Raw genomic sequence first — 71,657 nt, 5'->3', positions numbered from 1 at the left:
CGGAGAAGTTACATGGACAACGGCTGTCTCGTCTACCAACACAGGTTCTTGTGTCAGAATTACCTGCTCTGTATTGGTAGGTTCTTGTGGCAAACAAGGCACAGCGATCAGAGCATCAGTCGCCTCTTTCGTCTTTTCTGGTGACCCAGGTTCTTGTGGAAGACTTAAGCGACTGGCCTCCATATCTACATTAGCAGGTTCTTGTGTCAGCTCTCGAAGGAGTTGATCTGCCAAAGTAGGTTCTTGTGGATGGTGGTCTTGAGGAGAACCGAGATCGGACTTGGGTTCTTGATCATCAGAAATTTTTTCAGGAAGAACATCTTTCGGTTGAGCTTCCCCCTTAGAAAGTGCTTCATTCGTGATTATTTTCCCCTGTGGGGATGCATCTTTCGTGTCTTCTTCTTTCGGTGTAGAAGATTCCTTCGGGAAAGATTTCGCCTTGACGAGAGACCGAAAGTGACTCTCTTTGATGATTCTGGAGAGAATCAGATTATCTTCGTCTTCGGATGAATCTTTGACAACGATTGTTTCTGGTAGAGGGGAGGGTGAAATTGGATCTTTCTTCTCTTGTGGAGATTTTAAAGGGATTGGAACAGCTGAAGTTTCTTCTGCCATTTTCGCCTTACTCCGAGAGGAGTGCTTTTCTCGTTTTTGTCGTTTCGGCTTGGGTTGATCATCTTCTGAAACCCTAAGTGTTCTTGATTTCCTCTTGGCTTTGACTTGCTCAATAGGGATTCCCAACTCCAATGCCTTCTGCTTGTCATATCCGGATGGTTTTTGTTTCATGTGACATGCTTTCTGTCCAGGTCGAATTCCTGGGCGCAGAACGACTCCTTTCGTTGCCAGAAGATGGCTTATCACAAAACCATATCCTAATTTCTTTGCAATGTCTCCTGGACTCTTCCGATGAAAGGTGATGGTGTGAACAATGTTGTTGAATATGATTTTTGACCAATCGACTTTAAATCCATTCAAGAAGGCATGCAGCATTTTCAACTTCTCCTTCGTCACATCATCAGTGCCCGAGGTCTTGTGATCGACGAGTTTATTGAAGATATCAACAGTGAACTCATAATCTAGCCGAAACCATTTCTTCTTCAACGGCCATGTGATTTCTGCTTTGGGTGGTGCGTGATTGTTCTTGATGGATTCGTAGAACTCCTCTGGATCGAGATGATAATAGATAATATCTGACTTGTAGGACTCATCTCTCTGTGGGAACCCGTATGTTGATCGAACGTCCTTCGAGGTAATGACCACATGATGATTATTGACTCTGGAAGTGATAGTCAGATAATCAGAAGATATTGAAGCATTCATATAGAACTGGGTTACATCAACCGGGTACCAAACAGTATAAAGATGTGTGATGAAGCCATATAATCCTGTTTCTGTGAGGAGATGTATGATGTTTTCACCAAATTTTCTATCCAAGATATACTCAAGGAATCCATGCGCGTCCCACATACTTCCCCCTACGATGAAGGGTACTCTGGATTCAATGAATCTCAGGTCCTCAGTTGGAAAACTTGGGACGACCAGGCTGGAAGGAGTTTCTGGTTCTGGATTAGATGGTGATGCTTGTGGATGTTCTGCCATAATTGAGGATTCGAGAGAGACAGAGGGTTATGAAGAAAAGTGTGAGAAAGGTAGGGTAAAAAGATCAAGAAGGTTTAAGAAGGGTTTTATAGAACTCCGGGTATCCGGGTATGGATGACCCATTTAGAGATGAAATGTTTAAAATTCAAAACACTCCCGGTTCTTCTTCTCCAAAAAGGTAACTTATCAACGTGGGGGGAGTGATAAGATCGTGTGCAGATCAAAAACGATCATTCCCTCATTTAATGAGGTGAGAGAAAATCACTCGAGTGCTTATGGGTGCATTAAATGCACGTCACATCATGTATCAGACAGAGTGGGGGAGTGTACCACTTTTCTCGGCCACATGATCCCATTAGAAATCATCTAAACGATTGGAAATAAAGGCTAAAAGCATTAAGCATATTTAGACATGATTCCAAACCCGAAAGAAGATAGAGTATTCATAACATAAGACTTGTGAGACAAATAAAGTCAAACAGGTCCTTTTTACACCAGCAGAAATGCTTCTCCCGAGAGAATTATTACACAGAACAATACGCAACACAAACGGTTACAATCTCTCGTGCATTTGTAGGCAGACTTCCCTTCTACACATTGCTACCCTTCTTCTTTCGTTCGTACTCAAGGTATTCCCTCTTTCGGATCTCATGAGCAAAGACTTCAGCAATGAGGGTCTCGTGATCTGCTCCCAAGGTTTCTCTAGAGAGACCTCGTCTCTCCATGTCATTTAGTTCAGCCATTACCTTGGCCTTAGCAAAAGAGTACAGTGCACGATATCTTTCTTCGTGCTTTAGAAGAGGGGTAAGTTCAACAAGAGAGTAGAACTCTGAGATTTCAGGTTCTTTCTCAGATGATGAACCTTTCTCAACCGAGTTTCCGAGATCACGGTGAGACATTTTTCCAGTCTCAGATAAGCTCTCGGATGAGAGTGCCTTTTCTTTCCCTTTATCCATGAGTTGAAGAAAGAGATGAGTGAGTCCATAGAAGATTGAGAGGGTCCATTGAATAGAGAGACCGAACCTCTCAAAAGATGTGTCCAACTGACTTAACCAAGACACTGTTTAAGGAATATATTCTTTTTCAAGAATTTTGTCCTTGATTCGAGATTTTTAGACAGGTGATAGATAAGACATATAAAGTCTCGTTCAAAGGAAGCCATAGCCAATAAAGCTTTATTATTTATAGAACCGAGAGAAGAAAGTACATAGGATAAGATACAACAGACAAAAGGTCAATTTTGCTTCCTCTCGTTTTTCTTGACTCCAGATGGTTCATCTTTGGCCTTTTTCAGATTTCCCAGCATTTGCTTAAACCATTTCCCGGTTCGTGGGTAGTTTGAGCCAGATGAGGATTCAGGTTCTTCCTCCTGATCATATTTTTCCATTAAGTCCTCTTGTGCCAGAAAAGCCATATAATCTCGATCTGGAATCTTGGTAGGATCTTTATAAATGAGGTACACTATGAGAATAAATTTCTCATCTAACGAAAACTCTAGTGTTTGTTTTTGCATGTGCAGGAATGAGTACGGGAAGCGAAAGAACCATTATGGAGGCACGAGAAGAAAAGAGTGAAGTTCTCAGTGAGCCACTAGTGACTGAGCAACAGCTTAATCAGTTCCTTAAACACGCTCAACACATACGAAACCTTCTCCGTGACACGCCCGATAATGAGTCACGAGAATCCTTCTACTCTGTTGGCAACCCCATTGGATATATCAAAGAAAACAGTGTGCTGGAACTAAGCGATAGTTTTGACTACTCACCCTCAGGAACCCCCACCAAGATAGCATCTCCTCTCAAGTCCACCGCAAGCAGCAAGAAAAAGAAAGCTTGAATAACTTTGTTAGGCCACGGTGACAAATTGTGGTGTTATCTTGTTCATGATCTTTTTAGTTTATGACTCTATCATGCATTATCTTTTAAATATGATGTCAATATCTAAAAGATTTTGTTAAGATTCGCACGTTATCTTTTGCCTATATATTATTCTTCTATTTCATGAGCTTTACTCACTCACAAGTTCTTAGAAAAGGATAAAGATTGCAGGAAATGGACAAAGGGAAGGAAAAGAGCGACGAAGTTGAGAAAAGGGCTAAACGTCTAAAACATCATATGCAAGAAGCCAGCAAGCTTCCGAATGCCACAATAATAAATTGTTGGGCGTCGACCGGGTTGTGGCCGAGTTCAGCCCCTGCTCGATTCGAGACGTGGCGCTGTGGCTTACCATGGAGAGATGTGGTTAAATGGTTAATGTCCACCTACCTATAACCAATTGGTTTTAAGTAGGATATGGCAACCAGGTACCATAGAACTCTGTGGTTAAGCGTGCTTGACTTCCGGCAATCCCGGGATGGGTGACCCCCTGGGAAGTAAGCATAGTGCAGCGCTGAGATCCGACAATTGGTATCAGAGCCGAGGTCACGGGTTCGGATCGATGGCGAGGCGAAAGCCGAGTCCAATCCCAGGTGGGATGTGGGCGTAGGTCAGGCCAAGTCCAATCCCAGGAGGGGATGGTGGGCGCGTAGGCTAAGGACCGAGTCAAGCATCAGAGCCGAGGTCACGGGTTCAGATCGATGGCGAGCCGAGTCCAATCCCAGGTGGGAAGTGGGCGTAGGTCGGGCCAAGTCCAATCCCAGGAGGGGATGGTGGGCGCGTAGGCTAAGGATCGAGTCAAGCATGCTGCGCAACTGGGCTTGGGCTTGGTGATCAAAGGTTGCGGCAGGTGCTGGGAGGGGGATTGTTGGGCGTCGGCCGGGTTGTGGCCGAGTTCAGCCCCTGCTCGATTCGAGACGTGGCGCTATGGCTTACCATGGAGAGATGTGGTTAAATGGTTAATGTCCACCTACCTATCATCAATTGGATTTAAGTAGGATATGGCAACCAGGTATTATAGAACTCTGTGGTTAAGCGTGCTTGATTTCTGGCAATCCCGGGATGGGTGACCCCCTGGAAGTAAACATAGTGCAGTGCTAAGATCCAACAGAGCCCCTTTTAGGAATACTGGGGAGGAAATGAGAGGAAAGGTTGCTGCGTGTTTGGGCGTGGAACATGCACGGGATTTTGGGAAATATCTGGGACTACCTTTTTTTATAGGGAGGAATAAAAGAGCTGTTTTCTCATATGTGGAAGACAAAATCAGGCAGAGAGTTTTTTCATGGAATAAAAAATTACTATCACATGCTGGCAAAGAGGTGCTCTTGAAAAGTGTGGCCCAATCTATGCCAACTTTTTCAATGAGTGTTTTTTTGCTCCATGAATCGGTCTGTGGGTCTATTTAGAGGGCCATGAACAGGTATTGGTAGGGGAAAGGCCCAAACAAAGGAATTCATTGAAAGGCATGGGATAATTTATGTGTTCCCAAGAAGTTTGGTGTGTTGGGTTTTAAGGATCTGAGGACATTCAACCTTGCGATGTTGGGAAAACAGGCATGGCGGTTTCTTACTGATCCGGGATCCCTGGCAGCAAGAGTGTATAAAGCACGGTATTATCCTAAAACCTCTTTTATTGATGCAACAGTAGGAAATAATCCCAGTTTTTGTTGGCGGAGTATTATGGCTGCTCATAGTCTTATTTGTGCTGGTGTCCGAAGAAGAATTGGAAATGGCGAAAAAACTTTAATCTAGGGACATCCGTGGTTACAGGATAATCCTAGTCCGCTTGTTCAAACAGTAATGCCTGAGCCGTTACGGCATGCAGTAGTTGCAGGTTTAATAGATCAACAGACAAAAACGTGGGATCCTCATATTTTGTCTGATCTTTTTGAACCAGAAGATGTGGATCGTATTGTTAAAATGCCAGTCAGTCCTGATTATGAGGATACATGGTATTGGCATAATGACCCGAACGGCCGCTACACTGTCAAAAATGCCTATAGGCGCCTAATGGGGGAGTTTAATCATACTATGGGGGATTTTGATAAATGGGTCACATTGTGGAAGATGAAAGTCCCACCCAAGTGGAAAACTTTTTTGTGGAGAGCGGTGTGTGATATACTCCCAACCACAACAAATTTGATTATAAAGAGAGTGGATGTGGACCCAACATGCATGTTGTGTGGCCTCACCCATGAAAATGTTATGCATTCACTAGTTTTATGTGATTATTCTAGAGCCGTATGGAATATTTTGGGGCTGCCCATTATGAATATTATTTCTTCTTCTTTTCTGAACTGGCTTATGACTGCTATGGATATGCTCACAGGCGAACAAGTCAGGCGGCTTATGGGGGTCCTCTATTATTTATGGATGGCCAGAAACGAGGCTGTATGGGATCACGCGGTGAGGAGGCCCGAGACTGTCTTGCGCCGTGCAGCCGCCGGGAAGGCAAGCTACACGGCCGTGCATGCTTGCACGATACAACCGCCCTCCGACGGTGCGCTGGCAGCGGTGGGCATGCGAATGAAGTGCCACTTCGATGCTGGCTTCAATCCGGCAACCGGGCAGGCTACCTACGGGGCAGTCTTGCTCGATCACGATGGTATGTTCAGAGCTGCAGCCAATGGGAAGCTCCCGGGGTGTTTTTCCCCTCTTATGGTGGAAGCATTAGCATGCAAGGAGGTCTTGTCCTGGCTTAAGGACCGAAACGAGGTCGAGGTGGATATTCTTACGGATTGCCTCGTATTGAAGAATGCTGTTCGCTCAATTGCTACGCCGAATTTATCTTATGTTGGAATTGTGGTAGAACAATGCAGGGTAGCTATCAATAGTTTCAATTACTGTTCACTCAGTTTTATTACTAGAACTTTAAATTTACATGCGCATACTCTCGCTAGATTAGCCTATGATCAGGATCACTCTATGTATTGGGATTTAATTCCTCCTAACTCTATCGTTCAGTTCCTGATTTAATATATTGGTTACGCCATTTTTCAAAAAAAAAAAAGGTCATTTTCATTGACCCATATTATTTATCAATTACAAAGGGAAAATTATATCTTGCTCCAGGGCGCACAATGCATTATGCGCCCTGGCCCAAAACGACAACGTTTTTATAAGTTGGTGGAGAGTTGATACGATGGACACCGTTCCGTCCGTCTGATCCCGTTACAATTTTTTTAATTTTTTTTTTTTTGTATTTAATACACATAATACACATAACCGAAACCGAGAATTATGTTATAAAATTATGTTAAGATAAGTATGTTTATTATCTCAAAACGATGTTGTTTTGTATTTTTTTTTTTTAATTTTAAGTATTATCTTAACATTATGTATTTTTTACGTAAGAAACGAGAAACCGAGAATTTTACGTAAGAAACGAGAAACGAAATTTCTAAAAAAAAACGCGTTAATTAAAAAAAATACAAAACAACATCATTTTGAGAAATTGTGCGCCCTGATACACGATATTACAATTGATTACAAAGGCATTTGTGGATAAAGCCCAATCATAAGCAGGCCTCTTATCTTAATTAAAAATATCATAATAAGGCTTATATCGTGTTGAGATAAGAATATATAAAATTATAAGATTGGTCATGTATGGTATCATAGTTAATTTATCAATCAATTTTGATTTATTTAATTATTATTAGTTGTTTGACTTAGTTAAACAATCAATATTTATTTTTGATTAGTTAGCTTTTTGTAATAACTTATTACTCTAAAATGCTAGATTTCAAAAGCTGCTCAAAGTAACTTTTTGAGAAAGTCATCAACTATTAACGAATAATTGTGTGCATAGGGTACATCATTTGAGCATATACAAATTGATTGAATATTGATTATTTAGAAATGTATATTCTAAACTTATTTATGTTTTTTTTTTTTGGAAAATAAATACCGAACATCACATTAAAACATATCCGAATACAAAACATCCATAAGAAAATCAAGAGGGGAAGTCCTCCATTCCTTATGAATACAACTTCCCTTACTAAATATAGACATCTCTATTCGCAGACCGTTTAACAAATATAAAACTAATGTTTCTAAAATCTTTAGCTAAGTCCCAAATATCTTTCAAAAGAAGAAAAATAGCAAGAATGATTCTTAATTTATCCCTTCTATGACAAAGAGGACATTTGATTCTAATTGCACTTCATCATACCCAAGAGTCTTCAGCCATTTTAATGCCTCATGTACTCAATGTTTACTATTTATATGCATAAAATTTACTATTTGTGTTAATGTTTTTTTATGCATGGTCCAAAGTAAAATTTGTCGAAATTACACATTCATTTAATCGAGTAAGAATATATAATTTTAATATTCACATTACGTACTGATATTATGTGATACTCCATATAATTTAAGCCTAACATCCTATAAAGTTTTATGTGTCTATCTAATAGAGAATTAATTATTGGGATTTTTCCTCCCTTCAAAAAATACAATCTTAGTTTAGGCTAACATTTTCGCTTTTCTAGTTGAATACATTAGATAAAAGCAAAGTTTCACATGACATTTCCATCCAACCAAACACCCGCTTAGTTTTAAAATACTTTCTTGTTTAAAATCCCTTTTAATTTGTCTTTAATAATTTTTAAATGATAATCGTTTTAATGTTGGGTATGAACCTCCACACATCCTATATAAAAATGGCTAGCTATTAATTATCATAAGGGACAAAATTATTGGAAGGAAGCAAGGCTACTGCCAGTTGTGTCAAGAAGAGCTCACAAGTAAATGTACCATGCAAAGGTGGTTAGAGGCAGTTTTCTCCATTAACCATGTATATAAGCCTGTTTCAGTTGTAATCAGAACAGAATTTTCACTCACAGTTTCAATAACAACTTTTCCCTCCTTTTTCTGTTCATTCTCTTCGATGCTAGCCTAAACCGAAATGGTATCAGAGCCATGGCGTACCACTTACGCCGCCGTCGTCACCGGCGACGGAGGAAACAATCAAGGAGCGAGTGCTGCTTCACCAGTCGATCGATCACCTGATCAAGTTTTACCAGGCGCGATTCCGCAGAGGAATCATGTTCAATCAGAGAGAAACTACAACATCCACGAGTTGGAGAATCCTCTCTTCTTCAGCTCCACGGATAGTGCATCAGCCATCCTTGTCAGTCCGGCGCTGAATGGAAGCTCAAACTACGGCAGCTGGAGTGTTTCCATGAAAATCGCCCTGGAGGTGAAGAACAAATGGACGATTGTCAACGGGAGCACTCTTCCACCGAGCAGAGAGCAGAGCCAATATGCAGCTTGGAGGCGATGCAACCTCATGATTTGCTCGTGGATCTTCAAGTCAGTTCTCCCTTCCATAGCGCAAAGCGTGATGCATTTCGATGATGCGAAAAGCGTGTGGGATGATCTGAAGCGTAGGTTCTCTCAACAGGACGCACAGAGGATTTCAATCTTACAGTCCGAAACCTATAATCTGAGGCAAGGTTCTATGTCCGTTAATGAGTATTACACACGTTGCAGAACATTGTGGGAGGAGATGAACACCCTACGTCCGATCCCTATATGTAAGTGTGATCCTAGATGCAGGTGCGATCTCACTAGCATCATTAGAAAAGAGAGAGACACGGATCAAGTGATCCGATTCTTGCAGGGCCTCAACGATGAATACAATAACTTGAAATCCAGTGTGCTCATCTTGAATCCTCTGCCAGAGGTCTATAAGATCTTTGTCATGGCAGAGAAATTGGAGAGACAGATTAGTCTGAATAATCTGACTCTTGTAGGAGTAGATGTTGCTCAATCTAATGCTGTGCAGGGCCTCACAAATGATGAAACAGTTGCTGCAGTCCCTTACTTATCTAATGGCAGAAGAAACAATGTTCAAAAGGCCAAATGTACCTATTGCGGAATGTCTGGACACACTATTGACAAGTGCTATAAGAAGCAAGGCTATCCTCCCGGTTGGGTGCCGGGATACAAATCAAAGGCCAAACAACAATCCACCACAGCAATGAGCTCCACTAATGATTTGGGATTCTCTTTTAAACAGATGCAGAAAATGCTCTCATATCTGCAAACTCAAGTAGGTCAATCTGGACCATCTAATTCAAGCATGTCTGCTGCTTGTTCTCTGTCTCCGAAGTTTGATGAATCACATGATTCTGAAGGCAAGTATCTAGTTAATTCCCTCTCTTTGAATAACTCTACATGGATCCTTGATTCGGGAGCTACCAACCACATTGTGTCTTCTCTTGATTTTCTTGATAATCACTGCAAGGCTAATGGAGTGGAGGTCCACCTTCCTACTGGACAATGTGTTTCAGTCGAACACATAGGTGAAGTAAAATTCAATGACAATCTGTTGTTGAAAGGAGTCTTATACATCCCCCTATTCAAGTTCAACATCATCTCAGTAAGCAAGCTAATTAATGATGCTGCTTATAAACTAACTTTTATGTCCAAACAGTGTTTGATTCAGGAGAGTCTTAGGAGGACAGTTGGATTAGCTAAAGAGGAAGGAGGATTGTATGTGATGTAGTCATCCAGGTTACCAGCTAAGAAGTATGCCATTCAGTGCATCACTCCAGAAATTTGGCACCAAAGGTTGGGGCATTTCCCAACAAATAAACTCCATCTTGTATGTGATATAGATACTACTAGAAATAAGAGTGTTGCTTGTGACACATGCCACTTGGCTAAGCATAAACGCTGTCCCTTTCCTGTTAGTACTACTAGCTCTAAACATTGCTTTGAGTTGATTCATATGGATATTTGGGGACCTTTTCCAATTTGCTCATTGAAAGAGGATTATTACTTCTTAACAATTGTTGATGACTACTCTAGATTTACTTGGTTACACATGATGAAGAACAAATCCGAAACAAGGCAACTTATGAAGAATTTTCATGCTTATGCCTTCACTCAGTTTGGCAGCTTGATTAAAACTATTCGTAGTGATAATGGAGCAGAATTTAAAATGGAGAATTTCTTCTTAGAAAAGGGCATTATCCATCAGCGTTCATGCGTGTATACACCTCAACAAAACGCCGTTGTAGAACGTAAACACCAACACATTCTCAACGTTGCTAGATCTCTTCGATTCCAAGCTAACCTTCCCCTAGATTTTTGGGGGCATTGTGTTATGCATGCAGTTTTTATCATAAACAGGCTACCCTCCCCGGTAGTTAATCTATCTAGTCCATACAAGAGGCTCTATGGTACTGATCCAGACTTGAGCACCATTAGAGTCTTCGGATGCTTGTGCTATGCGGCTACACTCAAGACTGGCAGACATAAGATGGCAACCAGAGGGCAGAAATGTATCTTTGTAGGCATACCAGCTGGGATAAAAGGCTATATGCTCTACAGTTTGAATGATGTATCAATATTTGTTTCTAGGGACGTGGTCTTCTATGAAACTCAATTCCCTATGGCAGATAAAGATGAGCTTCATAAACAGCCTTCACAGTGTGAGCTCTCACTTCCCAATGTCCCTACATCTCTAAATCTGGACTTGGAAGTCTATGAACCAGCAGTCCATGACATGCTGCAAGGGCCAGTTAATGTTGGAAGGGCTCAGACAGATTCAGCCTCATCACATGAATCAGCAGACTTTGATGTTCCTCAACCTCATGCCCTGCCAAGCCATAGTATGTCGCATGAGCCACTAAGTGTTGATACATCACAACCAAGCAGTCTGAACAGTCAAGAGGAGGCCATCAGTTACGATAGCCAACCTGTGATCGCACAACAGCCTAGTGCACTGCCAAGTCCTAGGAGATCATGCCGATACCGCCGTGCCCCAAGCACGCTCATGGATTACTATTGTGACTCTGCCATAGTCCAAGGTTCGTCACCTCATCCTATCTCTGCAGTCTTATCATATGACCATCTCTCTTTGCCACACCGAAAGTTTGCTATGGCAGTCACTTCTATTGATGAGCCACGAACATATAAACAAGCCATACAGCATATGTGTTGGAAAGAAGCAATGGATGCTGAGATTAAGGCGCTACAACAAAACAACACTTGGAAAATTGTTGATCTACCCTCCGGGAAGAGCCCTATAGGGTGCAAATGGATCTACAAGACAAAGCTTAGAGCTTATGGTTCAGTAGAACGCCACAAAGCTCGATTGGTGGCTAAGGGCTACACACAGCAATTGGGCATAGACTACATCGAAACGTTTTCCCCGGTTGCAAGAATTACCACCATTCGCACCTTCCTAGACATGGCATCATCCCGGGATTGGCATATCCATCAATTGGATATCAACAACTCTTTCCTCCATGGAGATTTAGACGAGGAGGTTTACATGGTGTTACCACCCGGTTTTCAAAGTGAACGCCCAGGCCAAGTATGCAAGCTTTTACGGTCTTTATACGGCTTAAAACAAGCTAGCCGGCAGTGGAATTCCAAGCTCAGCAATGCCTTAATTCAGAGGGGTTTTACACAATCCATTTCGGATCCCTCTCTGTTTACAAAGGGAAATTCTGCAGACTTTATTGCCCTTCTCATATATGTAGATGACATAATTGTAACAAGTCCTAACCTGTCTCTTATCAAGGAGCTCAAAGACTTCCTTAACACAGCCTTCAAAATCAAAGATCTTGGCATTCTAGGATACTTTCTGGGGATTGAAGCTCATGTGCACAAATCAGGCTTGAACTTGTGTCAAAGAAGATATGCTCTGGAAATACTTGATGAAGCCGGTTTCATTAATTGTAAACCAGTCAATACTCCAATGGTTCCCGGGGCTCGACTCACCAAAGAAGGAGGCACTCCCCTTAATGATGCTTCTAGCTACAGACGTCTTGTTGGCCAGTTGCTATATCTGACCGCAATAAGACCGGATATAACATTTGCCATTCAACAACTCAGCCAGTATGTCAACTCTCCTACCACTGAACATATGGCTGCAGCTCATCGCGTCCTCAGGTACCTCAAAAAGGCCCCTGGCCAGGGCTTATTCTATCCAAAGCTTAGCAATATGCAGCTAAACGTGTTCTCTGATTCGGACTGGGGAACATGCTTAGACACTCGGAGATCCATCACCGACTTCTGTGTCTTTCTTGGATCAGCATTGATCTCATGGAGGACGAAGAAACAGGCTACTGTTTCCCGCTCATCCTCCGAAGCAGAGTACCGTGCATTGGCAGCAACTGTGTGTGAAGTTCAGTGGATCACTAGGCTGCTGCATGACCTTCATATAAAACTGGACAAACCTGCTGCCTTATTTTGTGACAACAAGTCGGCTATTGCCATCGGTGAGAACCACGTGTTCCATGAACGAACTAAACATCTAGATATAGACTGCCACATTGTTCGTGAGAAGCTCAATCAAGGCATCATCAAGCTTCTGTCCGTACCATCTTCAGCTCAAGTTGCAGATGGATTCACGAAGGCTCTTCCCATCTCATCCTTTCAAGCATTCTTATCTAAACTGGGTACTCAGGATCTTCATACTCCAGTTTATGGGGGAGGGGGGGGGGGTATTGGAAGGAAGCAAGGCTACTGCCAGTTGTGTCAAGAAGGGCTCACAAGTAAATGTACCATGCAAAGGTGGTTAGAGGCAGTTTTCTCCATTAACCATGTATATAAGCCTGCTCCAGTTGTAATTAGAACAGAATTTTCACTCACAGTTTCAATAACAACTTTTCCCTCCTTTTTCTGTTCATTCTCTTCGATGCTAGCCTAAACCGAAATTTTAATTTTTATTTTATTTTTATATATCAATAAGCCTCAAAATTGTCTCGAAAAAGATGTTTGAGCGGGTGAAACATGATTCCCGTATCAGTACCTAAATGTTACAAGTTTGATTATTCATCACATAGGATCTTTCTAGTACGTTTTTCTAAATATTGCAATTATGTCTCAGATGAGATCATTGTTATAATATCTTTAAATTCATAAAAATAAATTAATAAATATGCTAGTAAATATAAGTGCACACCTCCGAGTAAAAATTGTGGGTTTCAATCTTTCTGAGAGATGAATCAAGGGAAAGTTTATATAACTTTTTTGAAACTAAAGTTTATATAACTTGATGACTAAAGTATTGATGAAAGCGACTGCCACTTGCCTAAATTCTTGTTTTATTCACTATGGAGCTTCTCTTTTTATCTTGGAATAAACATTTTTGGCTATGTAATAACACTTACATTATAATAAATTTTCATGTAACTTTTAACTAGATAAATATATTAAATACGTAAACAATCATTACTCTGCAAATGATAACAAATCAAATAATATTTAAATAATGTTTCAAAAAAATACTATTTAAATAGAGGAATGAAATAGCAAAGAGTAAATAGTTAATTCAATCCCTTTTAGTTATACATGTCATCATGTTTGGTATCGAATAAGTTGTTAAGATGGTGACGGAATTAATTAAATCCAGAAATAATGAAAACATTAATTTGACGGTCAAATAATGTTGAAAATATTAACTTCAAATATAATTTTTGTAAATTTTTTTTGCAGTATTTTTATTTACATTTACTAATCTACACTTTATAAGCAAGAAAGTTGGTTTATTAGTAAGAACTAACGAGGTGTTTGGTTGGATGGAGAGAATTAGTTGGGAAAAGAATTGTAATACCATGAGAGAGAAATACAGTGGTAATTTAAATTCCAGTGTTTGCTTTGCTGGAATATAATTACCGTGAATTTTAATCCCAACGTTTGGTATAAATAAAAATTGAAAGGAAATAAGTAGCTAGTATAAAGTCCAAAATGTCTATATTTCATAATAATAATAATAATAATAATAATAATAATAATAATAATAATAATAATAATAATAATATTATTATTATTATTATTATTATTATTATTATTGTTATTATTATTATTATAAATCCTAAATGACCAAATTCAAATTTTTCTTTTTGAAATTTTATGTAACATACTATCAATAAATCCTAGAATTGCATAACAAAAGTAATAAAATAGATAAGAGAGTTTTGAGAAAACACATTTGATTGATGTTGAACTACTAATTGACGTTCTGTGTTGAGGGTAGAAGAAGATGACACGATATAATAGGAAGAGAGATGTCAAACTTCAATTTTAGGTTAAAAAAAGAGAGGGGTACGTAATTTTGTCTCAAAATTATCTTTTCTTTTCCTAAAATCCATGGAATTGAAATATCAAGGGGGACATGGGATTCTAATTCCTAGAAAATGAGGGAATTTTAATTCAGCAGAATTAAAATTTCCCCCAGTTAAACGAATGAATTTGCTTGCCTTCGAAATTATGTGAGAATTAGGTGGGAATGAAATTGCAATTCCCTCCCACCAAAAGCCATGTAATAAGGACACTACAAATTTACAAAATTAACCTTGAAAAGGTTAGGATTTTGAGCATTAATAATTCAACATCACCTCAAGGGACTAATTTTATCACAACTTTGACAACTTAAAAACCAAATGCAGTGCTGCATATAATTGAAAGATTGAATTAACTAACTTATAATTAAGCTTAAAGACCAAAACCACCATTCAATATAAGCATTCAATATAAGTAAATTGAATGCCTCATATAAACAGATAGAGTTAATTTCATTTTTAATCTTACATTTATAGGTGGCAATATATTTTTAGTCCTTTTATTATTATTTTTTTCAAAATATCATTATTTGGTCTTAGTATTATTGTGGCATGACTATTTTTGGTCCTCTAGCAACAAAACAATTTAAATGTTGTTAAATATAAGGGCATTTTGGTCTTCAATTATGATTTTTTTTCAAAAAGATAAACATAGACAAAAAATATAACGGGTCAACGTATTTTGTATTAAAAAGATCGAAATGTCCTTGTATTTAATGACATTTCAACAATTTTGTTGATGGAGGACTAAAAATGGTCATGACACAATAATACTAGTACCAAAAGGAAATGTTATGATAAAAAAAAAAAAAAAAGACTAAAAGTGGGCTGTCACCTATAAATCTAGGACCAAAAAAAGAAATTAATTCAAACAAATATATATATGTGTATATGTAAAATTTAAACTAAGGGTGCGTTTGAAAACCCGAAAAATGATTTTTGAAAATCATTTTTCTCGTGTTTGGCTAGATGAGGAAAATGGTAGTCAATGGAAAATATAAATGTGGTCAATGAAAAATATATGAGATTTTTCAAAAAATGACTTCCCTATTTTGGGAAGTCATTTTTCGTTTGCAGCAGAGCCGCAGCCAATCACCTGCCACCGTCGCCACCACCACCCACCACCACCACCACCCACCACCCACCACCACCACCACCACCACCACCACCATCACCACCACCACCACCACCACCACCATCACCCACCACCCACCACCACCACCATGGTATATTTTAAATATTTAAACGTAAAAATAATTATGCTCATTCTTCATAATATGAACCAAATTTACCAAGACAAATTTCTGGAATGCAACCAAATACTGGAAAGGAAAATATTTTATGAAAAATGAATCATTTTGTAAAAAACATTCACTACTGGAAATTATGGAATTTCCGACCACCTGAAAATGATCTTAAATTAAGTTAATACCAAAAAGTTCAAAAAGTGGTCGGAAATAGCAACAAAGGTTTTTCCGGATACCAAAAGTGGTCGGAACAAGACTTTCAACTTGGTTTAAGATCACTTTCAGGTGGTCGGAAATTCCATAATTTCCAATAGTGATTTTCCAAAAGTCATTTTTCTACTTTCCAAACACACTCTAATATAATTTCTGAGTAAGTTCGAGATGTTTTATCCTTAGACCTTATCTGATAAACCGAGATATCATTGGCTTTTCTAGTTGTGTTGGGATAAACTAGGTATGCATGGAGTTCAAGAATAGAATATTTTGCTACTGTCCAATAAGTTCCAATAAAAATGGAGGTCATGTACGACATCGTAATTTGGGCCCCTTTTCAAGTATTTCATATATATAAATAATAGTTGTTCAATTGTATAAATACGTTGCACTACTCTTAAAGGAATCCCTTGTTTTGCCACAACTATTTGCAATATTATGCACAAAAAGTCAAGTTAAGATTGTGACTATCACTACGAGTATAAAATGCTCTACAATTTACATCTAAGAGTCTTTTTTTGTACACCTTGAACCACTCCTCCAAACCCTAATTAAACTACCTAATGAAGAACTTTAGTCTTTCAAAATTTAAAACTTGTATACAGTATACTACCGGCCGACGACCTCCACTCAGACCACTTCTAGAAAATCAAAGAATCTAAGCCCCCGCCACCAGGGTTCAAACCTATGAACATCCATTTGGAATGGTAACCGGGTTGACAATCCTCATATAATATATGTATATAAGTATATAATTTTTTTTTTACAATTATGCCCCCAAATTTGGGGCCCAATTGTAAAAAAAAATAATTTATGACCCTATTTGGTAAATGGATGTTAGCTGATAGCTGATTGGTTAGAAGGTATGACTAATTGATAACATTAGTCGATTGTAAAAAAAAAAAAAAAAATTGGTAAATTAGTTGATAGTTGTTTGGTATAATTTATTTTTCTCAAAAGCTAATTGAAAAAGTTGCTTTGAGCATCTTTTTTAATTTTAGCTTTTTGGAGTTAAAAAAACTGATTAACCAAACACTTATATATATATATATATATATATATATATATATATATATATATATATATATATATTAACAATTGGCCCCCAAATTTGGGGGCCAATTGATAAAAAAAAAATTATATATATACACATACTATATAGCAGGCAGTGCGCTGCCTGTTGTATAGTATATGTTGTTCTCTAATTGGGGCCCCCAAATTTTGGGGGCCCTGTGCAAGTGCCCTGGGCAATCATGCCCAGGGACGGCCCTATCCAATATAATACTTGCCAATTCACTTAGACAAAATTTTGCCCTTATTATGTTGGACATGGAGTCATGGACCAATAGGAAATGGTAAATAAGTAAATTCCACCATTCTTGGGAGCTACTCTCCAAGTACTTATGTACATTGTATGCAACGACAAACCTTCACTTATTACATTATGAACCTAGCTAGGTGCTTTAATACAATTTGTTTTCATAACTCAGGTTTTAGTTTTATCGAACTGTATCTTAGATCTCATGAACTCGCCCAGCCTCTTAAGCCTACGTTAAGGTGAATCTAATCAATCTAATTTTGATACTCAACACCAAACTATACATGCACTTATGAGCACAAGGAATCCAATCCAAACAGAAATTAACCCCCAATATTCGTGACAAGAATCGAACCCACACCTGGTTGAAAACCTTATTTATTCTCAAGAGTAAATCTTATTTGAAATTGTCTCGCATGATGCGTGTAAATTTTTTTGAAAACTAAAATGTAATATTATTCTATAAATTCAATAAAAGTATTACATTTTAGGTAAAAAATATTATACGTCTTATGTGAAATAATGTCACCGGGGTTTATTTTTTACATCAACATGTGATGACGGTAAATCAAGCACGTTTAACCACAAAATTCTTTGACTATTTGGTTGTTATATCCTACGTACTTAAAATTTATTAGTGATAAGTAAGTGAACATTAACCATTTAACCACATCTCTCCATGATATGCCACAATGCCACGTCTCGAATCAAGTAGGGACTGGACTCGGTCATCCAAGCCTACGCCAAACAAAAGTTGGATGTGAGAGTAGATCTTTCATTGGCATGTGAGCAGTCAAGGGACAAGGGATTTGCTTTTTGTTGTTGTTATTTTTTTTTTCTTCTAATTCGTCATTAATTACTCCTTAATTAGTTGAAGTTATATCTTTCCCAAACCATATCTCTACTTTCATCATTCTCTTCAAGTTCCTCACTATGATTGTCTAGCATTAAATACAATCACTTCACTTTTAATGCCTTAATAGGCTCTACAAAAGTACTATTTGAAAGCTTAACTTTTTCCTGATAAAGGTATTTTTGAAAGCATTGCAAATAAGAACATCGTGGTTTTGGATTTTTATCAAGTTTTTTAGTGAGCTTCATGGCATGTAGAATTTTGATAATTCAACTCTCTAAAAAATATATAATGATATGAAAAGGTCAAGGTAGTTTGCAACTCGCGCAATCACCCTAATGGGCATGTTAGACACTCAAGTCACACGTGACAAAAGTTAAAACACTGCTGAAAATTATGAAATTTCCGACCACCTGAAAGTGATCTTAAATCAAGTCGAAAGTGTGAAAGGTTGAAGAGAGTTTCTTGGGGGGGGGGGGAAGAAAAAGAGTTACTGTTTCATTTATTCTCACATGGGTTAAAGCTCTTGGTTTATATGTACATCAGCTAAGTAGTGAAGATTGAAAGAAGGAAATACAACAGAAGCTATTAACAGTACAAACAGAAGCAACTAACATAACTACCACAACTTCTTGCAACAGATCTTCTAACTGTTTTGGCTGTTTCCCTTGCTGTTCAAATGTGTTGACACCCCCCACCCCCCCACCCCCCCGCAAGCTGGACTATACATGCTATGTAGGTTCAGCTTGGATATGAAGTTGTTGAAGGAGGCTTGAGTATGAGGTTTTGTGAACACATCTGCAAGTTGATTAGAAGTAGGAACATGCAGTAGTCTTAGGAATCCTTTTTGTAACTTTTCCCTTATCAAATGGCAATCAATTTCAATATGTTTTGTTCTCTCATGGAACACTGGATTCTCAGCTATAGCAATGGCTGACTTGCTATCACAATATACTGTGGCTGGAGGGCTGTTGGTTATCCCCAAGTCCTGCAAGAGATATAATATCCACTGAACTTCACATGCTGCTGTGGCTAAGGCCCTATATTCTGCTTCAGAGGAGCTTCTAGAAATGGTGGGCTGCTTTTTTGATTTCCAAGAGACTAAAGAAGTGCCAAGGAAGATGCAAAATCCTGTAATTGATCTTCTTGTATCTGGACAAGCAGCCCAATCAAAATCAGTGAACCCCTTGATGTGTAATGATGATTCTGCTGAGAAGAAGAGTCTTTGACCTGGTGCTGTTTTAAGATATCTGAGGATCCTATGAGCTGCCTGCATGTGAATATCAGTTGGACTATCTAGGAACTGAGAAAGTTTCTGAGTAGCATAGCTAATATCAGGCCTTGTGATGGTAAGGAATAGAAGCTTTCCCACAAGCCTTCTGAACTGAGTGGCATCATCAAGTCTAGTTCCACTGTTTTTGCTAAGCTTAACTGAGGTAACCATGGGAGTATTTGCAGGCTTGCATTGCAGGAAGTCAGCCTCTTCTAGAAGCTCTAAAGTATATTTTCTTTGAGTCATGGAGATCCCTGACTTGTTTCTTGCCACTTCTAATCCCAGAAAGAATCTCAAAGGGCCTAGGTCCTTGATGTGAAAGACCTTGTCTAAGTGCTCTTTGATCTGCTGCACTTGATATGAGTCAGGACTTGCCACTACCACATCATCAACATAGATTAATAAAGCCACAAAACTGTTTCCCTTGCCTCTGAGGAATAAAGAAGGGTCAGAGACAGCTTGTCTAAACCCCACGTGTATCAATTCATGAGTCAGCTTGATGTTCCATTGCCTGCTTGCCTGCTTCAGTCCATACAGGGATTTTATTAGCTTGCAGACTTGGCCAGGTCTTTGGGGTTTGAAACCAAGAGGCAATTGCATATATACTTCTTCATTTAGATCCCCATGGAGGAAAGCATTGTTCACATCAAGTTGATGAAGGACCCAACCCTTAACAGCAGCAATAGCCAGAAGCATCCTGATGGTAGTGATCTTTGCAACAGGACTGAAAGTATCCAAGTAGTCTAAGCCAGGTGTTTGAGTATATCCCTTGGCAACTATCCTGGCTTTGTGTCTTTCTATGGTCCCATCAGCATTTAGTTTGGTCTTGTAGACCTATTTGCAGCCTATAGGCACCTTGTTTGGAGGTAAATCTGTGAGAACCCAAGTGTTGTTGGTTTGCAAGGCACTAATTTCAGATTCCATGGCCTTTCTCCAACACTCCTTCTTAATGGCTTCATTGTAGGACTTGGGTTCTTTAGCCTCTAAGATATTTAGAGCAAAAGCCTTGAAATTCTGTGACAAATTGTCATAAGATAGTACCTTAGTCAATGTGTGTGGTGATGTCCTCTTGGCAGCCACACTCTGGCAAGCATAATCCTTCAGGTATGTAGGGACTGTTCTGGACCTGTTTGACCTTCTAGGCAAGAGAGTTTCCTGGATGGCTTGTGTAATGGATTCCTCTCTTTGATTTATTGGTTGAGTCTGAGTGTTGACACTTTCATCAGCTTGTGTGGGAGGCTCAGGGACTTGATCATCCACCTCTAAGCAAGATAACCTTTCAGAAGGCAGTACTAGCTCAGTATGCTGATTCTTTTGTGATTTCTGAAAAGGAAAAGAATTCTCATAAAAGCATACATCTCTGGACAAAAAAAAACTCCTTTGTCTGAAGATCTAGCATCTTATAGCCTTTCACCCCATTTGCAAAGCCTAGGAAAACACATTTTCTGGCTCTTGGTGAGAATTTCTTTCTGTGACAGTTAAGAGTAGCAGTAAAAGCAAGACAACCAAAGACCTTGAGATGTTAGTACTGAGGCAGTTTATTGAACAGGATATGAAAGGGGATTTTATTGTCTATAGCTGCTGAAGGAAGTCTGTTGATTATATAGACTGCATGAAGTATGCAATCACCCCAGAAGACCTCAGGTAAGTTGGCTTGAAACCTAGCTTAGAGCCCTTGCCACAGTCAAGATGTGTCCATGTTTCCTTTCCACTACACTATTTTGTTGAGGGGTATATATACACAAGAAGTCTGATGAAGAATACCCTTCCTTTTATAGAATTCTTCCATTAGAAATTCCTTCCCATTATCTGTTCTTATACATTTTATGTTCTGAACAAATTGAGTGTTAATCAACTCACAGAAGGCTATCATGAGTTGTCTAACTTCACTTTTGCTTCTTAACAGGTATACCCAAGTTGCTCTACTGTGGTCATCTACCAGAGTTAGGAAGTATTGATGACCATATATAGTAGGGATATGATATGGACCCCAAATGTCAGCATGCACTAGATCAAAGCAATTGACAGAAACAGATGAACTGGGCTTGAAAGGCAACCTTTTCTGTTTTGCAAAATGACAGCAGTCACATACACTTGGTTTGTCATTACAAATTTCATCGTTTAAGCTGTGTAAAAGACTAATCTTGCCTTCAGAGGCATGCCCCAACCTAGCATGCCAAAAACTACAAGTATTGACACTAGGTTTATATAAAGGAAAATTGGGAAAAATAAGCTGATACAATCCTTTCTTCAATTCAGCTAGACCAATCATCTTCCCATGGTGTTGATCCTGTATAACACACTTGTTAGACTTGAATAATATGCTGCACTTTGACTGTCTTGTGAGCTCCCCCAAAGAAATCAAGTTATAGTGAAATATAGGCACACATAGGACATTCAACAAAACCATGTCATGTGATAGTTGAGTAGTCCCAATGTGGGATACCTGAGTTTGATGCCCATTTGGCAAATCAACAAATATTCCTTGAACTTGTTTAGGGTTCTGTAATAGGCTTACACTACACACAATGTGATGTGTGGCCCCACTGTCAAGAATCCACAAGGACTCTGAGCTGGTTTGAGAATTCTCAAGATTGGCATTCTTACCTTCCAGTCTGGCATCTGGAGTTAGATTAGCTGCTAAGGTGTTGACCTGAGGGCCAGTCTGGAGAGGAGAAGTATTGACTCTTTCTTACTGCATGAAATGCAAGAATCTTCTATAATCATCCTGATTGAAAGAAGAGGACTCAATCACTGGATCACTAGCCACCTGCACACTGGTTTGCCCTTGCTGGGAACTGGTCTGAACTTGGTTGGTTGTTCCCATTCCCTTACTTCTTGGCTTCCAACCAGAGGGATATTCATGCTTTTTATAGCATTTGTCAATAGTATGACCAGTGAATCCACAAAAGCTGCACACTGGTTTCTGTCTCTGGGCTGGGAAGGCTCTTTTGTTGGCATTGTCATTTCTAGTGAAGAAAGCACTGGCCTCTGTTATTCCTTCCCTTAAACTATTGAATTCAGGACTTACTAGCCTTTCTTGTTGAGATATCATGGCAAAAGCCTCTCCAATGTCAGGTAATGGCTTCATTAACATGATCTGCCTCTTTGTACTAGTGAAATTCTCATTAAGCCCAGTGAGAAAACTAGACAGCATATCACTTTCCAATTGTGCCCTAATCTTTTCAGACATCTTTGTGCCACATTCACAACTTGGTGAGCACTCACATGAAGGAATAGGCCTTAAAATAAACAGCTCATCCCACAGAAGCTTTAAAAGTGTAAAGTAGTCATATACAGTGGATATATCTTGCTTCATGTGATGAATTTCAGATTGGATTTCAGCAATCCGGAAAACATCTTGCTGACTGAAACGCTTCTTCAAGTCCTTCCAGATGCCTTCAGCTGTGTTGATCCAAAGAACACTTCGTCCAATGGTGGGTGAGACAGCCCTGAGGATCCAAGAAAGGACCATTGTGTTACATTGATCCCAATAGAAGTATTTGGGATCCAGTTTGCTAGGGATGATCATGCTGCCATCTACAAGTGCGACCTTGTTCTTCGATTTTAGGGCCATTTCCATGGCCATAGCCCATGGGTGATAGTTTGATCTCCCTTCCAACTGAATTGTCACAAGTTGCAGAGAGGGAGTTTCATTTGGATGAAGATGAAGAGGATCAGTACGATCCTTGGGGTCGTATACGCTGGGAACAGGAGCAATGTTAGGATTGATGTTGGAAAAGCCTGGTGGTCCTCCACCTTGAGTTCCAGAACTCGTTGATACTGCTGGCTGCACCATATTCACTGAGGGATGTCGCCAAGCCATGTGTTGGCTTTGATACCATGTGAAAGGTTGAAGAGAGTTTCTTGGGGAAGAAAAAGAGTTACTGTTTCATTTATTCTCACATGGGTTAAAGCTCTTGGTTTATATGTACATCAGCTAAGCAGTGAAGAAATTGAAAGAAGGAAATACAACAGAAGCTATTAACAGTACAAACAAAAGCAACTAACATAACTACCACAACTGCTTGCAACAGATCTTCTAACTGTCTTGCCTGTTTCCCTTGCTGTTCATATGTGTTGACAGAAAGCCTTGTTCCGACCACTTTTAGTATCCGGAAAAACCCTTGTTGCTATTTTCGACCACTTTTTGCTTTCAACTTGATTTAAGATCACTTTCAGGTGGTCGGAAATTCAACAATTTCCAGTAGTGAAAGCTCGATCAAATATTGGCAAATAAATTCATTCATCTCTCTCCTCCATATCATCCAAAAATGCAAAAACTCAACTTGTACATTGCATGTATAATTTATTTATCTCTAATAATGTACTATATGTATATATACATACACACACAAGGGGTACTATATAATTATATATGGGCCGGGGGTGGGGGGAAAGGGGCAATGCCCCCCAGTAGCTCCGCTCCTGGTTGTGCCTTGTAACCATTAGCTATTGTTCATTATAAAATCTGAGCCCCTAACGTACTCTAAACAATTTGTACTCAAACTCTGAAGCAATACAATCATGTTTACTTACAAATATACCTTTTTTTTGAAAACTTTTCATGCGGTATATTAATGAATAAACTGAATGATAGAGTCAGGAGGGACAGAATCTCAATACATAGTTTGGTCCTGATCGAAAGCTAGAGAAGCTAAAGTATGAGCATGCAAATTTAAATTTCTAGAAACGTAACTTAAAGAACATTTCGTAAACAACGATAAAGCTGTCCTACACTGGTCCACAATGATCCCAAGGTAGGAGTAGTTAGTCGCGCGGCTTGAGTGTAGAATATTTCGTAAGTCCATGCAATCCGTTAAGATGTCCACCTCCACGATACCCCGATCATTAAGCCAAGAAAGTGCCTCCTTACAGGCTAGTGCTTCGGCCATAGTAGCCGAAAACGCCCCAGCCAGCCTTCCATTTGTTGCCGCAATAAATGAGCCATGGTGCGAGATAAGAACTACACCGTAAGACGCCTCTCCAGTACCCGGTCTGAACCCCGCATCGATGTAACAGCGTGGGATACTGCTGCCAGCCTGGTCGGTCACGGCAGTAAGTGCCGGTGCAGCTGCCATGGGTTGTGCTCGTCGATATGCTTGTAAGGCTGCCACCGCTCGGCTCCAAGTCCGACTTGGTCTTGGGAGAGCATGTTCCCATACTGCAGTATTGCGGGCACTCCAAATAGCGTATAATATAGCCACGGCTAGGCCACATTGTTCCTCTGTCAAGACAGTAAAAATTCCCATAAGCCATGTCGACAATGAATTAGTAAGTATATTGGTAACAGGCAACCCCAACAAACCCCATACTAATTTAGAATAATCACACAAGAGTAATGCATGCATGGCGTTTTCTTGCACCCCTTGGCACTTTGGACAAAGCGGGTCAATCTCAACTCTTCGCATTATTAGATTGTCTGTAGTAGGGAGGATATCACAAACTGCTCTCCACAAGAAGGTTTTCCATTTGGGTGGCACTTTCAATTTCCACAGAGTAACCCATTTATCAAAATCACCTGGGCTATGCTCATAATCCCCCTTAATCTGCCTATAGGCATTTTTAACCGAATATATTCCATTCATCTCGCCCTTCCAATACCATGTGTCCTCATAATCCGGGCTAATAGGGATCATTGAAATGCGTGCCACATCCTCAGGAATAAATAAGTCAGTCAGAATATGTGGATCCCAGGTCTTAGTCTGTTGGTCAATCAAACCTGTAACATGGGCATGCCGTAATTCCTGGGGCATTATTGTTTGGATCAACGGACTAGGATTATCCGGTAGCCAGGGATGTCCCCATATCAATGTTTTTTCACCATTCCCTACACGCCTCCTTACCCCCGAACAAACCATTCCATGCGCAGCCATTATACTTCTCCAGCAAAAACTTGGGCAATTCCCTATGGTAGCATCAACAAAAGATGTACTCGGATAATACCTGGCTTTATATATTCTTGCCGCCAAAGTATCGGGATTTGTGAGAAACCGCCATGCCTGTTTTCCCAGCATTGCCAAGTTAAAAGCTCGTAGATCCTTAAATCCCAGTCCCCCATATTTTTTAGGGATGCATAATTTATCCCAAGCCTTCCAATGTATCTTCCTATCCGTTCCAGAACCCCACCAATATCTGTTCATGGTCCTCTCAATTGATGCGCAAACTGTCTCAGGTAACAAAAAAACACTCATAGAAAAGGTTGGCATAGACTGAGCCACACTTTTCAAGAGTACTTCCTTACCAGCCTGGGTAAGCAATTTTTTACTCCAGGAACCAATTCTTTGCCTGATCTTGTTCTCCACATAGGAAAAAACAGCTCTCTTATTCCTGCCTACAAACGATGGGAGACCCAAATATTTTCCAAAATTAGCCGCCTGATTCACCCCCAAACACGCCGCCACCTCCTCCCTTCTCTCCTCATGTGTATTCCTACTAAAACATATACTGGACTTGTCGTAATTCACTTTCTGACCAGACAACCTTTCATATTGGTGTAAGCATTGTCTAATTACACCAGCCTCCTCAATATTAACTTTGAAAAACAGTAGGCTATCATCTGCAAAAAATAGATGGGACACCGCGGGTGCCCCTCTTGCCACCCTACAGCCATGTACTGCCCCATCCAACTGTGTTTTCTGTAACAGCATGGAAAGTCCCTCTGCACAAATAATAAACAAATAGGGAGATAGGGGATCCCCTTGCCTGAGCCCACGCGTAGGTGTTATCTGCCCACCAGCCACCCCATTAACCATAATCGTATATCTCACAGTTGTGACACAATGCATAATAAGGGTATCCCAGCGCTGATCAAACCCAATAGCACACAGCATTTTCTGCATAAACGACCACTCCATTCTGTCATAAGCCTATGACATGTCAAGCTTTAAGGCACTCCATCCTGTTTGCCCACATTGCTTCCTATTCAAATAATGCCTCACCTCTGCTGCAACAAGAATATTATCTGTGATCAGGCGTCCTGGGATAAACGCACTTTGAGACTCCGAGATCAGGCCCCCCATAAGTGGTTTCATCCTGTTCGTTATCATCTTAGCCATTATCCTGTAAATAACATTACTCAGAGCAATCGGTCTCAAATCAGTCACCCTTTCCGGCACATTCTTCTTAGGGATCAAAACAATATTTGTATCATTTACGCCTTCAGGAAGATTGCCTGTATTCAAACAGGATATTATAAATTCAGACACATCCCCCCTACTACATCCCAGAAGTGCTGGTAAAAGCCTGGATTCATTCCATCCGGGCCAGGCGCCTTGTCAGGATACATGGAACATATTGCCTCTTTCACATCTTCTATTCCAAACGGACGCAATAAAGATTCATTCTGAGCATGCGTTACTCGCGAGACAAAATTATCAATCATAGCATCATCTAAAGTAGTACTCTCAGATGTATAAATTTGTCGAAAATAGTCTAGGATCACAGAGCACATATCATTCCCCTCCACCCACATGCCATCATTATTCAAAATTCTATTCACAGTATTCTTTTTTTTTTACGAGCAGAAGCATACCTGTGATAGAATCTCGTATTCGCATCTGCACCGCGAAGCCAGTGTTGCTTTGCACACTGTCTCCAGAACACATCCTCCTACGCCTCCAGCTGGGTTAAGAGCACATCAATCTGATGAAACTCGGCCAACGCGGCCGGTTCCCTCCTATTCCTGATAAGTCCCTGTCTCTTCTTCAACCGCCCAATACGCTCTCCAAACTTATGGAAATTCTCTCCACCCCACCTCATCAACCTCTCCCCACACCGCTGCTGACAATTCAGCAACCCCTCAACCCTCCCTCCCTGCCAGGCCGCAGCCACCACCTCCCTACATCCCTCATCCTGGAGCCATGCCATCTCAAATCTAAATCTCCTCGCAACTCTTCCCCCACGTATGCCTGGCGCATCCATACTAAGAAAGAGGGCCGAGTGATCTGAAGGCCGGGCTATGATGTTTTCCACGTCCACATGGTCGTTTAGCCCACACCAGTCAGCTGTGGCTAAAACTTTGTCCAGTCTCTCCTCAATCCAATTATCCGTCCCCCTACTCTTTTCCCAAGTAAACTGATGACCCCTCATAGGCAACTGTATCAAGCCACAACCATCAAGGGTCTCCCCAAAGCCCCGTAAGAGGTGATTCGGGTATGGATTCCCTCCTCGTTTCTCATATTGATATAGAAGATTATTAAAATCCCCTATGACCACCCAGGGTAGTAGGGATTTAGGCTTCAGACTCTCCAGCAAACCCCAGGACTCCCACCTCCTACTACGATCCGAATGCCCATAGAAACATGTCATCCGCCACTATTTACCATTCTGAGCCCTTACCTCCACATCCACAAAATTTTTAGAATAACCCAACAAAGATGCCGAATTATTCTTCCTCCAGAACAATGCCATACCACCACTCCTCCCATCATTATCCACATAAAACAAACCCTCATATCCAATCGTGACACGGAGCCTTTCTGCATGTATCCGTGCCACCATAGTCTCCATCAAAAATACAAACTCAGGCTTCTTTCGGGACACAATGTCCACCACTTGTCGAACTGTTCGTGGATTGCCCAAGCCACGACAGTTCCAGCTTAGCGTACTCATGAGGACGGGCGGGGCTGAGTAGCAGCTCCCGCCATACACAAGTTTTTTGAAACATCTTTCATTGTCACATCCACATCCTCCGACCCATCACACTCCTGTTGCCCCTCCCTGCGGCGCTTCCCGGTTGCCACCACCGCCCCTCCACCTGACAGCACACCACCCGAGACCCCCCCCCCCCCCCCCCTCACCACAGCCTTCCGCCCTCGTCCCCCTACTCCCTCCTCACTGTCCAGCCGATTCCCCGGCATCGGCAACGGCCTCCCCCCAACTGGAATAAGCCAGCTTCCACCCACCCCTCTTGCGGCTCCCCTTCCGCCCCCCGCCCTCAACTCGGCTCCCCTTCCGCCCCCCGCCCTCAACTCGGCTCCATACGGAAATTCACTCTCCGGGACCCGACTTTCCCGGGCCTTCAAGCAAAACGTGTGGACATGTCCCATGAGTCCACAAAAGAAACAGAACTTATGAAGTCGTTCGTACTTAAACGAAACCCAACACGATGTCTTGTCCCTTTTAACCAGTTTCATGCCCCTCCTCAATGGCTTGCCTACCGCAATTGAGACCCTAATTCGATAAAAGGTTAACCAGGGAGCCCCGACAAATCTTTCATCATGTTTTATGAATGTACCAATGAACTTACCGGCCTGTTCAAGAACACTCTGCGACATGTAGCCCATCGGTAATCCATGCAATTGAACCCACATATCCGCCGTATCCAGAGGGACATCACACGGGTTCATCCCCCCCTCAACCTCACGGCAAATAAGCGTGTTATTCTCGAATGCCCACGGTCCCCCATCCAAAACATACGCAACATCTGTGGCGTGATAGAATACAAATAAGAATAGCCCCGGTTGTACCTCGGTTACCTGAACCCCTCTTACCGGCTGCCACACGGACGCCATCACATTTTGCATATACTCAAGCTTGACAACCCTTGCCGTGAGAAACCGCCCTACGATGGCCCACGACGCCTCCCCATCAACAGCGACCTCACCCACACCGTCGCCCTCCGGGACGAACTCGTCCCCATCCTCCTCCAATGCCATACCCGCCCAACTCGCCGTAAGTCTCTCCACCACCTCCGCCGTCCATCCTGCTGCTGCCTGTTCACTGTTCTGTTCATCCATTACTGGTGTATCGCCGGCGTTCGCCGGATGAAGATGCAAAAACTGAGCCGAAAGACCCTAGAACCCCTAGAGAACAAGAGAAAACCCTAGGACCCCTAGAGAGAGATACTTATAAATATACCTAATAACATTATTACTGTCAAAATCTCAGACAATTTTATCCACTTTCCTGCCCAGTTGGAACATTAAACAAAGATCAAAAGAAAACAAATCAAGTAAACAGATAGTGATTTTAATAGCAAGTCACGTCATTAAAATTGTGATCATTAATGTTTATTTTGGTTTAAGTAAGCATCGATTGATAAACACCACTCATAGTTTCAATGAACAAGACTTTAAAAATAAATAAATAAATAAATAAAAACCCATAGATTTTTTTAAGACGTATACCTGCTTAATTGGAAAGGAGGTTAGTTGCTTTTCCAAAAACCTATCACCATAGCAGCCCTTATCCCCCCATATAGTGCATGTCTCTATTTCAAGTTTTGAAATGTTTTTTTTTTTTTTTTTTTTTTTTTTTTTTTTTTGCAAAAAGTTTTGAAAAATGTGTTATTTACTTATTTACATAAAAAAAAATGTCAAAGTTTACATCATCTTATCCTTATGTATACTGCAATACATGTTGATGTCATTTATATTTATTGGATACACTAGTTTTTTACGCGCATTGTGCGATTGGGATAATGTCCAATGTTTTTTTTTTAAATAAGTACTTTAAGGTATATCAAGACAAGATTATATTGAAATTGTTCATGCATAAATAATTGAATGTTAAATTTATGTATTTAAATAGGCAATTCTAAGTTTACAAATGCAAGATAATATAGTCAATATTGATTATAATTGTCAATAAAATAATTGTATAGGTATGGTTGAAATCAAATACGGGACATAAGGGAGAGCAAATAAAAATTAGGGTATAAATTATTAAAATTAGGGTATAAAATATTAAATATATACTAATATTGAAGAGCTAATTGTCAAACCAACACTTCAAATTTGTTGTGTAATTTGAATACTCTTTTTGTCAATAAATCGCCCAAATAGTTAATATGATTGGCTTAATTATATATTTTTTTAATTTTTTCAAATATCTTTTTATCAACCGTTGATATAATTCGCTAGTCAAATCCGCTAATATAGGCCTTGTTTGGTTAATAGCGGATCCACCATTTTGACATTTTGACTTCAAAACGCCAAAAACCATGTTTGGTTACTCAGCAATTTGGAGCAGCGGTTTGCTCCAAATCGCTGAAATCCCAAACGCGGAGCAGCATTTGGGGTTGGAGTTTTGGGGAAGGAAAATTCATCCCAAAAACACCCTCCATTTTTATTTTTACTTTATAAAAAAAAAATTAAAAAAAATTACACTAATCCGTAAGAAGCCTGAGGCTTCTTTAAATAAAGAAGCCTCAGGCTTCTCATCTCTTGCCCATCCGATGTGGGATGGGCAAGAGAAACTAATTGGCGTTGAGCTCCCTTTTATAAGGGAGCTCAACGCCATTTATTTTCTAAAACTTTCGATGTGGGATTTTTATCCCACATCATTTTTGTTTTTTTTCTTAATTAATTTATAAAGACAATAGAACTAATAAAATTATTTCTCTTAATTAATTTATTGATAATGAATAATTATTTTCTAAAACTTTCGATGTGGGATTTTTATCCCACATCATTTTTGTTTTTTTTTCCTTATTATTATTATTATTATTATTATATTATTATTATTATTATTATTATTATTATTATTATTTCAAAAATTATTATTATTATTATTATTATTATTATTATTATCATTATTATTATTATTATTATTATTATTATTATTATTATTATACTCGTTTAGTCATTTTACATGTTAACAGCTAATCTAAACAGCTAATTTTACCTAACATCTTTTTACAAACCGCTGATACAATCTGCTGGTCAAACCCGCTATTTGCTAACCGCTAATACAATCCGCAAACGCTAACCGCTAACCGCTAATTGTCAAACAAGGCCATAATCCGCTAACGCTAACCGCTAATTGCTGATTGTCAAACAATGACATTGCGAGGTAATTCTCACTTCAATTTGTTGTGTGATTTGAATACTCTCTTTGTCAACAAATCCCTCAAGTAGTTAATATGATTGACTTTATTAATTATAATTTTTTAATTTTTCATGGTATTAATAAAATACTTGGTAAATAAATATATAGCATTATTTTGTATTTTAACTTTTATATTTAATTAAAAAATAGTGCACAAAAAAGATAATAGACAATGTAGTGAATATAATCAATTGATGAATTTGAATGTAAAGAATTTTTACATTGAAAAAATATAAAGACAATATAACTAATAAAATTATTTCTCTTAATTAATTTATTGATAATGAATAATTATTTTCTAAAACTTTCGATGTGGGATTTTTATCCCACATCATTTTTGTTTTTTTTTTTTTCCTTATTATTATTATTATTATTATTATTATTATTATTATTATTATTATTATATTATTATTATTATTATTATTATTATTATTATTATTATTATTATTATTATTATTATTATTTCAAAAATTATTATTATTATTATTATTATTATTATTATTATTATTATTATTATTATCATTATTATTATTATTATTATTATTATTATTATTATTATTATTATTATACTCGTTTAGTCATTTTACATGTTAACAGCTAATCTAAACAGCTAATTTTACCTAACATCTTTTTACAAACCGCTGATACAATCCGCTGGTCAAACCCGCTATTTGCTAACCGCTAATACAATCCGCAAACGCTAACCGCTAACCGCTAATTGTCAAACAAGGCCATAATCCGCTAACGCTAACCGCTAATTGCTGATTGTCAAACAATGACATTGCGAGGTAATTCTCACTTCAATTTGTTGTGTGATTTGAATACTCTCTTTGTCAACAAATCCCTCAAGTAGTTAATATGATTGACTTTATTAATTATAATTTTTTAATTTTTCATGGTATTAATAAAATACTTGGTAAATAAATATATAGCATTATTTTGTATTTTAACTTTTATATTTAATTAAAAAATAGTGCACAAAAAAGATAATAGACAATGTAGTGAATATAATCAATTGATGAATTTGAATGTAAAGAATTTTTACATTGAAAAAATATAAAGACAATATAACTAATAAAATTATTTCTCTTAATTAATTTATTGATAATGAATAATTATTTTCTAAAACTTTCGATGTGGGATTTTTATCCCACATCATTTTTGTTTTTTTTTTTTCCTTATTATTATTATTATTATTATTATTATATTATTATTATTATTATTATTATTTCAAAAATTATTATTATTATTATTATTATTATTATTATTATTATTATTATTATTATTATTATTATTATACTCTTTTGGTCATTTTACATGTTAACCGCTAATCTAAACAGCTAATTTTACCTAACATCTTTTTACAAACCGCTGATACAATCTGCTGGTCAAACCCGCTATTTGCTAACCGCTAATACAATCCGCAAACACTAACCGCTAACCGCTAATTGCCAAACAAGGCCATAATCCGCTAACGCTAACCGCTAATTGCTGATTGTCAAACAAGGACATTGCGATGTAATTCTCACTTCAATTTGTTGTGTGATTTGAATACTCTCTTCGTCAACAAATCCCTCAAGTAGTTAATATGATTGGCTTTATTAATTATAATTTTTTAATTTTTTCATGGTATTAATAAAATACTTGGTAAATAAATATATAGCATTATTTTGTATTTTAACTTTGATATTTAATTAAAAAATAGTGCACAAAAAAGATAATAGACAACGTAGTGAATATAAGCAATTGATGAATTTGAATGTAAAGAATTTTTACATTGGAAAAATATAAAGACAATATAACTAATAAAATTATTTCTCTTAATTAATTTATTGATAATGAATAATTTTTTTTTTAATAAAGACATTGTAGGGACAATGTAGCAATATAATCAATTGATGAATTTGAATGTAAAGAATTTTAATATTTGAGAAAAATAAAGACAATATAACTAATGCAATTATTTCTCTTATTTAATTTATTGATAATGAATATTTTTTTTAATAAAGACATTGTAGACACATAATTCTAAATTAAAGAAATGCATATGTATTTTTTTTTTGTAGCTACTAAATTATTATTTAATTTAATAAGAGTAAAATAGAGTACTAATTATGCCAACTTTGATTTGGATGAGGTTCGAACCTAAGACCTTTCTTATTGAAAAGTGAGTTAACGGTGAACTAACAGAAGTTAACGGAAAAGATAATATTTAACGGAAAAGTTAACGGATAATAATATTCCTTAAGGATAAATTAGGAAATCTTAAGGAAAAATTAAAATCTGATCAATCTGAGCCATTCATCTGATTAAAAAATTTGACCGCCATTTTTTCTACCCATTATAGGCTTAACTCTCTTGGGCTCTTATTAGTATACTAGTTTTTTACGCGCATTGCGCGATTGGGATAATGCCCAATGTTTTTTTTTAAATAAGTACTTTAAAGTATATTAAGACAAGATTATATTGAAATTGTTCATGCATAGATAATTGAAGGTTGAATTTGCGTATTTAAATAGGTAATTCTTCTCCCAAAGGTTGAGTCCCCAACCCCAAGGGCCCCCCACACTCCGACCCGACAGAGCATTGTGAGAAGTTGTAAATCACAGTGACTCAATGGTTCAGCAGACAGGACCAAATGCCGGTGCGAACAAGGAATCTACCCACTTTGGACATAATTCCCGCACTGCCGCCGCCGAGGTTCAAACCTTGGTCTCTTCTCCCAAATACTGTCCACTAAACCATTGAGCTAAGCCCGTGCGGGTTAAATAGGTAATTCTAAGTTTACAAATGCAAGATAATATAGTCAAGATTGATTATAATTGTCAATAAAATAATTGTATAGGTATGGTTGAAACCAAATACGGGACATAATTAAGGGAGAACAAATAAAAATTAGGGCATAAAATATTAAATATATACTAATATTGTTTGAGGAGATTTTGACATTAGGATTTGTGGCTAAAGTTCTATTAAGATTTTAATATTAGAATTAGATTAATGGTGTAATTATAATTCTATATTAGACGTTAATATTAGAATTAGACTAACGGTGAATTAACGGTATTTAACGAAAAAGTTAAATGGATAATCATATAATTAAGGATAAATTAGAAAAACTTTAAAAAAAATTAAAACTTTAATTATAATCTCTCAAGTAGTTAATATGGTTAGCTTTATTAATTATATTTTTTTTTAATTTTTTCATGGTATTAATAAAATACTTGGTAAATAAATATATAGCATTATTTTGTATTATAACTTAGATATTTAATTAGAAAAATAGTGCACAAAAAAGATAATAGACAATGTAGTGAATATAATCAATTGATGAATTTGAATGTAAAAATTTTTACATTTGAGAAAAATAAAGACAATATAACTAATGAAAATATTTCTCTTAATTAATTTATTGATAATGAATAATTTTTTTTCACTGAATTAAGACATTGTAAGGACAATGTAGCGAATATAATCAATTAATAAATTTGAATATAAATAATTTTTATATTGTAGAAAAATAAAGACAATATAACTAATACAATTATTTATCTTATTTAATTTATTGATAATGAATAATTTTTTTTTGAATAAAGGCATTGTGGACACATAATTCTAAATTAAAGAAATGCATATCCATAATTTTTTGTTGTAGCTACTAAATTATTATTTATATATAATTTAATAAGGGTAAAATAGAGTACTAATTATGCCAACTTTGATTGGGATGAGGTTCGAACCTAAGACTTTTTTTTTTTATTGAAATCAATGAGTAAGTTAACGGTGAACTAACGGCAATTCTTAAAATTTTAACGGAATTAGTAATGGTGTGTGGGTATTTTAGGAAATTTTAGTGTAAAATTTAAATCTTATCAATCTTTTAATTAATCTGAGTCATTCATTTGATTAAAATCTGTGACCGCCATTTTTTCTACCCATTATAGGTCTAACTCTCTTGGGCTCTTATTAGTATAGTAGATAGTAGATAGTAGATAGTAGATAGTAGATAGTAGATAGTATAGTAGATAGTAGATATAAATTGAACAATTCAAAACATATTACGTTAAGAATTAATCAAATAACGTTAGATAAAATCATGTTTAATGAATAAAAAGTTTTTTGATGAGTAATTACAGTCAAGTTAGTCAGATTATTAACTTGGATACCACAAAGTTACAAATTTAACTTTCAGTGGAAACGATTTATTGACTTTCTCAATTTAAGAAGATTAGATATATGCAACCTAAGAGCGACCCCTTTTAATTCTTTGACAACTAAATTACAAATATATTCTTAAATAATGACTACAAATTTCCTTTTACACTAAAAAAAATTAATTAAAGTATAACATTAATTAGTATATATACCAACTTTTACTAGAGTACTAGAATATTCCTTGAAAGCATCTGAAGAATATGTGTATGCACTCTATTACAAGAGCTAAGGACTAGGATAGGTACTAAAAAAAGTCCGATGTAAGCAGACATGGACCACCTGGTCTAAATGGTTTCCATGTCATGGATGATGTGGTACACTGCACTTGCTTCAACAATCTACATACCTTCCAGCATGTCAGTTTTCCATTGCCCTACCCACTCAACTTTATTGGCGTGTCTCAAATTTAACATTATTTTTTGACAACTAGGCTTACAGCCTGCATAACAATTTCAATTTACCCAGCTCTCACACTCATCTCTTTAAAAGGATGGGTGTTTCCAAGCAATTTCTATTCCTCCAGAACTCAAAATGGTTATTGCCTCTATCCTATAGTTTTAATGGAAGAGATATATGGTACAATGTGCCTCAATAGCCTACAAATTCATCATATCAATTATGCTTGTGCATTGATGTCCACAACAGGGTCAATTCACACCCCTCGCTCTCTCGATCGGAATTTAACCTTGCACCCTATAATTACCAATAAGATAATAGCTAGCAAAGCAGAGCTGTCAACTATATGAATCGATTAACCAGTTAAATTATGCTCTAAAATCATTCTCAATTCTCATAGTAATCTTATTAAAATGGTGGGTTTTGTCAAGCTAACTTCTATTCCCCCAAAAGTCAAAGTGCTTAATAGCTTATTGCCTTTAACTTATAGTTTTGATCAAAGTGGTAAATGTCTCTCAACAGCTTACAAATTTCTCAATTGTGATTATACATTGATATGCACAACACAACCAATCCATATCTCTCTCGTCATCTCGTGATAAGAATCAAACCCTACACCTTACAACTATCAACACGTACAATAAAATAGAATTGTCAACTATATATTTAAATTGGTCAACCAGTTAAGTTATGCTCTAAACATGTTCTCAACTCTCATAGTGATCTGTTTATAAGGATGGGTGTTTCTATGCAATTCCAATCCCCCCTTCCCCCCAAGAAGTCAAAGTGTTTATTTCCTCTGTTCTAGTCTAATAAACATGTGTAAAGAATCAGCAGCAGCAGACCCTGCAATGCAGAAGTACCTAACTAATCCTCAAATTCATTTCTGCAGCATCCAAATTCTTACCAACATTTGTTTAGCAAAGTAGAAAAATCAAACATTTGGTTTCATGAACAACCCACAAATTTGAAATAGTTAAGGAATTTAGAAGTAAAAGCAATTGTGGTTTTTCTTAATCTTTATTCACATGGAACAATAACTAGGCAGAATTTTCTTACTGCAAAAATTCAGTCTAAACATGTGAAATTTTTGCCATTAGAATCAGCAGACAAAGAAAAGTGTTGCAAGAATAAATTATTATCCTTGACCTTGTTAGAATTACTATTTATGCCCCTGAATTCAGATAAGAATAAATGTTCATGTTTTGACATTTTGACACTTGACATGAAAAAACCTCACCTGTAACCTGTTGTAAACAAAATATACTATAAAATATTCAAACATCAATTGTCAGAATTAAACGCTTACCACTATATAATTTTATTTTCTTATACTTACGTAACAGTTAGTGCCACAGCGCCACAGTCCGATGGAAGCCCAACATCTTGGAGCTAGAGCTTCCCAGGCTAGAGTTTTGGGCCCTTAGCCTATCTAGATTGGAGACTGGACTCCCCAAGTTAGCGGAAGTGTGGATGATAAATCCCTTGTGTGCAAAGTCAAGGATGAACAAGGATTGATTGGGAGATTGCTTGGACGAGTGGACGACTTGCGATTTTCCTCTTTTAATCAGCCTCGGCCCTGGACAAGGACAGGCTAGGCCTTTGCCTAGGACCCATCTCAAAATGATAGGACCGGCCCTACCTCTCATGACTCTTGGGCGGGGTCAGATAATATAAAATATGCAGGTCAGAAAGCAGCTTCCTATACCTATGCTATTTGAAGCAAGTAGGCAGGTCTAAGAAGGTATGCTGGGGCATAAGAAAGAACCATCCATCCATCCAATACCTTCAAAGTTTTCAAATGGAACTTGAACTGAATTTCAAAGTCATACCTTTCACCAAATCGGAGGCATTGGGTTCACTATAAATACTCCACTTCCATGCATTCCCAACTTAATTAATTACCTTTCCTCAATCCTTCTTTCCTTAATTAGCTTCCTTCAATGGCAGTTCTTCATCAGTGTCTTCTTGCAGTTCTTATTGGGACTTTCCTTGTGATTCAATCTCCAGGAGACGCTGCAACGTGTAGTGATTGTTTCATTCAGTCTCAAGCAACGTACTATCCAAATTCTGATGACAATGGCACAGATAGTAAGAGTCTCTGAACAATTCAATTCGCAGTTATGAGTGATGGTTTCATCACTTTCATGTTAAATGTGTTCTCTAAAATGCTCTTTAATTATATTTATGCAGGTGGGCACTGTGGATTTGGTACATTTGGAGCAACAATGAATGGTGGAGATGTATCAGCAGCATCAAATCTTTACCGTGATGGCCTAGGATGTGGTGCTTGCTACCAGGTAATTTAGTAAACTAATTAAGAAACAAAAGTATCTATATATGTTTAGGCTAGACTAATTCTATGTTTTCCGAACGGGTGAGCGCAAAGCGGATTTAAGGTGAATCTGTATTTAACCCGTTAAAGGTGAATTTAAAAAATCTCATCAGCATCTGCTAGGGGTGTGGATCTAATCCAATCCGATGCACTATTAATAGATTTGGTGGATTGGATGTGGATCGAATGACGGATTTTATATTTGGGTTGTACCTGTGGTAGGGCAGTCGGTAGTGGGCTACTAGGTGTGTACGCGCGCACACACACACATATATATATACACACACATCATTTTGGTATCCAATAGCGGAGCAGATTGGATATAGTAGATTTTGAGAAGTCACATCCGCATCCAATCTACTAGTAGTGAATTTATACTAAATTTAGTGAAGCAGATTGGATATAGTGGATTTTGAGAAGTCACATCAGCATTCAATCCACTAGTAGTGAATTTATACTAAATAGATCTACATTCCATCCACTTTAAGTGGATAGGGATTGAATAGGAACGAATTTGGCAATTCCTTGCTCACCCTTACCAACATTTCATATATATCTAAGTATCTAACCAAGATCATTTCATATATATTTCACTAGGTGAGATGCACCAACAGCTTGTATTGTTCTGATAAAGGCGTGACAGCAGTAATAACTGACAGTGGAGGAAGTGGTGGTGACTTCATTCTAAGCAGCGGCGCCTTTGGTCGGATGGCTCAGACAAAAGACGCTGCTCGGTCTCTATTATCACAAGGAGTTGTTGACATTGAATATAGAAGGTACGTATAAATAGTACGTTTACTAACTGGAAAATTGAAAGAAAAAAAAAAAAAAAGTATACTTTTATAGAAAACTAAAGAATTTTTTTTGTTTTTTTATTAGACATGAAGTTTGATATATGTGTTGGTGATATGTGAAACAGGGTTCCCTGCAGCTATCCAGGCAAAAATATAACATTGAAGATACATGATAAAAGTGGGAACCCTCATTACCTAGCTTTTGTAATAATGTATGAGCAAGGACAAAAGGATATTACTGCAGTACTACTGTGTGAGGTATGTACTTATTAATTTCGAGTAGCTTTAAGTGGCTTGCACTATATATCATGCTAGCCCGTTCTTCTTACTAAACTTATTAATTTCGAGCTTATTAGACTATTTTTTATCATACTAAATATCTCAACTCTAACTTTATAATTTTTCGATTTTATCGGGCCAACCCATCAATTTTGGTCTTAACTTTAAAATTTTTCGATCTCATCCTGTCAGTCCATCGATTTCGGACTAAGATTGAGATCCCTACATTAAATTCAGTAATATCATAGTTAAGACATTAGTTAACATTCACATATATAATCTTGCAATATGCAGACACAAAACTTGCAGTGCAAGTTAATGGATCGGACATATGGATCAGTGTGGACAACCAACTCACCCCCAAGTGGAGCCTTGCAAGTAAGGATGCTATTTAGTGGTGAGGATGGAGATGATGAGACATGGGTAGTTGCTCCAAACAACATTCCAGAAAACTGGAAGCCTGGTGACACATATGATTCAGGAGTGCAAGTTTAATTAACTAACAAAATCTCCAGACTTAAGCGGTGTTTGACAAGTCCAGACTTAAGCGGTGTTTGACAAATGGTTGTTGGCTAATAGCTTAATTTTGTTCTTTAATTGCATTTCATTTATATTATATTGTCATCATTAAATAAAGCTCATTGGCTATGTGTAGTGTAAGTTCTAAATTTCCATCACTATCAGTTCATCATTTTTTTTTTGTTTCTCTAAATGTTGTAGGGTAGGCTATGCTAGGTAGGAAGTACTTTATTATAATTGTTGTATACGAGAATGGTTGGCAAATTAATTAAAGATTTATTATGATTGGAGTTAAATGAATATTTCTAGTCCTTTTATATTCACCTTGTGATATCTCCAAGTCAATATAAGCCTTCTATAATAATTTTGACATGTTTAGTACAGTGCAAGTTGGTCAGTTGCAAACTCGAAAATAGCCATGACTGGCTCTCTTCATTTAAAGACTTCTCCATCTATGCATATTTAGGCCTTGTTTGACAATTAATGGTTAGCAATTTGTGTTAGCCGATAGCGGATTGTATTAATAGGTTTAACTAGCGGATTATATTAGCGGTCGTTTATAAAAAAATGTTTGCTAAAATTAATATTTTAATGTTAGCTGTTAATTGGTAAAAGACACAAAAGGGCATTCATAATAAAGTAGTAGTAGTAATACATGGTATTGTGGCTATGGAGACTCATGCAAGTTTATCCCTGCATCCACCTAATTTGTACTAAGCTTTTGAGAGTGAATTGGCTTTAATTTGAGAACTTTTCATTGTTTCTTCCATGGGAAAGCTTTCCAACCAATGAACATCTATCAAAATACCCATCCACTTTGAGGCGGGTGGAGTTGAGAAGTGGATATAGCCACCTAGACCTATATTTGAAGTGACAAGAGAAATTTGCAGTCACTAATCGTGAGTGTACATTAGGTAAATTCCACCTTGTAACCTTAGCGGGCAAAAGACTACAAGGAGGTAAACTAACATAGGTTTCCCATAGCAGATCGGCGATTCAAACTAAGAAGATTGGGATTTAAACTGGTGAACGTGTGGTTACACTTTCGACCTATTATTATCCCTAATTTGTGATAGATTGTTGTATGAGGTTCTTCCTGCATTCCAGTTTCCACCATGCTGGAATCACCACGACAATGCACAAAATCAATGAATTTTGAGGAAACAACTAAAGCACCGAAAATTTGGAGCTAAAAAACTGAAGATAAAGGCATACACCGTATCAAATTGTTTGATGCAGTCAAGATAGAAAATTTTGAATAGCAAAGGAAATATTGTTGGAAAAAATAGCATTAAAATGGCATAAAATGACATGTTAAGTGGCTATTTTGTGGTACAATTATTAGTGGGGTCCACTTCCGATTTGGGTCGGGTCAAAGTGGATTCGGATTCTTCGTAATGAGACGAAGAGATTGATATATTGTACGCTCAAAACGGATAATGGGTGAATGAGATATTGTTTCTCAAAGTAGACCCATTGAGTTGGAAAAATGAAGGGAAAAAGTGAGGATTTTTCCCACATTGGTTTGGAAAGAGGATTTGCCCCCCTTTTTATACAAGAGCTCTTTTGGAGCTTGTAGAATTGTATAGCATAGAGGCTCTCTCGCGTGAGGGTGAAAATCAAATTCAAACTAGAAATGAGATCAAAAAGGTTTTGGCCCGCCTTGCGGGCTAAGTTATGCCAATTACGGTATGGCCACACCAGAGTGCGCTAGTCATGAAGTCGCACGAGAGTTCAGTCTCGCGAAACTCTCGTGCGATAGTCATGAAGTCGCTAAGTTATGCCAATTACGGTATGGCCACACCAGAGTGCGCTAGTCATGAAGTCGCACGAGAGTTCAGTCTCGCGAAACTCTCGTGCGATAGTCATGAAGTCGCACGAGAGTTCAGTCTCGCGTTTACGGTATGGCCACACCAGAGTGCGCTAGTCATGAAGTCGCACAAGAGTTCAGTCTCGTGTGCACTGACGCAAGGCCAAGTTATGCCAATTACGGTATGGCCACACCAGAGTGCGCTAGTCATGAAGTCGCACGAGAGTTCAGTTTCGTGTGCACTGACGCAAGGCCAAGTTATGCCAATTACGGTATGGCCACACCAGAGTGCGCTAGTCATGAAGTCACACGAGAGTTCAGTCTCGTGTACACTGACGCATGAAAGTGGCTGCCTTGGACGAAAGTAACCGAGCTGAAACAGCGCGAACCATTCGTTGGTTAACTCTCGTGCGCTAGTCATGAAGTCGCACGAGAGTTCAGTCTCGTGTACACTGACGCACGAAAGTGGCTGCCTTGGACGAAAGTAACCGAGCTGAAACAGCGCGAACCATTCGTTGGTTCTGGACTGTTACAGAATTAATATTGTATTAATTCTAGTTTTGAATTTTTAATTAAAACTCAAATAATGGTGGCTGTTTCGGGTGTTACAAATCGTGCATTAAATGCCAGAATTAAATGCTATTGATTCTTCACCTCCTATATAAGAAGGGAGTGGGACAGCAGATTTTTTAGACACACGGTGAAGTGGTGACGGACTTAGAACAACACACACAACACAGAAAATATTGTTTTCCCAGCTCCAAAATCTCTGCTCCTACTCCATTCTTGAAGTTGTGTTCTGCCCGTGCTCTTGTTCGCCGGGTTCGCTCGTTTGAGTGCTCAAACGTCGAACCGTTGTACATTTTATTCTGGGAAACCTAGACCACAACGCTCCTAGCACTTTTTGGGAGGTGGCAAATAAGGTTTTAAGGAAAGAAAGACACCTCGCCTAACTCGTACTTTCTTCTTTCTTCCTTCTCCTTCTTTCTTGTTTTGGATTATACTCTAAACAAAAATCCTTTCTACTTTCTTGTTGATTGGAGTTATAATATGAGGATTATAAGTTCCATTTTTGGTTGATATATATTGGTATATCTTTTCGTAGATATATATGTATATATAACTTTTGGATCCGTTTTATATATATTTGTGTGTATATATATATATATTTCAGATATATATCGAATAGTTTTATATATTTTCGTGTGTATTATATAAATACTATTTTGGGATTTTAAATCGATTTTGGTTCATTATCACCAACAAATATGATACTGGTTTTGGACTGTATGAACCATTTTAAAATGTAGCAATTTATAATTTTATTATTCAAGTCTTAGGAATATAATCACATTTAAATCAATCTTAAATTAAAAATATGTTTTTTTTTATTCCTATGTGGAAGACAAGATCAGACAAAGAATTGGTTCGTGGAGTAAAAAGTTGCTCACTCAGGCTAGTAAGGAGGTACTCTTGAAAAGTGTGGCCCAATTTATGCCAACCTTTTCCATGAGTGTATTTTTGCTACCTGAGACGGTTTGCACATCTATTGAGAGAACCATGAATAGGTATTGGTGGGGAACTGGTGCTGAAAGGAAGATACATTGGAAAGCTTAGGATAAATTATACATCCCCAAGAAGTATGGGGGTTTGGGATTTAAAGATCTACGAGCTTTTAATTTGGCTATGCTGGGAAAACAGGCATGGCGTTTCCTTACGAATCCCAGTACTTTAGCAGCAAGAATATATAAGGCCAGGTATTATCCGAATACTTCTTTTATTGATGCCACTATAGGGAATTGTCCGAGTTTTTGCTGGAGAAGTATAATGGTTGCACATGGAATGGTTTGTTCGGGGGTAAGAAGGCGAATTGGGAATGGGGAAAAACCATTGATATGGGGTCATCCCTAGCTACCAGATAATCCCAGTCCGTTGGTCCAAACAATAATGCCACAAGAATTACGAGATGCCCATGTAGCAGGTTTGATTGACCAGCAAACTAATACCTGGGACCCTCATATTTTAGCAGATTTATTTATCCCTGAGGATGTGGCTCGTATTTCTATGATTCCTGTTAGCCCATATTATGAAGACACATGGTATTTGAAGGGAGAGACAAATGGGGTATACTCAGATAAGAATGCTTATAGGCAAATTAAGGGGGATTATGAACATAACCCAGGTGCTTTTGATAAATGGGTTACTTTGTGGAAACTAAAGGTGTCACCCAAATGGAAAACCTTCTTGTGGAGAGCAGTTTGTGATATCCTCCCTACTACAGATAATTTAATTATAAGACGAGTTGAGGTTGAGCCGGTTTGCCCAATGTGTCGAATGGTGCAGGAAAATGCCATGCATGCGTTAATCTTGTGTGATTACTCAAAATTAATATGGAATATGTCAGGGTTGCCTGTTACCAATATAATTACACATTCGTTATCAACATGGCTTATGGGAATTTTTAATGTCTTGACAGAGGATCAATGTGGTCTAGCTGCAGCTGTGCTATACAGTATTTGGAATGCCCGCAATGTTGTGGTATGGGAGCGTGCTCTACCACGGCCGAACTAGACATGGCAGCGGGCGGTGGCAGCCATGCACGCCTACCAGCGATCACGTCCACCGGCATGCACACCGTCGCCTACCGTGATGACCGTAGCAAGTGGCAGCGAGACTCCACGCTGCTACGTCGATGCAGGATACAGACCAGACACCGGAGAAGCAACGTATGGAGTGGTACTCCTCTCTCACCACGACGTCTTTGTTGTTGCAACAAGTGGAAAGCTCTCGGGGGCTTTCTCGGCTATTATGGCCGAGGCACTAGCATGCAAAGAGGCACTATCTTGGCTCAAGGATCGGGATATCATGGAGGTGGATATTTTAACAGATTGCTTGGAATTACGGAATACTCTACACTCAAGCCCCACGGCTAACTACTCTTACCTTGGGATCGTTGTGGACCAATGTAGGACAGCTATATCGTTATTTACGAAGTGTTCTTTAAGTTGTGTTTCTAGAACTCTTAATTTTCATGCTCATACTTTAGCTTCGTTAGCTTTCGATCAGGATCAATCTATGTACTGGGACTCTGTCCCTCCTGACTCTATCATTCAGTTTATTCATTAATATACCACTATTAAAACTTTCAAAAAAATGAAAAATAATTTTTGAGATCTTTATATGTGTGCTTGGTTCACATAAAAAAAAATTATTTAATGCGATAAAAATTGAATTATAAAATTATTTCTAGCTATTTTATGTTCTCAAAAACCAAATACTAATGTATAATATTTGGATAATGTGAGATTTTCATTTTCCAAGGTGCATAATCTAAATTAAACGTACGTTAGATTTGAGAAAATATTTTTAGAGTCCTTTCTTTAGGAGCATCCACAATAAGTGACTTTTTGTTGATTTTTGCAGCCTTTTTTGTCACATAGAAAAGAGAGAGGGAGTTAGGTTTCTCTGTAAAGACCCAAATTTTTCAGAACTGTGGATCCTACCAAATCTGTTAAGGCAGCCTCCTTCTCGGGTGAGGCACACAACAGGGGCAAATTATGATGTGCATCCGTATGCACCATGCATGGTGCATACGGATGCAAAACGCGCGTCCTACTTAAAAAATAAAAATCAATTTCGATTCTCAGCAACAATATTATGTTATTCATTTTTTAATTCATTCATTCAGGATTTTTAGTTATGAAATTCTGGATGTATAGTTATGCAATTCTGGATGTATAGTTATGCAATTCTGGATGTGTAGTTATGACGTTATGGATGTGTAGTTATGCAATTCTGAATTTATAGTTATGAAATTATGGATGTGTAGTTATGCAATTCTGGATGTATAGTTATGCAATTCTGGATGTGTAGTTATGCAATTCTGGATTTATAGTTATAAAATTATGGATGTGTAGTTATGTAATTCTGGATGTATAGTTATGAAATTATGGATGTGATGAAATTATGAATGTGTAGTTATGAAATTATGAATTATTATTTTTTTTTAAAGTTAAACGTCAAAACGACATCGTTTTTGCATTCGTATGCACCATGCTTGGTGCATACGGATGCACAGCATAACGACTGCACAACAGGCGCCCAGGCCCCAGCCGGGCACGTGGACGTCACGCGCCATGCTGGGAAGCATAAATATAGTTTTATTTATTTATTTATTTATTTGTTTCAGGCTTTTTTTTTTTTCTTTTCCTCACATTTTCCTCCCTCATCTCTACTATTTTACACTTCAAAAATTGATCCAAAAAACTTCACTATTGAGGATGTCCTAAAGTAATTATAAATAAGTTGAAACTAGCAGTCTTTGAAGTGGCTAAAGAAGATGGGTATCGACTCAATCCTTGTTGAATATGATGTGTTATTTGTGATTAAGGACTTCAAAACTGCAACTGTGAATCCTCTTCTGATCTTGTTCTCGATGACATTAGAAAACTAGTTAATGATTTCTCTTGTATTAGTTATGTCTATGTTAAGCGTCCGCGAACATGACCGCTCATTTGATTGCTCGAGATGCCATTTTCTCTACTGATTGTAGGGAGTGATTTTCTACTCCTCTTGACTTTCTTTATGATGTTATCTCTTTGGAAGTGTATTAATGAAATGGTTGGTTGTTTGTTAAAAAAAAAAAAAAAAAAAAAAAAGGTGAAACTCTAATTTTAGGAAAAATAGCATTTTTTTCCCTGAGTTATATACTTAGCTTATAGCACTTTTCGCCTTGAATTATTTAAGTAGTTATTTTTTCCTGAAATGTTAAATGGACATATCTACCCTTGAACTAAATATAAATATTTCATTTATTTTTCTTCTCCAACAAATTATGACCACGATTTGGTTCAAACCGAACATACACTATAGCAACCAAACCGAAATATTTCAATTACAATTTAGAATCGCAACTTGATATTTAGAGTTTATTAAAATCACGAATCGGAACAGCCGGTTCATGTTCCAAATTGAAAAAAAAAAAAAATATTGTTGAATTTAGACTATTTTAAAAATAAAAAATAAAATTTTAAAATAAAGACAGTTCAAAATCGCGAACCGGATCCGGAATCGCAGGTTCGCGATTCTGGAGTCAGTTTTTTCGATTCATAATTTTAATAAACTGAAATCCAAATATTGGATTTTGGATCTGAATCATAACCGGAAATTTTCAATTCGATTGCTATAGGGTCCAGTTCAGTTCGAACCGAATTGTAGTCATCCCTACTTATAAGCAATAATTTGTTGGAGAAGAAAAATAAATAAAATGTTTACCTTAAGGGTAAAAATGTCAATTTAATATATCAGGGAGAAAAATTATCACTTTTAAAATAATTGAGAGGTGTAATGTGCTCACATAAATAATTCAGGAAAAAAATATGCTATAAACATATAATTCAAGGAAAAAAGGACCATTTTCCCTCTAATTTTATTTTTGTTTCAAAAAAAATGTATTAAAATTAAAAAAGGTCGATTTTTGTGGATTAACTTCCTATTATCTTTGAGCAAAGCCCTTCCCCGGGAAAGAGAGCGAGAACATCTGCTGCAGCCTGCAGGGTTTTTTCTCGGTGCCGATAAACCCTCGCCAAAATCCATAGCACAATCTTCCATAGCTCAAGCTTCAAGCTTTTCAAGGTCAGTATATATCTAATATATGCATACATATATATAGACCCACCATATACAGACCTCCCACCATCTGCCTTGTAGTTTGGTTGTCTTTAGTTCTTGTAAATTGAACTGAATCTTCAATGGAACCCAAGATTTTGATATCTCCACCAAAATTCACACCGTGTTATGGTGCTTTCCCTTTTTGTCTCTCGTATAAATCCTCACTGCTTCAAAAACCCAGACTTCCGTTAGCTGCCCAGCTCTCAGTAAGTCGACAAGAGCTAGAAAAGACATCATTTCTAGGAAAAAGCTTGGGTTTTGGAGGAAAGATTGAATCTTTGGGTAGCTTCAGGAAAACCCCCCGTTTGCCCATTTCTCCAATCAGAGCTGCTGTCAAAAGGAGGAAAGAGCTTCCCCTTGATAATGTAATTCAAAGGGAGAAGAAGCTTAAGCTGGTTTTGAAAATTAGGAAGCTTCTGATGAGCCAGCCCAACAGAGTCATGGCACTTAGAGAATTAGGGAAGTATAGGAAAGCATTGGGTCTCCAGGGAAATCGAAGATTCATTGCTTTGTTGAAGAAATTTCCTGCGGTGTTTGAGATAATGGAGGAAGGGGCTTATTCACTTAAGTTTAAGTTGACTCCGGAGGCTGAGAGGCTCTACTTAGAGGAACTGCAGGCTAGGAATGAGATGGAGGATTTGTTGGTTATCAAGTTGAGGAAACTGCTAATGATGTCTCTAGATAAACGGATTCTTTTGGAGAAGATTGCACATTTGAAGAGTGATTTGGGGCTTCCTTTAGAATTCCGCGACACAATTTGTCGTCGATACCCACAGTATTTCAAGGTGGTTGAAACTGGACGAGGGCCAGCATTAGAGTTGACTCATTGGGATCCGGAACTTGCTGTCTCTGCTGCAGAGCTTGCGGAAGAGGAAAAGAGGCAACGGGAGCTGGAAGAGAGGAATTTGATTATTGATAGAGTGCCAAGGTTCAATCGGATGAAGCTACCTAAGGGTCTTAGTCTTTCAAAGGGCGAGATGAGAAGAATATGTCAGTTCAGAGATATGCCCTATATTTCACCCTACTCTGACTTCTCTGAGATAAGGTCTGGCTCCCCTGAGAAAGAGAAGCATGGTTGTGGTGTTGTGCATGAGCTCTTGAGCCTCACAGTGGAAAAAAGAACTCTCGTTGATCATCTCACTCATTTTAGAGAGGAATTTAGATTTTCTCAGCAGTTGAGAGGGATGTTGATAAGGCACCCCGATATGTTTTATGTCTCTCTAAAAGGTACTAGGGACTCAGTTTTTCTTCGTGAAGCATATCATGATTCTCAATTAATAGAGAAAGATAGATTATTACTTATCAAGGAAAAGATGCGTTCCCTTGTTTCTGTTCAACGATTTGCATGGAGAGGCTTAGGGAAGAGTGATGCAGATAAACTAGATGGAACTAAGGCCAAAGATGAAGACAGTGGAGAGGAAGGTGAAGAGGGGTCAGATATTGATAATTTACTAAGTGATGGATTTGATGAAGATGGTGAGGATTATGATGAAAATGGTGAAGATTTTGAAGGTGATTGGAGCGATGAAGATGATGATTTACCCCCCGACTTCACTGATGATGATGAAATTACAAACCTAGAAAATGTTAAATCAAGCAGAAAGGTTGATGACCCAACGAAAAAGGATGAGAAGATTCTTGTACCTGTTTTCCCCGATGGCAGGCCAAGAGAACGCTGGTGATAACATATGGAAACTTGATATTATAATGTTTCATCTTTTGCCATTGGATGTCCAAAAAGCTAGTAATCCATTGAAAAGGATGTGGTTCAACTGTTCAAAAGCTGTGTGCTTTTGGGAGAACGTTATTTCTAAATGCAGTTTGCTTCTTGGAGACCATTATCAGATCGTACTGCCATAGTGGAGAGTGAAAGAAATTATTTGTTTTAAGCTTCACTTCAATTTTGTTGGACATGGTAACTCTTCTCCAATATTAAAGACTCTACTGGAGCTTTGTAGACCCGTTGATCTCCCAGCTTGTTTAGAGGATTCATTATGTTTCTTTGTCACATAAGACAACATAATCTTCATGGCTTATAGTTAGATTTGAGCTTTATGTTTGATGTTGGTTGAACTATATATATATATATATATATATATATATATATATATATATATATATATATATATATATATATATATATATATAAACCACTTTTAGATCTGTTTTACTTGTTGCACTAATGTTAATCCGCAAAACTAGTGTGCCATTCTTCCTGTGTTAATGATATATATTCTTCTGCTAGCTCATGGATTTAGTTTCTGATTGCTTGTGAGGAAAAAGTTTTGTTCGAGTAATATTTCTGCTATGTTTTCTTTTCCCCAGTAAATGATTTTGGTAAGGACATATGTTAACTTATTGCAAACCAGCTTGGTTGGCGTGAGTGGCCGTGCACTCTCGTCCCTTAAGAGAGGTTGGGAGTTCGAACCCTCTCTCGTATGGAAAAATCAATCTAGCCAGCACTTTGCCCCTTAATTGGGCCGGCCCGGTGTGAACATGGATTAGTCTGAGTATGGTACGGGCTTAAAGGTGCCTCCTACAGTTAGGGTCTGCTCAGGACACCTCGTGGTCTGACCAAAAAAAAAAGGGGACATATTGCAGAGTAATATGTCTCCACTCTTCTTATGAATGAACAAAAATATGGGCATTTGGGAGGTCTATGTAGAGAAATGAAACTAGCAAAACCAGCTTTAGTTTCATCATATCCCACTGTTATCTTGCTTGGCAAAAAGTCGAGAGGTTGGCTTCATAGATCAGGTACTTCAATTATCTTCTTAATTACCGTGAGTTTTCTGATTTTGATTGCCATTGAGTTCGCATTCTATGAAGTTAAATCGTAGATAGTATTCTTGAAATATGCTGGATTGATTGTTAATTACGGAGTATCGTTCTGTTAAGATGTGCTATTTGTTAAATGTCACTTTCTAGTTTCTACCTCCCAAGTAAGGCCTGGTGTTGAAGATGAGACGTTTCGAGTGATCGAATCTAGCAAAATAAAGAGTGAGTACCCTGCAACATACTTATATACCTATCTTTACTTGAGAATTTTGCTTCTTGATCTTCCGTTCTTGCTTCTTCTGGGCCAAGGGCATGAATTATATAGACTTGATTATATTTTGCAGCTCCTAGCCTCCTAATAAAGGAATTTTGCTTAGCATTGCATAGAACTGATTCCATCAAATATTTTTAGCTTCAAAAGCATTCTAGATCTTAACTTATTATGGTTTACTCGCCAATGGTATAATCTACTCTCAAATGTTTTTGCAGTGAGTTATCATATGCAAATGGTGGCTCAAGTTACCGAACCGTTGGCTCTCTGGCTACTGGTGTGATGGTTGTTAGGTTTGAACTTGGAAATGCATATCAATCAAATGTATTCCTAGAGAAACCCCAGGATTCGGGAAGCATTTATATCTAACTCGACTCTTCTTCTTTGCCAAATTCCAGATATATATCGGTGACCAGGGTTCCTGATGCAAGTTTTGAAGCTTGGCTTTCTGTTTTTGACAAACAGGCTGAAATCTCAGGTAAATGAGATTTTTCATGATCTATTATCCTTTTTGGAGGGTGTTAAAAGTCCCACATTGAAAAAAATAAGAGAATATATGGATTTATACGGCCATGAGTTAGACTGGCTAATTGTTTGGATTCAATCTTTTAGTGTGGTTTGGCCCTTGTGCATTAGTGATCTTGGTGCAATCTTAGATTATAACAGAATCCAATTGATATGAAGCGTTTTTAGGCCATTCATTAATGTTTGACTTCGGGTGATTTCCTGCTTGTGGATTGAAACAGCTCATTATTGTGTTGACATTCTGTATTGTGATTAGAATTGTATTCTTGATAGCAGCATTTTTCTCATCTGATTTCAACAACATAATTGCAAACGACCAGTGGAGGCAGGAATAGTTTGGAAGGAATGATTTAAAAAACTTTTAGTTGAAACAGAAAACATTCTTCAATTTATATCAGAACCAATTCAATTAAAAAAAGGTCATGAGAGAAGTAATTGGCTTATATGCATACATGAGGGGCGCGTTGAGCATCATATATATATATATATATATATATATATATATATATATATATATATATATATATATATATGTATGTATATGTATAATAAGTATGCAATCTAATCCTTCAATACATATGACTTAAATAGATGCTAATTTGATTATTAAAGATATTATTAAATGAAATTGAAAGTTGAGGACGAAAGTGACGGAATCTCGAGATTGTTTTGGTAATTTACTAATTTAAAAATAATAGGGGTGTTTGGTAAATAGATGTTAGCTGATTGGGTTAGTAAGTTTGACTAGTTGATAACATTAGCTGATTGTAGAAAGATGTTTGGGTTAAATTAGCAGATAGTTTGTTGATTGTAGAAAGATGTTTGGCAAATTAACAGATAGTTTTTTTTTAGGTTCGAACCTTACACCTCCCACTTAGGGGAGCAATTCGATACCAGTGGACTACAAGCCACTTGGTAAATTAGTAGATAGTTGATTACATACAAAATGACTTTATCAACAAGTTGACCGGAAAAAGGTGCTTTGAGCAGCTTTTTAAATTTTAGTGTTTTGAAGCAATAAGCTGTTACAAAAAATTAATTAATCAAACACTCATATTGATTGTTTAACCAAATCAAACAGCTAATAGTGATCAAATAAGCTAAAATTAGCTGATAGACTAACTATTTTATCAATCAGGCCATAATAATAATAATGGGATGGTTGAAGATTTGCATAATATGCTGCTTTATTCTTTATAGATTAGGGTTGACTTGTGATGTTGTTGGTGCCAAATCTATACTAATTTGGGATAAAAAGAATTTGGTTTTGACACTCATATCAAATGACAAAGACATTGAGGTCCCACTCCCACCATTTTCTTTCTCAACTTGGTTCCTCTTCTCACCTATAAATATGCTGCTAAAATTCACTTCTGAATCATATCCAACCAATCAAAAACTTCTTCTTGTATTGAAAATTTCTTAGGCAATGGTTGTTGGTCTCCCTCAAGGGCTTCTCTTCTCCTAGGTATTCATTCATTGTGCCACTAACATGCATTTTGAGTGAAGTTAGGGTGGGAAAGGAGCCACTTGAGGGGGACCCAACAAACGATGTCTTGCGTACGGATGGAATATTGGGTTTTGCCTTGGCATAATTCGGCTAATCGGTCCAATTCACAATATTTACGGATCAAATCTGAGTTGCGGTTTGTTTCACAATATTGGCCGATCAAATCTAGCTTAGCCGTCTAGATCTAGTAGCTCTAACCTATTAACATGCTTGTTTTATATCGACTTTGCATGAAATTGTAGAATTATACTTAAGGTATTTTTCCGCACCATCATCACTATATGTCTAAAGTTTTCATTGCCCACTACAAAATATAACACCACACAATTTTACTTTTATCGTAGTGAAATGCTTGGTATTGCATTTCCAAGACTACTTACATTCATTTATCACGTTAATATTCAAATAGAATTTTATATTGAATCTTTGATATCATGCATTACGTGTTGCGCAAAGTAAATGAACTTCTACATGCGACACAAATAGCCTTTGACAGGGGTGGACCTACAGTGGAGGCAGCTGTTCCCACTCACCCCACCTCCACCCCATATATAACCCTTGTATGTATATATGTATGTATATATAGTATAAGGTTTAATATAAGTAAAAGAAAGCAACTAATGTTAACAAGAAATAAGTTAGTCTAGATGGCAGAGCAAATATGTCTTCTTAAGGGAGGGTAGGGGTTCAAAATTCTCTTATAGCTTAAATGTATATTTTATGGCTATTTAAATAATAGTGGCTTCAACTCAATTAGGCTTTCAAAATATATGTAATTACTTTTATATTAATAATAAAATGTGTATCCTTTTAAAAATAATAATAATAAAATGTGTAATTTATAATGTGTTTTTTATTAGAATTATTTTATCAAATTGATTATGTTTTATATTTTGTTATAAATATTTTTTTATTTTTCGCTATATTGTTTTTATTTTTCGCTCATATCTAACAATATTTATGGCTAACTCCAGATATGTAATTTATAATTATTTTTTATTAATAATAAGATGTGTAATTTATAATGTCTTTTCTATTAGAATTATTTTATCAAATTAACTATGTTTCATATTTTGTTATAAATATTTTTTTTTTGCTCATATCTAACAATATTTATGGCTAACTTTTTAACTATTTCATCTTTTTTAAGCTATCCCTTTTGTTTATGTTTTGTCCCCACTGAACAAAATTTCTGGATCCGCCACGGGCCTTTGATGAAATCTTTGTAGAAATTAGGGCATGAATTGAATTTACAAACACAATTACTTTGGTAGGGAATAGCTTGTGATGGATAATCCTGAGTAGGGTACCTAGTCAGGACGTAGCCGGTCGGTCAAAGCTCGCAATGTCACTAGAGTAAGGAGGAGTCCGGTACCGTGGCCCCTGTCCTGGGCTTGTGGACCATTCATTCGGCCTGGTTGAGGCAGTCAGGTGGAATTCCCAGCCAGATGCAATACTCAGAGGTGGTTATGAGAGATTTTCTGGAGATCTCTTTCAAATTTGGCGCGAAGTTTCCTTTTTCAACATTAGGAAAGAGGCATTGCAATTTGAGAAGCTTTCCTTAAGTTTAAATTTGTTAATTTCTTCTTTCTTTTCTTTCCAAAGCAAATAAGTCTTGTATAAATACCCCTAGGGGCACATTGTAAAGGATTCTAAATTAAATTCTTGTGCAACTACTTTGTAAACATTCTCTATTGATTATTTTCTCTTATTTTACGGTTGTGTACCCTGTGGCCATAAAATCAACAGCTTGAATTGAAACCTTTTTAAGAAAATTGCAAATTTTGTTCTTGAATTATTAAATAATTGTTATTTTTGTCCATAGTTCTTGCATGTACTCATATTTCGTCCTTAAGCTTTTATCTAGATTACTCTTTTCATCCCTAATTCATTTGCTAACTATTATTCCCATACGTAATTATTGTATTAAATGTTTAACAATTATCCAATAATTAGGGACGAAAAAATAAAGAGTTAATACCATCTGAGATCCTCCGAGTATAGTGGTTTTGTCACGTTTAGTCCTAAACTTTCAAATTGACCATCAGTGATCCTTCGACTTTCAAATTTAACCATTTGTGGTCAAAGTTAACCACCCATGGTCCTTTAAGTTTCGAAATTTAACCAGTGGTGGTCCTGTTGAAAGGACCATGGTTGGTTAAATTTTAATAGTTGAAGGACCATGGGTGGTTAACTTGGATCAGAATGGTTAAATTTGAAAGTCGAAGGGCCACATGTGGTCAATTTAAAAGTTTATGACTAAACGTGGCAAAACTACTATACTCGAAGGACCTCAAATGGTATTAACTCAAAAAATAAACAATTACCCAAGAATTAGGGATAAAAAAATACAACCTTAGGAGGAAATATGAGCATGGACAAGAATTAGTAACAAAAATAATAATATTGAGCATGGACACTGTATATTATTGCCTTATTGAGTTATTAGTAATTTAGTATCACCAAAAAACTTAAGCTATACTGATGATATAAAAATTAAAAGAAAATAGTGGGCAATATTAGCAATTTCTAAAAGTTGGGGTGGGGATTAGGGATAAACCGAAAAGGCTGTTTAGTCTAAGGCATTCACCACTCTCGTAGTCTCATCTCTCATCCACCCTCTGTTTCTTGGAAGCTCAACAACAATGGGGATTCTCTCTTGGTTTAAAGGCGGCAACAAACAAGCTTCTTCTTCTTCTTCGAACTCAACCTCAAAACCCGCCCCGAACCCGAAGCCCCAGATTTCTTCCCAGGCTGGGCAGGAGGCCCCAGGCATGAACGGAGCCATCGAGGTTTCCAGACCCCTTGACATCACCGTTTTCGAGTTCGGGTCGGTCGCCGCTTCCGTCGACAAGGTAACTCTCGCCGGCTACTGCCCGGTTTCCGAAGAGCTCGAGCCCTGCCGCTGGGAGATTCTTCCGGCCAGTGGCTCCGATGCCCCACAGTTTCGCGTCGTCTTTTGAGGGGAAATTAATTGAATTGAATTTTCCGGGGAAGTTTGTGAGGAGATTCCTGTGAGTTTGCTAAGTTTTTCTCTTGTTTTTGGTGTACCTTTATTGAACTTGATCTTTTAATTATAAAACTAAAAATCTTAAATTCAGTTCATAATTTCGTTATGCTTTTAGCTTCTTAAGTGTTTCTTTCTTTTTTAAAAGTTAATTTAGGAGATTAGATTTCTTCTTATTGAGAAATTTCAAAAGAAATGTGTGCTATGCTTTGTAATTTGGAGTTTGGCTATCAGGTTAGCTTAGTTATGCTTAATGTGGGCTGAAGAAGATTGAGGAATTGAAGGCTTTTATTCAATATTTATTAACATTTTCGGTCGAATGAAAAGCTTGGTATGTTAGATACTGTTATAAACTAACATAAATTGAAACAAACCTAAATCACGAGGAATCTGACCTCGTAACAGCTGAAGCTTTAGGATCATCTGAATATCTCTCACCATAGTTGTGGGTCTAAGTCTTGAGAAGGGCTGGGAAAGTGTTCGATAAATTGGCTTTAGTGTGAGAAAGAATGTGATCAATTTGACTGAGTTTCGATATGTGAAGTGATGGAAAGAAGTTACCTGTTTGAATCTCTCGGCTCCCTTTTATAGTAAGACCTTTGCACCACCATTTTTCTGCTAGCTGGAATAGTAATCATTTCCCCTTATCAGTCAATCTTAGCTTTCCCAGTTAACTTGGCTTTCCTTCGTTCTTAAGCCTTGGCCTCTGTAACTGGTTTGTGCCAAACAAGTTGAGCCGTCTTTCATCGTTTTCTTAATAATAGTGATATCTCCTTGCTTGGCCTTTATTAAATTCACCGAGCCTATTTGGTGTGGCCCAACGTTTAAAGATTATGCGCAAACTTCTTAAAGATTATTTTATGAAATACTCTGTAGGAGAGGCTTACTCGTATATTGAGAGGATGAAGCCACGCGTTTCCATAGCATTGTCCTAGAAAATTTGTAGTTAAGGGTTGTTGGGCGAAGGCCGGTGAAGGGCTAAGTCCAGTAATTGGTGACTAGGGGGATTGTTGAGCAGAGACCTGAAGGGTTGAGTGCCCAAGTCCAACACTATGCTTCTTGAAAATGTGGTGGTATATAAGGAAATAAAGTTGCGCCTTCGTTAACAACTATAGCTTTTGGTGTAGCCGTAAGCGCTTTATCCTAACAAGGGTAGTGAAGAACCGTAACTTCAGGTGTTGCTGTGGTGGTCTATGTTAGTGAAACTAAGAAATTTAATTTGCAATAGAACTTTCTCAGAAGCATAGCAGGGAGAACTGGTTATCATTTGAGTGCGCATAGAAAAGGTTAATGGTTACGAATGCTTTGAAGATCATCCTAGTAAATTTTGTAGTATTAAGGTTGTTGAAGAAATGAATTAGTGATAAACAGTTTATTGCTTAACAACCAGTCTCTGCTATCTGCTTTTTTCATGATAACTGTTGCCTGAAAGTGAAAGGAAAGGTTTTGTGTTCTTAAGGGTGCATTTGGATCACGAAATCTTATATTATCTCGAGAACATGAATGTTGTAATCTTATATGACCTTTGTTTGGTTCAAGGGATTGTGAGGAAACTTTGTTTTTAGTTCATTTTTGGGTGATATTCTAGGAATCACATTCCGTCCAAATTCTTAAGTTATGTGAGATTCTCGATACAGTATTTATGTTATGTTACATTACCTCATACATTTCTTGAACCGAACACCCCCTTATTATTATTATTATTATTATTATTTATTATTATTATTAGGGAAAATTGCATCTTTGTTTCTTCAGTTATACCCATGGTACAAACATAGTCATTGAGTTATATGTGTGACCATCTTTAATCCTTAAGTTAGAAGTGGCGATTTTAGTTTCTCATGGATTATTTTTACGATCAATTTTTCACTTAATAAAGTGGCTGATATGGTCCTTCAAGGACTAAAATCGCCACTCCGAGTGATTCAAATTTGTGTGAACAATCTGAAATGAGATCTCTGGAGCATCTACAGATTCTTTCATGCAATTGAATACAGATTTTATTACGAAGTATTATTTTTTTGAAGCCAAATCTTGGCCTCCTTATTGACATATATACTTATTGTGGGACTGATGAATATTTTATAGTTATGACCAAATTTTGGGGGAAAAAAAGTCAAATGCCTAATTAAAAAATGACATTTTTTAGTATATAAAAATGACACTACAGTTCACAAAGAATTGAATAATTATCTTGTGAGTAATAATAGCATGATACATCGAATTTCATATGAAAATTTTTGTGTTTATCGGACTATCGGAGTTATCCTCATTATCACTTTGGGGCATTTGGGTTGCAGAATGCTAGACATGTTTGTTTCAAGGTTATTTTTCATGCCCAATAATCATTTCACTTTAATACTCTCAATAATTACAACAAAATATATATATATATATATATATATATATATATATATATATATATATATATATATATATATATATATATATATATATATATATATATATATATATATATATATATATATATATATATAATTGGGAAAATGGCACTTTTTCCCCCTGTGTTATATGCTTATAGCACTTTTTCCCCCTGAGTTATTCATGCATTCACATTTGCCCCCTCAATTATTATAGAAGTGGCGATTTTTCTCCCTGATAATATTAAATGGACATTTCTACCCTTAAAACAAATATTTTATTTATTTCTCTTCTTCACCAAATTATTGCTTATACGTAGGGATGACCACGGTTCGGTTCGAACTGAACCAAACACTATAGCAATCAAATTAAAAAATTTCGGTTACGATTCATAACATAACCCAATATTTGGGTTTCCGTTTATTAAAATCGTGAACTGGAAAAAAATGGATCTTAAACCGTGAACCGGAGGTTCAAATCGGAACAACTACTAGCAATAGCTTAAATTAGAATTATAATATTTGCAAATAGTGTATGTTTTTTCCGCATTTATATTGACTCTTACATATAAGTAAATATAATCGCGATTTGAGTTTTATTTTGAACCGTCGGTTCACGATTTTGGATCCAATTTGAACGGTTGGTTCAAACTTTCTTTTAAAATTTTATTTTTTTATTTTTAAAATATTCTAAATTTAACACTTAATGTATTTTATTTTTTCAAATCGTGGTTATAATTTGTTGGAGAAGAAAAATAAATGAAATATTTATTTTAAGGATAAATATGTCCATTTAATATATCAGGGGGAAAAACTGCCACTTAAATAATTTAGGGGGAAAAAGTGCTATAAGTATATAACAAAGGGGGAAAAAGTGCCATTTTCCCTATATAATTTAAACCATCGATTTAGTAGATCTAACAGTTGAAAATAAAAAATAAAAAATGGGTGGGGTCGTTTTCATTAAAATTACAAATTTTGAAAGTTTATAATATTTATGAAAATTATTTCGTTTATTTTTTACTTGATTTCTTATCCATTAGATCTTGTAGATCAATGGTTTAGATTTGCCTACTGATTCTCACTTGGGGAGTGATTCTCATATGAATCGAATTTTTTCGACTCTCATGAGAACTATGTCATAAGAACTTGTAATAATCTAGTAGATTTAACCGTTGAAAAAAAAAAAAAAAAAAGGATGGATAATTTTCATAAATATTACTCTGTACAAATTTCAAAAGATTGTAATATTTATGTAAATGATCTTGCTCCTTTTTTACTTATTTTCTATTCATCAGATCTTGTAGATCAATAATTTGAATTTGTCCACATGTTCTCACTTGGACGTGCAGGCGTACGTATGCACGGGTATGTATGCATGCATGTATATAAGTATATTATAGTCATTGGCCTTGAAAGAGAATGTGCATATGTCAAACACGATCTAGTGATCCGATGACTAAAAATCTAAAATATTGTCTCGTATTTATGAGTGTTATGGAGACATTTGAGAAGGCCACATTTGCTTGTGACACAATGGTGTCGGCAATGAGATTATGAGAGAGTCGTTGTCTCCATTATTAATATCTTTCTACCAAAAATTATATCAACAATAAAGTCCAAAGAATTTTTTATTTATTATTTATTTTTTTTTTTTTTTATGTGAGAGATGTAAATTATATCAAGAATTAAGATTTATATTCAATTGTCTAAGGAATGGTGGAGTGGGGTATTTTCATATTATAAGACTATGAGTTTGATTCTTGTCAAAATTCTCTCACTCGAGCTTGTTGTACAAAAGTCAAACTATTACACAAGAGAGTTTCGTGTTATTCAAATAAGTATGTGATACAGAGAGAATAAAAAAATTAATTTGAAAAATAAAACTCCAAAAAAGATGTAAATTGTTTCAAGAATCAAAATTTATTCTTTTTAATGTAAGATTTATATTCAATTTAATGTAAGGAAAAAAGATAAGTGTCATCTCAAATAGTAAATGATTAATTATACATTCTTTTATTATTATTATTATTATTATTATTATTATTATTATGAAAAACATTGGTCGTTAACTTACGATTAATGTTGTAAAAATTACACTTGGGCAACGATTAGGTGGCGGCCAGCCGCCTAAAAATTCACTGAAATCGGTGATTTAGGCGGCCTAGTCAGCGGTTTGGCTGCCTAGCCGCCATGTTTTCTTTTTTTTTTTTTTTTTAAGGGTTAAATCACCCAAATCAAACGAAGAGCCAAAAAGTGAAAACATAACAAAATTGCATCATTGTCGTCTGTTCTCTCCGAGTCTCTGAAGTGAAATTGCCATATGATCTTCTCACGACCCTCCTCCCTACTTACCTGGAATTGCCGTCACTGCTGCATGCTCTCCGTCCCTAGTAAGTTTTCTATTGTCTGTCCTCCGAAAATAGTTAAATATAATGGTCGTTGTTTCTTAACTTAAAGAAATGACGTCGTTTTTAGACCATGGTCCACACAATTGTTTGGACTATGGTCAATCGTATAACAATTGAAAGTGCATGGTATAGTCTTCCGAAGTTGAGAAATCTGGGTTAATTATTTTTTTTTGAAGAGTCTTATAGTGAACTTAGGGGCAACCCCAACTAAGTTGGTAGAGTTGTTGATTTGATAACTATAAAGTTACAAGTTTTATATTCTTAATAAGAACAATAAAAAGTATAATTGATTTCACGCAACAAAAAAAAAAATAAAAATAAAAATTCCCCACATTTTATGGCGGACACCACTAGTCCACTACAAATATGTCAATATAGGTGAAATTAATAATAATAATAATAATAATAATAATAATAATAATAATACCAACAAAATAAAAAACAAGAGTCCAACGTCGGTGTCTCTCTCTCTCTTTCTCTCTCTCTGTGTTTGCATCTGGCTGGTATCAACTTTACACACTGTTCCCACAACATTCGATATAATCGTTTTTCCCCTAAATTTACTGCGCAAATCCCTTCATCACACCAAAAATTAAACTACCAAATTAGAGCCCTGATTGCTTTTTACACTGTTAATACTTCCCAAACACATAAAATAACTCACTCCCAACGACACCCAAATTATCCCTTTCTCTTTCTATATAATCTTGCATCAAAGGTGGTCCTTTTTCGCTCACCATTTATACCCCACTGGCCACTAGACTAGATGTACTACGGAAGGCCTCACTTCCCCTTCTGAATCTGTGAGTAAAAGCTTTGAGCTTTCACTTCAGATCAGCTCTTCTCAGCTGCCTACACTGTTGGGGTTTCTTGGAAAGCTCTGTCTTTTACTGGTAATGCTTCTTTTCCCACTTTCTCATCTTGATTTTGCAGTGATCCAGTCTGTCTCCCTCTAAATTGTGCCTTTTCTTCAACTGTTTTTGGTTTTAGATTTTCTGGATCAGTGAATATAGTTCTTGTTTGTCGGTTTGAGTTCTTGATATTCAGCATCTGAAGATCTGCATATATACAAATCCATGTTGCTTTGTGATGTAGCTGTTCCCAAAGGAAACAAATTTCTGAGTTATTTATTTAATCTTTACTATATTGGGTATGAACTTGTATTAGTAAAGAATCTAATAATGTCTTATTTGGGGAGTAGTTGAATGGATCCATCAACTAAAATGATAGGAGGAATCTTTGTTGGCTCTTGCTGAGTGTTTCCAATCTTTTTGTGGTTTGTTAGGATTTGTCTAAGGAATTCTTTAATAATAATAATAATAAAAACCTTTGGAATAAAGTGGAGGCTGAGGAAAAAATTTGAGCTTCATCCACATCAACATAAATATGAAGTTTTAGTCCACTTCTTGATCTTAGGGAAATCATGTTCATTCCGGCCTTTCCACTCGTAAAATATGATGATGTTCATGTCTAATTAGCTTTGAGATGAAAAGTGTCTATTTCATTGTAATGATTATATCCTCCAAACAATCCTACACATTTTGGAAGTCTTATGATGGCTATAGTCATTCTTATCAAGAGATAGTATAGTAGATCTCTCCACCAAAGGTCAAGGGTTCAATCCTTGGCTTCGGGTATGGAGCAACCTTAAATCTTCAGGTTAGTTGTCCCACCCAAAAGAGGTGCTTACAATCCAGCTAGGGGATTAGTCACTGTGTCTGACGGTGGAAACCCTGGGTACACCCAAAAAAGTATAGTAGATCTCTCCACTTTTTGGATATATCAGTATAATGTGATGTTTGTGTATTCCTTACAATTTGTTAGACAGTGAGACATGTTACTTCGTATTTCTTTCTGAACTTTTCTTATGTTACAGGAAATCTCTTGCTAATATCCAAGAGTCCAAGACGTATTATGGCCTCAAAGCATGCCCCTCCAAGTAATAAAGGGCGGCGACCCTTCTCGATATTCATCGTACTTTGTCTTTGTTGTTTCTTTTACCTGCTAGGAGTATGGCAGAAGAGTGGATCTGGGAAGGGAGATAGGTTAGCGCTAGCAGTGACTGAGAAAACGGCAGACTGCAATATATTCCCCGCAGCCACTCTGGATTTTGAACCACATCATACTTTTGTTTCGAGTATTGGCTCTTCTGAACCGAAGACCAAACAATACAAGTTTTGTGATGCTAAATATAAAGACTATACTCCTTGCCAAGAACAAGACCGAGCTATGACTTTCCCTCGGGAAAATATGGTATATAGAGAAAGGCATTGCCCGCCCGATAATGAAAAGCTTCGTTGTCTTATTCCAGCGCCTAATGGATATACGACTCCGTTCCCTTGGCCTAAAAGCCGTGATTATGTATATTATGCTAATGTTCCTTACAAACACTTGACGGTTGAGAAGGCGGTCCAAAACTGGGTACAGTACCAAGGTAACGTGTTCAAATTTCCGGGAGGAGGAACTATGTTTCCTAAAGGAGCAGATGCATATATCAATGAACTTGCATCTGTAATCCCGATGGGAAATGGGTCCATAAGAACAGCACTTGACACTGGTTGCGGGGTATGTCTTCTATTCTTTAGCTTCGAAATCATGTATCCCGAACATTTTGAATCTTGGGTGTTCCTTAATTACGTGTACTTCTACCGGTGTATTTTCATGGTTTCTGAATGTTGGTTGCACGCATCGTATTTAGGTAGCGAGCTGGGGAGCTTATTTGATGAAACGGAATATCTTAGCGATGTCATTTGCACCAAAAGACAATCATGAAGCGCAAGTTCAATTTGCATTGGAGCGAGGTGTGCCTGCTATCGTTGGTGTTCTTGGTTCGATACGCCTTCCCTACCCGTCAAATGCATTTGATATGGCACATTGCTCCCGGTGCCTGATTCCCTGGGCAGAAAATGGTATTTATTTCATTGGTTTCTTATTATCTTTCCCATTGCTTCTCTCCCTGACGCCATCCACTTTTCTTCTCTCTCCCTCTTATAGTGGCATCTGATTGAGATCTGTTAAGAGTCTCACATTGATAAAATAAGAGAGAATATATGAGTTTATAAGGCCATGAGTTAGACTAGCTAATTGGTTGGATTCAATCTGTTAGTGTAGTTTGGCCCATGTGCATTATAGCCCAATTGAGTGACCCTGATCCAATCTTAGATTATAATAACAAGATCTATGGTAGAGATCTCAGTTGCAATCAACTTTGGCATAGTGGCATTCATTCCACAATAGACATGTGAAGCAATTATAAGTTTAACTTTGGAAGCATTGTGAAGGAATGAAACCGAAGGACTAAAAGTTTTATCAATGGCCATTTATATTTTCACTAAGTTAAACCTTCCTATTTGTTTTAATTCAGTAATGGTTGACATCGCCAAATATTGTGTTGAAGATGGTCACTGATGATAATTTTGCTTTTTTTTAGATGGTATCTATCTGAAGGAAGTTGATCGAGTTCTAAGACCCGGTGGGTACTGGGTTCTATCTGGTCCTCCAATTAACTGGAAGACCTACTACCAAGTCTGGAAAAGGACCAAGGAGGATGTAAAAGCTGAGCAAACGAGGATTGAAGAGCTCGCCAAGAATCTTTGCTGGGAGAAGAAGTATGAAAAAGGTGATATTGCGATTTGGAGGAAGAGAATCAATCCAAACGCATGCAAGAGTAGGTCTACCAATATCTGCAAATCCAAAGACGCTGATGATGTTTGGTAAGCCAATATGCATACTACCGTTATTTTTTTTTTTTATTTAAATTTTAATTGACATTAACCAACTTGGTTGGCGTGAGTGGTCATGCACAACCTTGTCTCTTAAGAGAGGTCGGGAGTTTGAACCCCCTCTCGTATGGAAAAACCAATCTGGCCAGCACTTTTCCCCTAATGGGGATTAGTCTCAGTATGGTACGGGCTTAAAGGTGCCTCCTATAGTTAGGGCCTGCTCAGGATACCTCGTGGTCTGACCAAAAAAATAATAATAATTAATTAATTGACATTTAGTTTTGAAGCTCCCTTTTACGTTGTTCATTGTAAGCATATGAGATGGTGCTTTGACAATGCCGAATCTTTCAATGTTCTTGGTCACTTTTGAGGTTCAATGTTCTAACCTCTCAGTTGTGGATCATATTTTAAATGTGTTTCCTACTTTTACTCGACTATGATACTTAGGTATAAGAAATTGGAGGCATGCGTAACTCCCCTCCCCGAGGGCCAGAGTTCAGGTGGATGGGAGCTGAAGAAGTTTCCAACTAGGCTTTTCGCTGTTCCGCCTAGAATAACCAATGGATTGGTGCCGGGGGTCACAGCCGAGTCATATCAAGAGGACAATAAACTTTGGAAGAAACACGTAAATGGCTACAAAAGGAGCGTTAGTCTGCTCGGCAGCACAAGATATCATAACATAATGGATATGAATGCAGGCCTCGGAGGCTTCGCTGCGGCATTGGACTCACCGAAACTGTGGGTGATGAATGTTGTGCCAAATATTGCGGAAAATACTTTAGGTGTCATCTACGAAAGAGGGTTGATTGGCATATATCACGATTGGTATGTCCTGTTAGTCTTTCGTTTCTGCTCTAATTTGATTCCTAGTGATTCGGTACTAAGGGTTTTTTTGAAATTACGGTAAATTTTGAAATCTTTTGCCCTTCAGGTGTGAAGGCTTCTCGACTTACCCAAGGACATATGACCTCATTCATGCCAATGGCGTTTTCACCTTGTACCAGGACAAGTAAGAATATCGTGATTTTCTTTTTCTATGTTTTAAATATCAGGAAAAAGTTTAGTTCATTCTTGAATCGTTTGCCTAAAACAAGAAAACAAAAAAAAAAAAAAAAAGTAGACGTTTGAACCTGTTGTTTAGGTTTTCCTTTCGGAACACTTCAACAGTGGACTTAACATGTTGTATGCAGGTGTGAATTCGAAGACATTCTTCTGGAAATGGACCGCATTTTGCGGCCAGAAGGATCGGTGATCTTCAGAGATGGAGTTGAAGTATTGAACAAGGTTAGGAAGATTGCTCAAGGCATGAAATGGGATCTGAAGTTGACGGATCACGAAGACGGGCCGTTAGTGCCCGAGAAGATTCTGGTCGCCGTCAAACAGTACCATTCAGCAGACGAGAGCAGCAAATCCGACGACGAGTGAAAACAACCACCACCACGCTGGATAGATGAAGAAGGTAAGCACGCAAGAACTTTGCCCCGCAAAAACTTTAGCTCGCGGGATCAAATTTACAGGAATGTTGTGCAACTTTTTATGTAGAACAAGTTTAGTCTCATTCTATAATTTTTTTTTTCCAAGTTTTTGTTTAAGGAACACGAAAATTTCATATGTAGCTTCTCCAAATAATGGACTGTAAGATTATGATATGTGTAGTGTTAAGGTAGTTAAAAAAGTCTGATATTTATTGTTTTGCTGCCACAATCTTTTGCACAATAGCATTATTTATTTGGGTGCACAACACCACGCTGGATAGATGAAGAAGGTAAGCACGCAAGAACTCTAAGGTCTTGTCAAAACAGATACAAATAAGAACTTGTGATTTATAGGATCTTTCGAGTTTAAATATCTCAAAAAGCTGTCAAAGACCTTGTGTTCAAGCTGCCAAATAAGAATTAAGGTCTTGTCAAATGAGATACAAAATGGATAGCGTATGTGAAAGGAAAATACTACATGGACTCCCCTTTTACTTTGATTCTGCTGATATATATGAGTTGGCTCAGTTGGGGGCGAGAAACCAAATAAGAACTTGTGATTGTAGGATCTTTCGAGTTTGAATATCTCAAAAAGCTAGTTGTATAGTGATCACGAGTTTTCTTCATGGCTTTAAGAGTTGTTCTGTATTTATCAAGAATTTTATTTTTACTCTTGACACCTTATATATAAATCACGGTAACTTAATGACTTGGCAGATAGGGCCAGCAAAGGGATCTGTCCACTTTGGACATCACCCCCACGCTGTCGAGATTCGAACATTGATCTCTTTTTTTCAGATACTGTTGACTGAATCAATGAGATAAGCCCATGCGAGTTAAATTTTTATTTTTTTGTAGATAGTGTGTCATCAATCAAAATTTTATCCAAAATTTGAGATTAGAATTATCGGAATGACAATTCAATCCAAATCTGGTGGGAAATTTAGTCCCTGTCTTGATCTGAACTCTGCATTCTAAATTTAAATTTTGGAATAAGGGTCGAATAGGTCATCGAATTACACACAAAAATATAATTAGGTAATTGAACTAAAAAAAGATGCAATTGAATCCCTAAACAACGTAAAATGATACAATTGAACCAAATATGACTTGTTTACCTGTTAATTTGGTAGCTTGCTGACGTGGAGATCATCATATTAAAATAATAATTTTATTTTATTTTTAATAATTTTAAATAACAAAATTATATATATAAACAATGCTTCGTCTCAGGGAGCCTGGTGATAAAGAAGGTTCTTCATCCCCGGTCGGAGACAAAGGGACCTCTTCGTCTCTCCAGGCTGCTGGAGATGAAGCCCTTGTTTGTTTGTTTGTTTATTCATTTTTATTTAATTTTGTGATTTAAAATTATTAAAATAAAATAAAAAATTAATATTTTAATATAATAACCTCCATGTCAGCAAAATAACAGGTAAACAAGTCACTTTTGATTTAATTGTATCATTTTGTGTTGCGACAAATTATGCTGTGGAACCGTGTCCACCTTGCAAGGTGGACTCGGTCCAAAACTGTTCATAATTATGAATATATAGTTCAAAAATTATGAACATATAGTTCTATAATTATGAACATAGAGTTGTAAACATAATTATGAATATATACTTCTGTAATTATGAATATAGAAATTCAATAATCAATAATTGTGAATATGAAGTTCAAAAATTATGAATATATAGCTTTATAATTATGAACATATAGTTAAGTAATTATGAGCATAGAGTTATGTAATTGTGAATATAGAGTTCAATAATTATGAATATGAAGTTCAAAAATTATGGATATATAGCTTTATAATTATGAACATATAGTTCAGTAATTATGAATATAGTGTCCACCTTGCAAGATGGACACGGTTCCACAACATAAGATTGGTTGTTTAGGGACCCAATTGCATATTTTTTTAGTTCAATGGCCTAATTACATTTTCGTATGTGATTCAGTGGCCTATTTGACTCTTATTCTCTAAATTTTTGAGTTATATATTATATTTTATACTTGGTGTATTTGAAATAATCGGATGTTTTATGTATTGTTGTGGTGTATTTTAAGTTCTATTATTATTATTATTATTATTATTATTATTATTATTATTATTATTATTATTATTATTATTATTATTATTATTATTATTATTATTATTGTTGTTGTTGTTGTTGTTGTTATTGTTATTGTTATTGTTATTGTTATTGTTATTGTTATTGTTATTGTTATTGTTATTATTATTATTATTATTATTATTATTATTATTATTTTTTTTTTTTTTGTGAATATCTAATCTAATCTAACTCTATAATAAAGCAAGAAGTTTTTGGCAATTCGTTTTCCCGCCCAATTGATACTACGCCGTTTTGCTTTAGGCATATTTAGCGATCGAACAGATTATTTATTCTGCGCGTGTAATGTGATTACGCATTGGGAATATGCCTAGCCGTTTTCAAAAGGCAACTATTCGTATTAAATTATCATACAATCCTTGGTTCCCAAGGAGTTCAATTAATGTAGAACTCTTGGTAGTGTAAACAAAATGATTAATATCAAAGCATAATGAAGGCATCCGGCCTACATGTTCGGAGATGCATGCAGTAAAATAACAAGAAAAAATTATATATATTACAGGGAATATACAGAGTTGAAATCTGCAAATACACATTCAATGAGATGTGCAATTTCCAAAACATTGGCTGCTGGTCTCTTGGTTTATTTGAATTTTCAATCTGTATAAATACCCGGCTTCTTCATGCCAAAACCCTTCACAAATTCAGTTCACTTTACTACCTTTTCGAAATATTGTTGGTGTTTCAAGATGCCTTCCATGTTCATTGCTGTCAAAAACATAAAGCCGGAACACCAGCTCAGGGCAATCAGGGTGAGAGCAGTACGGGTCTATGAAGTGCCTGAGAAAAGGGGAGAGGGGCAAGCCAGTAAGAGCATGGAAGTATTGTTCCATGATGAAGAGGTACTATTTTTTATTTGCAAAAAATCATATTCATGCTATCTACTAATCTAATGGTCTTTCAATGTGTATAAATGTTTTTTTTTTTTTTTTTATTGCCAGGGAGACTACATTCATGCCATGCTATCTACTAATCTAATGGTCTTTCAATGTGTATAAATGTTTTTTTTTATTGCCAGGGAGACTACATTCATGCCATGCTATCTACTAATCTAATGGTCTTTGGCTGTGTATAATTTTTTTTCTATTTTATTCGCAGGGAGACTACATTCATGCGAGTATTATTGAAAAAGACATTGGAAAGTATAGAGATATAATAAAAGAAGGGAAAGTCTTTGAAATCAAGAACTTCATGGCTTCTACAAACTACTATGTCTACAAGATTACAGAACAGACTTCCTGATCAAATTCAACTATAGAACACAAGTGAAGGAGATACATTCTAATGGCTTTCCTTGCAAAATGTTTCAACTAAAGAGTTTTTTGGCTTTGAAAGATCCTGCTGATGTGAATGACAAGGAACTGATTGGTACTAACTTTACTTTTTTTAACTGCGAATATCTTCCTTACTCTATTTTCAGTAATTTTTTCTAATATTTAGTTAATTTGACAGATGTGGTTGGAAGGGTCATTGAGATTTACAATCCTGTGGACAAGATTATAGGGGGAAAGGCAACCAAACTAATCGACTTTCAAATTGAAGACAATGCGTAAGTTTTTGAAAATGAACTTTGATTACATTAGAAACTGATGATGTGGTTTTTTTCTGTAATACTTTTTTTTTTTTTTTCTGTTTGGAATCCAGTGACAACACCCTGACGTGTACACTTTGGAATGAACATGTATCTTCCCTTATGCCTTATTACAATAGTGATTCGAAAGAACCACTGATTGTAGTCATTCAATGCTGTAGGGCTAAAGTTGTTAGTGGTGAGTATCTCTATAGTTTTCTGTCTAATATCTATTAATCAATCTAGCTTTTTACTTTTAGTATGGATTGATTAAACACATGATCCTCTATTTTCTATAAACAGAGTATCTATAAACAACAGTATATCTATTTGTATACATTTTTTTTTTTAAGGTGAGGTGAGAATAACCAGTTCATATGATGCTACGAAGCTTTGGTTCAATGAGGATTTTGAGGAATTTGAAGAGTTTAAGTTAAAGTAAGTTCATCTTTTTTATTTGTCTTATTTGTTAGATTCATCTGTATTAATGTATGCTCTATTGTGTACTTAAGATTTTGGAAAAACAAAATCTCTTATTTTAAATGCTGTCTACTGTGTTCTAGAAAAAAAACATAGTATAGAAAATTCTATATTTACTGTGATCTAATTTATTAGCATGTTGTACACTGTATATATATTTTAGTAGCATGCTATACACTGTATGCATTTTTTCAAATTTAGCAAACTACTAATCAAAAAATAAGATAGCTATTTTAAATGTTGTCTACTGTATTGTAGATAGGTTGTTTAAACACATATGTTTTTGCTTTTAGTCAACTGCAAGTATGTGCATCCAGATAGTATAAAAGTTTCTAATATTTATGAAGGTTGAAAGCTGAGAGTACTCCAATGAGAAGTCTTAGTACTGGCACCCTACATTCAAACTCTACAGGCATTAGTGAGTTTAAGAATGCTTCTGTTATTGTAACTAACTGCCATGATCTTAAGAAGGTTAAAGAGGTAATCCACACACTTAGCTAGCAATTCTTACTTTTATTTTATGTAACTGATTTGGTTAATTGCTATATCTGCTTATAAAATAATGTGTATACTATAGGATGGGGAATACTATGTGGCTGCTGAGATTTTGGGGTTAGATTTTGAGGATGGTTGGTACTACTTATCATGCCTGAAACCTGGATGTAATAAGAAACTAAAAGAACAGGAAGGATCACTGCTTTGTACTAAGTGTAAAAAGGCTTGTATGATGGGTATAGTTAGATATAAAGTTGTTGTAATTGCTCTTGACAAATCTGGAGATGCTCCAATGTTGCTTTGGGATAGAGAAGTGGCAGAACTTGTGGGTATTCCTGCTTCGATTTTGTATGCAAAATACAAGGAGGTAAATTCTTCTAATTGGCTCTACAAAATTTTTTCTATACTGTTTATTCTAGGTTTGTACTTAGGTTATTTATCACCTACCTAAACAGGTTGATGTTGAAGTGCCACCTGAGTTGGATGCTATAGTTGGAATGAAGATGCTGTTTAAGATCAATTTTAAACTGGCTCTAAAGATGGGTCCCAATTACCCATTCAATGTTGTGAGGGTTGTTAGGGATGAACACTTGCTGAAAACCTATAGTGACAGGTTTGTGGAGCATCAAGACCAGGACTTAATGTCTAGGATGATTGAGGAGGAAACTAACACCGATGCAATTTCTGAAGTAAGAATTTCAAACCCTAAGCTCTATAATGTTTTTTTTTATAATTATGATGGTGACTAATTTGGTTTAATCCTTTTGTTAATAACAGGAAGACTCTATTGGAGTTGAAGTGAATAGTCCTGCCTCTGTCCAGCCCTCACAAAAGGAAGGAGATGACAGTGCTTACAACTTTGGAGCTATTAAAAGGTCACTTTTGGATGAGTTTTCATCATCCAAAAGTAGGAAGAAGTTGAAGGACTCAGAGATCAAAAAGGAAAAAATGTAATTCGATTCATGGTTGAAACTGATTGTTGTGAACCTGATACTATCCAGACATATTGACTCTTTTGATCCTAATCCTGTGGTGTGATAATTATTAAACTTTAGTTTTTGGGATATTTTCTAAGTTTTAATTAATGTTTTGATGAGATTGCCTAACTGTTTATTACAATACATTGGTGCATTACTGCTATTAGAACCTGTTTTGCAGTTTTTCTAATTTTCATTTCAGGTGATTGAAAACAAGGATGATCGAGGGCCAAGGTTTTAAAATGGAGACACAAGGGACAAAATTTGACAAGGAACTGAGACTTTGTAGATGTAGTTTTGTATAGGTTCCATTAGATATTAAACTTCTCCTATAAAAGAGTATATATGTAAGTTACTAAGAATATTTAATCATGACAATTATTTGCAACAAATATTTCAATTCTAAACTCTTATAACTAAATACCTTGTGCCTAAAAAATAAAGATAGTTTTACTCACCTATTTGCAAAATCTTATTTTACTCTGTTTGCAACTCTCCAATGCACTTTATGTCCATGCTGGTATCCACCAAAATTTGCTAGCACATTTAAAAAGAAAGTAATACCAGTTGCTAAATGCAATCTTTGTAATATAAAATTAACAAA

General features: G+C 36.8%; 7 protein-coding genes and 1 long non-coding RNA gene across 9 annotated transcripts; all 8 read left to right on the top strand.

Moving 5' to 3' along the window:
• Positions 1 to 5,272: 5,272 nt before the first annotated feature.
• On the top strand, positions 5,273 to 6,448 carry LOC109174829. The gene has a single exon (XM_019324062.1). It carries the CDS (start codon positions 5,273 to 5,275, stop codon positions 6,446 to 6,448), a length of 1,176 nt encoding a protein of 391 aa, XP_019179607.1.
• A 1,936-nt stretch (positions 6,449 to 8,384) lies between these two features.
• Positions 8,385 to 9,989, top strand: LOC109174828. Its single transcript, XM_019324061.1, has one exon. The coding sequence runs from the start codon at positions 8,385 to 8,387 to the stop codon at positions 9,987 to 9,989; it is 1,605 nt and encodes a 534-aa protein (XP_019179606.1).
• A 27,619-nt stretch (positions 9,990 to 37,608) lies between these two features.
• LOC109174806 (expansin-like B1) lies at positions 37,609 to 40,118 on the top strand. Its single transcript, XM_019324043.1, has 5 exons — positions 37,609 to 38,000; positions 38,103 to 38,209; positions 38,842 to 39,020; positions 39,164 to 39,296; positions 39,612 to 40,118. Exons 1-5 carry the CDS (start codon positions 37,853 to 37,855, stop codon positions 39,810 to 39,812), a joined length of 768 nt encoding a protein of 255 aa, XP_019179588.1. The 5' UTR covers positions 37,609 to 37,852; the 3' UTR covers positions 39,813 to 40,118.
• Positions 40,119 to 47,148: 7,030 nt separating this feature from the next.
• Positions 47,149 to 49,607, top strand: LOC109174861 (protein ROOT PRIMORDIUM DEFECTIVE 1). Of its 2 annotated transcripts, XR_002053188.1 has the most exons (2): positions 47,149 to 49,231; positions 49,519 to 49,607. XR_002053188.1 is itself a non-coding variant. In XM_019324089.1 (1 exon), the coding sequence occupies exon 1, from the start codon at positions 47,397 to 47,399 to the stop codon at positions 48,996 to 48,998; it is 1,602 nt and encodes a 533-aa protein (XP_019179634.1). In that variant the 5' UTR covers positions 47,149 to 47,396; the 3' UTR covers positions 48,999 to 49,339. The 2 variants fall into 2 exon arrangements, 1 of the variants encoding a protein (XP_019179634.1); XM_019324089.1 differs by lacking the exon at positions 49,519 to 49,607 and having other exon boundaries at positions 47,149 to 49,339.
• A 304-nt stretch (positions 49,608 to 49,911) lies between these two features.
• On the top strand, positions 49,912 to 50,989 carry LOC109174865. Its single transcript, XR_002053189.1, has 3 exons — positions 49,912 to 50,316; positions 50,584 to 50,658; positions 50,764 to 50,989. It is a non-coding gene; the product is annotated as an uncharacterized LOC109174865 (long non-coding RNA).
• A 4,056-nt stretch (positions 50,990 to 55,045) lies between these two features.
• Positions 55,046 to 55,363, top strand: LOC109174826. Its single transcript, XM_019324060.1, has one exon. It carries the CDS (start codon positions 55,046 to 55,048, stop codon positions 55,361 to 55,363), a length of 318 nt encoding a protein of 105 aa, XP_019179605.1.
• A 5,342-nt stretch (positions 55,364 to 60,705) lies between these two features.
• Positions 60,706 to 65,625, top strand: LOC109174860 (probable methyltransferase PMT14). The gene is made up of 7 exons (XM_019324088.1): positions 60,706 to 61,092; positions 62,076 to 62,764; positions 62,898 to 63,108; positions 63,630 to 63,912; positions 64,369 to 64,746; positions 64,853 to 64,930; positions 65,112 to 65,625. The coding sequence occupies exons 2-7, from the start codon at positions 62,114 to 62,116 to the stop codon at positions 65,344 to 65,346; spliced, it is 1,836 nt and encodes a 611-aa protein (XP_019179633.1). The 5' UTR covers positions 60,706 to 61,092; positions 62,076 to 62,113; the 3' UTR covers positions 65,347 to 65,625.
• Positions 65,626 to 68,832: 3,207 nt separating this feature from the next.
• Positions 68,833 to 71,259, top strand: LOC109174825. The gene is made up of 9 exons (XM_019324059.1): positions 68,833 to 68,899; positions 68,984 to 69,080; positions 69,176 to 69,300; positions 69,455 to 69,539; positions 69,929 to 70,061; positions 70,159 to 70,443; positions 70,532 to 70,765; positions 70,854 to 71,026; positions 71,256 to 71,259. Exons 1-9 carry the CDS (start codon positions 68,833 to 68,835, stop codon positions 71,257 to 71,259), a joined length of 1,203 nt encoding a protein of 400 aa, XP_019179604.1.
• Positions 71,260 to 71,657: the final 398 nt, after the last annotated feature.

The sequence above is a fragment of the Ipomoea nil genome, unplaced genomic scaffold, assembly GCF_001879475.1.
Source record: "Ipomoea nil cultivar Tokyo-kokei standard unplaced genomic scaffold, Asagao_1.1 scaffold0666, whole genome shotgun sequence".
Classification (NCBI taxonomy): domain Eukaryota; kingdom Viridiplantae; phylum Streptophyta; class Magnoliopsida; order Solanales; family Convolvulaceae; genus Ipomoea; species Ipomoea nil.
The sequence above is the reverse complement of the archived record's forward strand: the minus strand, read 5'-3'. Positions and strand labels throughout refer to the sequence as shown.

Bases quoted from the DNA above. Each gene is read 5' to 3' on its own strand.
- LOC109174806 (XM_019324043.1), top strand. From the start codon at position 37,853: ATGGCAGTTCTTCATCAGTGTCTTCTTGCAGTTCTTATTGGGACTTTC. The intron at 38,210-38,841 runs GTAATTTAGTAA...ATATTTCACTAG, and splicing joins GATGTGGTGCTTGCTACCAG to GTGAGATGCACCAACAGCTT. The intron at 39,297-39,611 runs GTATGTACTTAT...TGCAATATGCAG, and splicing joins CTGCAGTACTACTGTGTGAG to ACACAAAACTTGCAGTGCAA.
- LOC109174860 (XM_019324088.1), top strand. From the start codon at position 62,114: ATGGCCTCAAAGCATGCCCCTCCAAGTAATAAAGGGCGGCGACCCTTC. The intron at 63,109-63,629 runs GTATTTATTTCA...GCTTTTTTTTAG, and splicing joins GATTCCCTGGGCAGAAAATG to ATGGTATCTATCTGAAGGAA. The intron at 64,931-65,111 runs GTAAGAATATCG...TGTTGTATGCAG, and splicing joins TTCACCTTGTACCAGGACAA to GTGTGAATTCGAAGACATTC.
- LOC109174825 (XM_019324059.1), top strand. From the start codon at position 68,833: ATGTTTCAACTAAAGAGTTTTTTGGCTTTGAAAGATCCTGCTGATGTG. The intron at 68,900-68,983 runs GTACTAACTTTA...TTAATTTGACAG, and splicing joins GAATGACAAGGAACTGATTG to ATGTGGTTGGAAGGGTCATT. The intron at 70,766-70,853 runs GTAAGAATTTCA...TGTTAATAACAG, and splicing joins ACACCGATGCAATTTCTGAA to GAAGACTCTATTGGAGTTGA.
- LOC109174861 (XM_019324089.1), top strand. From the start codon at position 47,397: ATGGAACCCAAGATTTTGATATCTCCACCAAAATTCACACCGTGTTAT.
- LOC109174829 (XM_019324062.1), top strand. From the start codon at position 5,273: ATGCCTGAGCCGTTACGGCATGCAGTAGTTGCAGGTTTAATAGATCAA.
- LOC109174828 (XM_019324061.1), top strand. From the start codon at position 8,385: ATGGTATCAGAGCCATGGCGTACCACTTACGCCGCCGTCGTCACCGGC.
- LOC109174826 (XM_019324060.1), top strand. From the start codon at position 55,046: ATGGGGATTCTCTCTTGGTTTAAAGGCGGCAACAAACAAGCTTCTTCT.